This window comes from Balaenoptera physalus, assembly GCF_965194825.1.
Source record: "Balaenoptera physalus genome assembly, chromosome: 5".
NCBI classification, from domain to species: domain Eukaryota; kingdom Metazoa; phylum Chordata; class Mammalia; order Artiodactyla; family Balaenopteridae; genus Balaenoptera; species Balaenoptera physalus.
Genome location: NC_138884.1, coordinates 136134643 through 136206731, shown reverse-complemented (window position 1 = coordinate 136206731; position 72089 = coordinate 136134643). Strand labels below are relative to the sequence as shown.

Below are 72089 nucleotides of genomic sequence, written 5' to 3'. Positions count from 1 at the left end.
TTGCTATATCGTGCTTCTTTGCTTTTTAGTTAGTCTTTTTACTCTGCTTGGAATGCTATTTTTCCCTGGCCCAGTTGTCATACTCTGCATTTAAGACTCATTTAATTCATACTCTCCATTTAAGACTCATTTCACTTACGAAGCTGTTTCTTGATCTCTGGGCATACTCGATCCTTTATATACTTCTGTTATTTCAACTATAAAAGTTTATTCACTTAATTGTTTACATGTTGGTCTCCTCTAGAGTCTGAATTCCTCATGGCAGGAAACCATTTTTACTTAATTGTATCTAGGACAGTGTCTGGCATACCACAAATGATGGCTGAATGATCCCTTATATACAGCCCAGATAAACTGCAGAATTTGCAGTAGTTTGCTAAGAGTCGCCAATTATTTTATAATTATGGATTGTTTTATTATTTATAATTTCAAGATTAAGGATCTGTAAGAAGTTCATGACTGGCCTAGAATTAATCTTGGTTGACTGGGTAATGGTATTTGAATAGCAAATCCCCACCCCTCACTTCATTTTTATACTTCGTTCCCACTTGTCTCTAACCATACATCTTCTTTACCTCCATTCATATGTATTATTTCATCTATGATTTCCCAGTAGGAATACTTTTTCCTCCTCTTGTTTTTTTCTTTTTATAGTTCAAATGTGTTGATGGGAATATCAGGATTCTGTGACATTGTGGGTTTTAAAAAGTGCAAAAATGGATATAATTATTTTGTTTTAGGAGCAACCTAAAACATACCAACTGCTGAAAAAACAAAGCAAAACAAAAACACCAAAAGACAGAGTTTGATTTGTTTTGATGTGTCTCTGAACATTCCATCAGTTCTAATGGCAGTTATTTAAGGGGCCAATTTCACTGTTGATATTATTTTAGGAATGCACATTAATTATAAATTAATAGATTTTCTTTAATGAGCTATTATTTAATAATATAAAGTCACTGCTTTCTGCATGGCAGTAGAGAAATTTCAGAGAAATTTCAAAAATTTTAAACATGGGTACCAGTTCCTCCCTGTTGTGTGAATGGAACAGTACTGTTCTGTAAGATATGCATATTCACAGATTATAAACTATATGTATTAACATGCTCCCATTTTTGGTAAACATTTAAAAAGTATATATCTGCATGGAAAAAAATAAGTGAAATGCTTATATGGCTCATGACTGGAGGTAGTGTTACAGTGTGTTTCAGTGGACTTTATTTCCTATATGTTGTTCTCCTCTATGTTAAATATATATATCTTAGTATATTATTATTTGTGTGATATAAAGAATAAAGGGAAAAGTAAGATATACTTTAAAAAGATCCTCTAACATGTAAATATAATTTTATTGTGGTAGTATCCTTCTGAGAAGACTACTTTAAAGCAGGACTCAGCACTGCAAGCCTTCCCCAAGATATGTTCAATTCTCCAATGCATTAATGAAAAATATAAATTTTTTACATACCGTATGCAAAACTTAATACATATCCCCTTGTTAATTTTCCAAAATTCTTTTTCTGGTGTAACCCATATCACATTTCTTCTCTACCCTCCCACTTCTTCCTAACAGCTTCTCAGCTGTACTGAGTCTTAGCTTCTTATCTCTCTTAGATTTTTCTCTTCACTTCAATCTTTTTTGTAAGGATTGTAATTATAGTTCTTTTGGATTCTCTGTTTTTTTACTTTCTCACTCAGCAGTCTAATCAGCTGACAAAGGACTCTCCTCTTCTTAGAAGTCTTAGAAGTCAGGAGCATTGTGAATAATAAAGACATTTTCCCCTTTCATATACAGTTGTATTTACCATATATTTTCACTTGAATTCTATATGCCTCTAACTGAAGTGATTCCTTTAATTAAATTTGCTTTGCTAGTAGTAGAGCATGCAAAAACAATTAGATTTAAATTAGATATACACAATATAGTGACAATATTTGTCCTGGTTATCTAGTCAAGCTTTCTTTTATGTTTTAATTTACTCAAATCTTGCCAGGTCAAAAAACTAAAATTAAAAAAAAAAAAAAAACTGGGAAAGATGAAACAAATGGTAGAATGTTGATAACTGTTGAAGCTGGATGATGGGTACATGGGAATTCATTACACTGTTCTTTTCACTTGGTATATGGTTGAAATTTTCCATAAAAAATAAAAATAATTGTGAACACCAGAAAGCTCAGGTAAGATGCTGCAGATACTGTCAGTTTTACCCAATATTCACCTCACTCTGCTCACTCTCCCTTCTTCCCACATTTTCTGCTAACAGAACACAGATTTTGTTTGTAGTAGCAGTGTGCCCACTCCAGTGACTCGTTGCAACTGGTCTGAGTCAGTGTTTCTTAGTGGAGACATTTTGGTGTTTTGGGCAGGGCAAATCTCCATTGTAGGGGATTGTTCCTTACATTTCACTGTTTTTGGCATCTCTTAGCTCTAGGCACTAGGTGCCAATCAGTAATTGGCCTGCTTCTCATCACTGTGATAATCAAAATGCCATGACACATATTAAAACATTCTTTAAGGGTTGGAGGAGAACTGTTTGAGAACTACTGGTCGGAGCTAATCGTGGCATTCCTGCCCTCTACTTCCCAGACTCCCGCATAACTAACTGTAGCCCTGTGATCCCCTTAGGGACACTGAGACTTAAGCTGCAGGGGCTTCAGGGAAAGCTTTTTGTTTTCTTAATTGAAAGGATAAATGTAGCTGTTGAGCACTCCTCTCTTTTTCCTGCCCTGAATGAAGGACTGGTGCAAAGCTGTAGAAGTAATTTTGCAACAAGCCAATGTGCCAAGTGTAGTGGAGTAGAAGGATAGAAGGAGCCTGGATCTTAGAAGACGTGTACCAGCACTGGCCTCTTTATCTCTTTTTTTGTGATAAAAATAAACCCCTTTTTGTTCTAGCTACTGTTAGTCACGTTTTCTATTACTTGCAGCTAAAAACACTCCTAACTAAAAATGTGAAAGTTCTGGGTTCTTTGATCAATGTTAATATGAGACAAGAATTATTTAAACAATTCTAGCCAAACTTCTTTTTGCAAAGTCCTTTATTATGCTTGGTGAAAAATAACACTCTTATGTAGAAATGAGAATGCTATTTGGAAATATTTAACAAAGTGACAACTGGAAATAATATTGTCACATATATTCAGACCTCCCTCCCCGAATATCTAAATCCATTGGGGGAAATAGCCATACTAGTCTGGGTTTTTTCCCCCAGGATCTAGGTACTTTTTAAACCTAATTCAAGTGATTTTTAAATAGATTTTGAGAGGAGGAATTGGATTGTTTTACTCTGAATTACAAACTCAAGCTTGGTATCTAATACAATACATGTAAATTTAGAACAAATTAAAACATTGGATGTAATTGTTGCTTGAATGTGGCATTTGAGCCCCTTTAGACTCATTTTTCTGGCTCATTGTGTCCTTTTCTCTTTCACTTGTCATGTCATCCTAGGCGGCTGCAATGTTCATGTCTATAGATAGTTCAGCATCTCATCCTTTTATTTACTTGGCTCCAGACAACTTCACCTTCTTTCTACTTCTTTATCTTTTTTCATGGTTACATGTTGGACTTTGTCATAGCCTAACATTTCTTCCTCAGAAGTAATAAACCATCTTATTGATACAACTTCTTATTCTTCATTACTTCCTCATGTGCACCTCTAGTCCTTGTTTTTCTATTGGTCACTTCCTGTCTTTACTTTCTACCATATCCTGTTTAATTTCTCTGGTTCATCATCTCAACCACTCTTAAGTAGTTCCCTAAACTTCCTTACATTTTACATGGCTTGGCAATCTTTTTATTTCTTTCATTCTACACAGAAGTTCTTTAAAAGCTTTTCCATTCTCCTTTTACTCCAGCCACTTTTGCTCTCCTCCAACCACTCCTCTCTTATAAACATGTATTATACCACAAAGAAAATCTATACTATACCTGTGTTTTACTCATGTTCTCCTGTCATAATGAAGTATCCTTTCTTAAGTATTATTTCTCTACCTGAGCTCTGGATCTCATCCCCTACCGTCTTCTCAGGAACCTTCTTCTCAGTAACCTTCCTCAATGAATTACTCTCTTTCTCCTTCCGATATACTCTTTTAGAATTTAAATGTGGTATATGTTTTTCCCATTTTATAAACAAACCGAACTTAGATCTCTCATCGCTTTCTGGATTCTCTTGATCTCTTTTCACTCCCTTGCAGCCAAACATCTGGAAAGAATTGCTTATACTTTTGCTTCCCCTCTTGCCTATTCCTTCCTTAACTCACTGAGATCTGGCATATACCTTCACTACTCCACTAGTTCCTGGGCTTGGCTGAAGCTGTTCTCTCCAAAGTCACTAGTGACCTTGATAAAGCCAAGAGACATGCCTCAATCCTTATGTTATTTGACCACTTTCTAGTATTTGACACTTCTGACGTTGACACACTTCCTTGACCCCCATGGTATCCTAGGTAAAAAATTTCTTTTTACCTTTTTGGGTGTTCTTTCTTATGCCTCTTTGTAGGACTCTGCCTAAGGAGCTTCTCCTATAGCCTTTTTCTCTTTTCATTCTATAGTTCTTTTACTAGATCATCTATTCCCATAGCTTAAAATACCAATCATTTACTAATGATTACCAAGCAGTTGATTCCTTCTCAACAATCACCTTTGAACTCTAAACCAATATATCCTATTGCCTGTTAGGTGTTTTCACTTGGCTATTTTATAAGTATTTCAAAACAATACATCATATCTTCCTTTCCCACAAGCTTACTTATCCTCTATTGTTTCCAATAAATGGCATCATCCAGTTATTCAAAGGAGAAACTTGAACATCATCTTTGACTTGTCCTTCTCCCTTATGTTCCATAGTTAAAGATAACTGGATTATATTTGTTTTCCCTTCTAAAAGTTTCTCTATCTGCCAACCTTTTTCTATCCCTATTGCTGTTTTCCTAGTTAAAGTTGATATCTAGCTGTCATCTGGATTAATGTAAGAGCCTTCTATTTCATCTGCATGCTTTATTCTTTCCCTCTTTCAGTCTATTCAAATGCACATATTATTCACTTGTTTAAAATCCCTCAGTGACTTCTAGTTGTTCTTACAGCCTAAACTTTTAAACATGGCTTATAAGACCCTGTCTACTTCTTTACACTCACCATTCATCATTTAACCTTTTTTATTCCAAGCACTAGACATACTAAAATTCTTTCCATTCATTTTGCAGTGTTATATTCTCTTTCATGATTTCACACATGCTCTTTTCTTTCCACTCCTACTTGTCTAACTCTTACTCATTTTCTAGATTTCATCTGAGATAGCTCTTCCTTTAGGAAGCCTTCTTTCTGTTCTTCACCCCTACCTTAAGTCTGTGTAGGTCCTAGGGCACCCTGTATCTATGTCAGCATGGCATTTGTAACAGTGTATTATATTTACCTGTTTGTTTGTCTGTATCTTGGATTAGACTATGAGTTGTGTAAGGGCAGTGATTAGGTCAGCATGGCACCCTAGTGTCTAACAAACTACATGATACTAAATAGATACTTAACACATGACTGAATGAATAAGTGAATGAATGGTGTGATTTTTTAATTGATTAAATGTATAAAGTGAGTGAAATTTTGGGATTAAAAAAGCTAATACATGGGTTTGAGGTCCTAATTGGCTGATGTTGCCAATCACTGGCTAAAGGAATCCATAAAGCAATTTTGGGAATGAGATATCTAAAACATCCATGTGGAGATATCTGGTAACCAGCTAAATATATAGGACTGGTGTCAGGAGAGGGAAATGAGCTGGAAACATTGATTGGGAGTCATCAGCTTATGAGTATGAGAGAGCCCAGGGAGAAGCTGTATTGTTGGAGGGGAAGAGAGGAACACTGGTATTTATGAGATGAACAGAACAACAAGGAACCCACAAAAGCATCTGAGGGAAAGCTGACAGGCAGGTAACTGGGGAAAGCATCCGGCATTGGTGTCGTATAAGCAAATGGAGGAGAGTTTCAAGGAGGGATGATTGACAGTATCAGGTTAATTATTTTCTTTTGTCACTCAACAAATGGAGTTTCTACAGAGGATGTAGTGTCAGATGTTATTTGTCTACCTTGCTTCACTGCAGGTTTCTTGAATGCAGGGACATTGTCTTATTTGTACTTTTAATCCCAGAATTTATCACAATATATGGCACACAGTGGAATTCAGTAAACAGAGGTTAAATGAACATAATGCATTTGCTCTGGGTAAGTGATGGTCTCAACATGGTAACATGGGCATAAATAGATAATTTTATTCCATAAGAACTTTCTTCTATATTATGCTTGGATTTCAAAGACATCTGGAAAGTGGAATATGGTTAGGTACTTCTCATTGTATGATTTTCAAATGGGTCAACTCTAGTAAATATTTTCAGTTTTAGCATCCTTGACTTTCTGTTTTATGCCACCAGTTCTCCTTTGTTTTGTTTGTCTTGCAGACATTGCCAATTCTGTCTGTCTCTCTCTCTATTTATTTATTTATGTATTTATTTATTTAGTGTTGGGTCTTTGTTGCTGCGCGCGGGCTTTCTGTAGTTGCGGCAAGCGGGGGCTACTCTTTGTTGCGGTGTGCGGGCTTCTCATTGGCGGTGGCTTCTCTTGCTGCGGAGCATGGGTTCTAGGTGTGTGGGCTTCAGTAGTTGTGGCTCATGGGCTCTAGAGCACAGGCTCAGTAGTTGTGGCGCATGTGCTTAGTTGCTCTGCAGCATGTGGGATCTTCCTGGACCAGTGCTTGAACCCGTGTCCCCTGCATTGGCAGGCAGATTCTTAACCACTGTGCCACCAGGGAAGCCCAATTCTGTCTCTCTTATTCGGAGGAGTAAAAAATATATCTGATAAAAATAGGTGATTTATATTAAAGAGTATTAACTTAAAATGTTAAAAACTCCCCGGAATGCTTTCATCTAAAAATAAGACTTAGTAGAGAACTTACTTATCAAGTAGGGTAGAAGTGGTGGTAGTGGAGATGGTAGGAATTTTGAGGGAGATGGGGAGGACGACCTTTTTTTGTGTTCCTAATTATGCAGGAATACTGACACTGCTTTCCATCCTCTCATATAGAGTTTGCCCTAAAAGGCATGTGTGGAGAGAGCGCTGGTTCTCAAAAAAGAATACCTGGTTTGAATCCTTACTTCTCACCTACTATCTGGGCACCTTTGAATATATCCCAACCTTATGAGTTTTAATTTCCTCATCTGTGAAAGGATCATAATAACTTTACTACTTACCTCTTGGGTTATCCAGCAGATCAAATGAGATTGCATATGTACAGCTAGTTTGCAAATGAAAGACTGTTATTCTTTGCAGGCACTATGTGGAAGTGTCTTATGTTGTTGCATTGTGTTTTCAGTCTTATGTTTCTGTTTGGTTTCCTGTTGGAATACTCGAGAGCTGCAAAAAAAGTTTATGATATTATAACATAATTGTAATATTACATAGCATAATGTAATGTAATTATTTAGAGGTAGTACAGATACGCAAATGTCTTAAGCCTCCTTCCCACTTAAAAAGAATATAAAACAATAGCCTCGGACACAAAAACAGTCTTCCCATTTTGTTCTTCCTGGGGACACCCAAACTCTTCATAGAGCTGACTGGTGTTCATACTTCCCACACAGCTTCGGTTGAACCTGTGCAGCTACCTCCAGAGAATTGTCTTGGCTTCCAGTCTGTTGGGTAACTGCCTATTTGAACAACCTAGCCTTGGATAATTTCCCTTTGTCCAACCGTGGGACTCATAAATCCATGTACAGGGGGATAGAGTTCAGAAAATGATATTTGGCCATAGGTAGTTGCAATTTCAAGACCCTTTCAAAGGGTGATGATGACAGATTTTTACTGGACAATGTAAGCTTTCAAACTTTGAAGATATATCCTGGGATCCAGATCATTTATGCATCAATATAGAATATGTGTTGCTTATCCATCAACCTGTTCTAAAATGTTAAGGTCATGAGTAAGAATGTTCCACAGCCCATAAAATACTCCTCCTGGAGTATAACTTAACTGCGAGGGAATATTATTAAATATGTAGGAGTTCCACTTTGTTATTAACTGATATATAAAATGAGAAAGAAAAAGACCCATTTCCTTCACAGTACGTTTTCCTTATAATAAATGTTTAGAAAGGAATATGCCAACAAAGATTTGTTGTTGTTTGTTTTTTCTATCTCTTCTTCATCTCTGAATTTTATTTCATTTTTTGTTTTAATTGTGGAAATCTGGCTGAATGACCTGAGTGGTTATCTCGTCTGTAAAATATGTGAGATATAGTTATGGTTTCCCAGACAATTACTATGTGCTAAATGTAGGTCAGGAGCATTTACAAAGGAGGACACAGCTGTATACTATTCCAAGGAAAAAGGAAACAATGTCAAGAGTCATCAGAGAGACTTAGAGATGCTTTCTGCAGGATTTCCAGATTTCAACAAAACTGTTTTACCCTGAATAATGGTAGGATTAGTCTTAGCCAAAATGCAACTGGGCAATCTGTTACTTCCCATAAGGAAAGCAACTGTTCAAGTAAATTATATAATTGTACATTACAACTTAGCTTCTGTCATACATTATAAATTCAGTTCTATCCCAAACTGAGGCCATTAAATGAGTGAGCCAAGTTTAATGTTGCTCAACCAGCCTTTCTTGTTGTAGTTATATCCAGCAAAAAAATGAGTTCTCTTGTATATTTTTCTTATCTGGCTTATTGGAAATAGAAATTTGGTTTGGACCTGTTAGTGGATGTCACTTTTATCCTGACTTGGAGAATCAATCAGGAAGACTTTCTAGAGTAGCCTATTGTGTAATCAGGAACCTAATAGGAAAAGGTAATTGATTGTTCCTTTGGATTAATTTTTATCTTCTTCTAAATGAGATTCTTAGTATTAAAATTCATGGAGAATCTGTAAAAAAAAGTTGTTACATGGACCTTTTTGTTTTATCACAATGGTATTGTACCATGAGAGAGCTGAGCTCATGGTCTCACTGGGCTGGTGCTCTTGAGGCAGTGTAGAATGTTCCCTGTTTTGTCTTGTTGGCAAAGGAAATTACACCAGTGCCATGATTGTCAGAATGATGCAGAACCTCTGAGGAAAGGGATTACTGCCTTATTAAAGATAGGTTGGGGTGAGCTATGCCAAATGTTGAGTGAGATTTATTGAATACTCTACAGACACCATGCAAGAATTCTGTGCATTACGGTTACGAGAAAACAAGTGTTGATGAGAAAAATAACAAAACTGCAAATGGGAAAATAATAATTATTTCCAGGGTCCATTCATGAAGCAAAGGGATGAAGTCTAAAAGGAATGGAAAACTCCTAAAAAACCCCCACAGAATTTACTGTCAGGGAAATGTTAATTTAAATGAGGCAGGTAAGTAATACTATTCATGCTTCATAGTAAATAGACTATCTGAGACATGATACTTACGATCTGTCTGGCTCTTTACCAGTGATTTGTTTCCTTTTACTTGGTTTGTGAGGATGTGTTATGAATGTACAGTTATATTTATTCCCTCTAAAATTCCAGTGTTTAAAACATTGACTTCTCAGATTAAAATACCATTTAAATATGGGCCATGATATTAAAATATAAACCTTAAAACTTTATTTTTCGTTGTATGAGTGATATCTAAAGTAGTTGTCTCCTTTTATATATGTAAAAGAAGACATGGTATATAATGACCTTTGGAATTGTCAGGTCATCTTCCTTGTAGCAGATTCACAAAGTAAGCTCATTAATACAGTGTGCGGACCTTTACATGAGCCACTGCTCATGTAAAAGAAGGAAAATCTTACAGTTTCTTTATTGAACAACATATTATCTTTCTACAAATGTCAGCATTGGGCTACGCAAAGAGCTTAATAAGTACTTGGGGAACCCTGAAAATGATTACTTTTTGCTATTATTAATCAATAATTGTCTTCCTATATCTTGTGTCATTTGTGTTTAGGATTATAGAGTCTTGGATAGAGAATTAAAGGGAAGCAACAAAGGATCAATTTAAAAGCATAAGTTGCAGCAATGAATAAGGGTAACTTTGTACTGCTTAAAAATTTAATAATAAATTATGAAAGTTACAAAGTAAAGCTGCTGTAGAGTTTTCAGTTAGGCAAGTTTATACATCTTTTAATTTTGTTGCCACTACTGATCATAATTCATTAAGATATCATTATAAATAAATCTCCATTGAATAATTGATATATAAACTATCATTTGGTAAGTAATGGCTTATAGGTTGTCAGTTTAATGCATTGATTTAGTGGATTGTCAAGTTACTACAGTGTGATAGAGAATTGTTTGATGACTTTTGGACTATTAATCCCTCAAGAAGTAGATAGGTAGGTATGCATTAAAAGTCATTTAAGCATACTTAAGGACATTTTGACATCATGTTTTACAGTGAGAAGCTAGAACTAGGTTTGTTAAATGCTAATCAGTGTGGAAAACTAGATGTATTCTTGAATGCTTCTTTCTTGTTTCACCAAAAACCAACATTCTGAAAACTGACAATATGTCCCTTAGCTAAACTGTATCTTTAGTCTGAACTTGTGGGCTTCCTTCTTTATCTGTTATTTCTTTGAACTGTCTCTTCCAATTGTCTGTATGTTAAGACACAAACAAGAAAATAGTCTTGGTATCTTTGAAAATTGTTACTTTCATTTCTCCAATCTTGACAGTTCATAGAAATATATTTCCATATTGATTGGAGAAGGTAGGCAAATGTGAATTATATATCTTTCTAACACAAAAAAGTCAGTAATAAATAAGTTAGTAAAGTCTACTCTTCTTATTAGGAAGACCAAGAAACTTGTGCTCAAAGGAAGTTAAACTTTAATTTTTTTTCTAACCAATAAGCAAAGAGGAAAATTTTTTCCAGGAGTTTCTTTTATCTCCATCAGTGTTACATGGTAGTTTTATATTTGGAAGTAGGTGCTTTCTCCTAGGTTATGATGTATCAACAAAAGTGTGCAAAAATGTACTACTAGTGATAATGGTACTTTTGAGGAATAGGTTTTTTTTTTTTTTTTTCCCCTAGTGGATAGCATGAGGTAAAATGACCTCAAATAATGGTGTTACTCAAGGGGGACACATTCTCTTCAAACTGAAGGGATTTTTCTTAGTTTTGAAAGATGAAAAGAGTAAACACTAAAAAAAGGAATTAATACATTTCATTATTTTATGAATTAAACTTTAGTTGAAAGCATTTTCCCTCTTAGACAATGTAGAGAACAAATCACACATGATTAGTACAAACATAAGACTATTAAGGCCATAAATTAGTATTTCCAAAAGCTCTGACTGATTACTGAATGCAGGATTTATTTTGAAGACCTTTTGGTAACCTCGGCTGTAATGTTTGCTTCCACGGAAGGCTCGGTGAGTTGGGGAAGGAGTCCACATGTTCCCTTTAGGTCACAGTGGGCATTTAAAACTGATTTCCAACTTGGGCTTACACTTCTGTTCCAAACCTGAACCTTTTGGCATCAGAGCTCATGTTCTTATGGCCAATTTGGATTTTTAAGCAAAGAAGCTAATTTAAAAAGTCTCTTGGACAACAATTGGCTTTTAAAAAATAACATTTTAATGATTTAAATGGAAACAAACCAGAAAAAGTTGGATTAAATTTCTCTTAAAGTATATGTGTTTAGCGATTAAGAGGAAAAAGTGGCTGAAAAAAATGCTGTCTGTTATTTTCCTTCAAAACCCCAAATAGTTGAACAGTTGAGTAGCTCAAAAGATTTGAATTGGGATATCTTTGTGGAAAATAATTTCTGGCAGTGAAAGTACTTTAATAAAAGAATGAGAGATAATAAACTCTTTAACAATGAATTTTTAATCTCTATGTTTTCTAAAGATTAGTTTTAGTGATAAAATTATTTTATTGAAGATTCTTTAGAAGAAGGTTGATCTGATTTAGAATTTGGGGGATAGAGAAAAAAAATAAGTAAATATTTTGGGAAAAAAATCATTGTGAATTAGGGTTTTCCTGGGTAGCACTTGCTGTTTGTGTTTCCCAAAGCTTTTTAATACCAAACTATTTCTAAGTGTCTGTATTTTCTTAGCCACTGTGCATATGAGTGGGAGAGGTTGAGAAGACTAGGCTTTTCAAAAATGTGGGCTTGATTTAGATGTTTTGTTAAAGAAAAATGGGGAAAGAAATCTAGATTAGTAGAAAATTTAAGTTAGTAGACAGGCAGACTTGTGGGCTTGAGCAGGTTCAGTAAATAATATCCCTCTTTTAATGTTTTGAGTGAACTGAGAAATGAAATAGAGAAGATGGGAGATCAGAATGCCATCTTTATGTTTCATAACACTAATGTTGGAGATTGTGGTTTAGCTATAGGAACAAAGGGCTTCCTCAAAACAGCTAGACAGCCTTCCCCAACCAGTCCCAAACAGCACAGGACTAGGCAGACACTACCTGGCAGGGTCAGAGCTGTCCCATACAACCTTCAGTGTTGGGGAGGTAGCACTGAATTGTTTGCTTTCTGCAGTCATCTTATTTCTAAGAGAAAGGGAAGGGGAAATGAGTTGAACACGCCAGTTTATTTTTCTTAACATTTTCAATCAGTAAGTCTGTGTGCCTTTCTTGGGGAAGGGGGAGTAAAGTTTTGGCAAGAGCCCAAGAATGTTACTTTAATGGGGCTTCCTTCACATTGGAAGGAAACATCAAGAGCAGGAAAGAAGTGTTTTTTGAGATTTTTGTTCTTTTAACCCAGAGGTTCTAAAAAAGGATTGTTATCTAGCCCTAAGGAAATTTTTATTGTAACAGTGATCACAAAATACTGATGGTGTTTAGTGGGTGGGGGTGGGGGGTCAAGGATGCAAGATATCCTGCAATGCACAGAACATCCCATACAATGAAGAATTGTCACAATAAAGGTCCCTAGAGACACCCTGAACTGATCCTATTGGATTGTTTGCTCTGTGGGGTGAGGACGAGAACAGCACTCTGTCAAGAGCATTCCTGCTACACCTTCCTGAGACTGCCCCCGCAGTGCAACTCACTGCTTCTTTGTGGTTCCTCTTTGAGCTATTCATGGCATATAGATTTTTCTCCTAGCAGTCTGAAACGGGTCAGAACGACACATAATTTAAATGGACTTCAAAGCCCCTCTGTACGCAAGGCAGAAATGTCACACCCTAGTCTAGTTCCCATAAAAATGATCTGTAATATTGTCCCACACAGTTTAGAAATTGTAAAATGAAATCATATTGTAAAATAAAACGAAGTGAGACCTTCAATATGGTGGAAGAGTAAGACATGGAAATCACCTTCCTCCCTACAGATACATCAGAAATACATCTACATGTGGAACAACTCCTACAGAACACCTACTGAATGCTGGCAGAAGACCTCAGACTTCCCAAAAGGCAAGAAACTCCCCACGTACCTGGTAGGGCAAAAGAAAAAAGAAAAAACAGAGACAAAAGAGTAGGGACGGGACCTGCACCTCTGGGACGGAGCTGTTAAGGAGGAAAAGTTTGCACACACTAGGAAGCCCCTTCACTTGTGGAGATGGGGTGTGGCGGCGGGGAAGCTTCGGAGCCACAGAGGAGAGCGCAGCAACAGGGGTGCAGAGGGCAAAGTGGAGAGATTCCCACTCAGAGGATCGGTGCCGACCAGCACTCACCAGCCTGAGAGGCGTCTCTACTCACCTGCCAGGGTGGGCGGGGGCTGGGAGCTGAGGCTCCGGCTTTGGAGGTCAGACCCCAAGTAGAGGACTGGGGTTGGCTGCGTGAACACAGCCTGAAGGTGACTAGTGCGCCACGGCTAACCAGGAGAGAGTCCGGGAAAAAGTCTGGACCTGCTGAAGAGGCAAGAGACTGTTGTTTCGGGGTGCGCAAGGAGGGGGGATTTAGAGCACCGCCTAAACAAGCTCCAGAGATGGGTGTGGGCCGCGGCTATCAGCACGGACACCAGAGACGGGCATGAGATGCTAAGGCTGCTGCTACTGCCACCAAGAAGCCTGTGTGCAAGCACAGGTCACTATCCACACCGCCCCTCCCGGGAGCCTGTGCAGCCCGCCACTGCCAGGGTCCCGTGATCCAGGGACAGCCTCCCTGGGAGAACACACAGCACGCCTCAGGCTGCTGCAACGTCATGCTGACCTCTGGCGCCGTAGGCTCACCCCACATTCCGTACCCCTCCCTCCCTCCGGCCTGAGTGAGCCAGAGCCCCCTAATCAGCTGCTCCTTTAACCCCATCCTGTCTGGGTGGGAACAGATGCCCTCAGGTGACCTACACGCAGAGATGGGGCCAAATCCAAAGCTGAGCCCCAGGACCTGTGTGAACAAAGAACAGGAAGGGAAATCTCTCCCAGCAGCCTCAGGAGCAGTGGATCACATCTTCACAATCAACTTGATATACCCTGCATCTCTGGAATACCTGAAAAGACAATGAATCATCCCAAAATTGAGGTGGTGGACTTTGGGAGGAACTGTAGACATGGGTTTGCTTTCTGCATCTAATTTGTTTCTGGTTTTATGTTTATCTTAGTTTAGTATTTAGAGTTTATTATCATTGGTAGATTTGTTTATTGATTTAGTTGCTCTCTTCCTCCTTTTTCATTTTTTCATATATACATATGTATATTTTTTCCTTTTTCTCTTTTTCTGAGTGTGTATGTGTATGCTTCTTTGTGTGATTTTTTCTGTATAGCTTTGCTTTTACCATTTGTCCTAGGGTTCTGTCTGTCCTTTTTTTAATATTTTTTGAAGTATAGTTTTTAGTGCTTGTTATCATTGGTGGATTTGTTTTTTGGTTTGGTTGCTCTCTTTCTTTTCTTCATTTAAAATTTTTTTTATTTTTAATAATTTTTTTATTTTAATAACTTTTAAATTTAATTTAATTTTTTTATTTCTTCCTTTTTTCTCGTTTTTCTTCTGAGCTGTGTGGCTGAAAGGGTCTTGGTGCTCTGGCTGGGTGTCAGGCCTATGCCTTTGAGGTGGGAGAGCCGAGTTCAGGACATTGGTCCACCAGAGTCCTTCTGGCTCCAGGTAATATCAAACAGTGAAAGCTCTCACAGAGATCTCCATCTCAATGACCAGCAAGCTACAATGCTGGACAACCTATGGCAAACAACTAGCAAGACAGGAACACAACCCCACCCATTAGCAGAGAGGCTGCCTAAGATCATCATAACGTCACAGACACCCCAAAACACACCACCATATGTGGTCCTGCCCACCAGTAAGACAAGATCCAGCCTCATCCAGCAGAACACAGGCACCAGTCCCCTCCACCAGGAAGCCTACACAACCCACTGAATCAACCTTAGTCACTGGGGGCAGACACCAAAAACAATGGGAACTATGAACCTGCAGGCTGCAAAAAGGAGACCCCAAACACAGTAAGTTAAGCAAAATGAGAAGACAGAGAAACACATAGCAGATGAAGGAGCAAGGTAAAAACCCACGAGACCAAACAAATGAAGAGGAAATAGGCAGTCTACTTGAAAAAGAATTCAGAGTAATGTTAGTAAAGATGATCCAAAGTCTTGGAAATTGAATGGAGAGAATATAAGAAATGTTTAACAAGGACCTAGAAGACCTAAAGAGCACACAATGATGAACAACACAATAAATGAAATTAAAAATTCTCTAGAAGGAATCAGTATGTGAATAACTGAGGCAGAAGAACGGATAAGTAACCTGGAAGACAAACTAGTGGAAATAACTACTGCAGAGCAGAATAAAGAAAAAAAAGAATTGAGGACAATCCCAGAGACCTCTGGGACAACATTAAACGCACCAACAGTCCAATTATAGGGGTTCCAGAAGAAGAAGAGAAAAAGAAAGGGACTGAGAAAATATTTGAAGAGATTATAGTTGAAAACTTCGCTAATATGGCAAAGGAAATAGTTAATCAAGTCCAAGAAGCACAGAGAGTGCCATACAGGATAAATCCAAGGAGAAACATGCCAAGACACATATTAATCAGACTATCAAAAATTAAGTACAGGGCTTCCCTGGTGGCGCAGTGGTTGAGAGTCTGCCTGCCGATGCATGGGACACGGGTTTGAGCCTGGTCTGGGAGGATCCCACATGCCACAGAGCAACTGGGCCCGTGAGCCACAATTACTGAGCCTGCGTGTCTGGAGTCTGTGCTCCACAACAAGAGAAGCTGCGATGGTGAGAGGCCCGCGCACCGCGATGAGGGGTGGTCCCCACTTGCCGCAGCTAGAGAAAGCCCTCGCACAGAAACGAAGACCCAGCACAGCCATAAATAAATAAATTAATTAATTAAAAAAAAGATTAAATACAAAGAAAAAGTATTAAAAGCAGCAGGGGAAAACAACAAATAACATACAAGGGAATCCCCATAAGGTTAACAGCTGATCTTTCAGCAGAAACTCTGCAAGCCAGAAGGGAGTGGCAGGACATATTTAAAGTGATGAAAGGGAAAAACCTACAACCAAGATTACTCTACCCAGCAAGGATCTCATTCACATTTCACGGAGAAATTAAAACCTTTACAGACAAGCGAAAGCTAAGAGAATTCAGCACACCAAACCAGCTTTACAACAAATGCTAAAGGAACTTCTCTAGGCAGGAAACACAAGAGTAGGAAAAAAACCATACAATAACAAACCCAAAACAATTAAAATGGTAAGAGGAACATACATATCAATAATTACCTTAAATGTAAATGGATTAAATGCTCCAACCAAAAAACATAGACTGGCTGAATGGATACAAAACAAGACCCATATATATGATGTCTACAAGAGACCCACTTCAGACCTAGGGACACATACAGACTGAAAGTGAGGGCATGGAAAAAGATATTCCATGCAAATGGAAATCAAAAGAAAGCCAGAGTAGCAATTCTCATATCAGACAAAATAGACTTTAAAATAAAGACTATTACAAGAAACAAAGAAGGACACTACATAATGATCAAGGGATCAATCCAAGAAGAAGATATAACAGTTGTAAATATGCACCCAACATAGGAGTACCTCAACACATAAGGCAAATGCTAACAGCCATAAAAGGGGAAATCAACATTAACAAAATCATAGTAGGGGACTTTAACACCCCACTTTCACCAATGGAAGGATCATCCAAAATGAAAATAAATAAGGAAACAAGCTTTCAATGACACATTAAACAAGATTGACTTAATTGATTTTTATAGGACATTCCATGCAAAAACAACAGAATACACTTTCTTCTCAAGGGCTCATGGAACATTCTCCAGGATAGATCATATGTTGGGTCACAAATCAAATCTTGGTAAATTTAAGAAAATTGAAATCAAGTATCTTTTCTGACCACAGCACTATGAGACTAGATATCAGTTACAGGAAAAAGTCTGTAAAAAATACAAGCACATGGAGGCTAAACAATACAATACTTAATAACCAAGAGATCACTGATGAAATCAAAGAGCAAATCAAAAAATACCTAGAAACAAATGATAATGAAAACTCGATGACCGAAAACCTATGGGATGCAGCAAAAGCAGTTTTAAGAGGGAAGTTTATAGCAGTGCAATCCTACCTCAAGAAACAAGAAACATTTCAAATAAACAACTTAACCTTACACCTAAAGCTATTAGAGAAACAACAAAAAACCCCCAAAGTTAGCAGAAGGAAAGAAATCATAAAGATCAGATCAGAAATAAATGAAAAAGAAATGAAGGAAACAATAGCAAAGATCAATAAAACTAAAAGCTGGTCCTTTGAGAAGATAAACAAAATTAATAAACCATTAGCCAGACTCATCAAGAAAAAAAGGGAGAAGACTCAGATCAATAGAATTAGAAATGAAAAAGGAGAAGTTACAACTGACACTGCAGAAATACAAACGATCATGAGAGATTAGTACAAGCAACTCTATGCCAATAAAATGGACAACCTGGAAGAAATGGACAAATTCTTAGAAATGCACAACCTGCCGAGACTGAAGCAGGAAGAAATAGAAAATATGAACAGACCAATCACAAGCACTGAAATTGAGACTGTGATTAAAAATCTTCCAGCAAACAAAAGCCCAGGACCAGATGGCTTCACAGGTGAATTCTATCAAACATTTAGAGAAGAGCTAACACCTATCCTTCTCAAACTTTTGGAAAATATAGCAGAGGGAGGAACACTCCCAAACTCATTCTACAAGGCCACCATCACCCTGATACCAAAACCAGACAAAGATGTCACAAAGAAAGCAACAGGCCAATATCACTGAGAAACATAGATGCAAAAATCCTTAATGCAATACTATCCAACAGAATCCAACAGTACATTAAAAGGATCATATACCATGATCAAGTGGGGTTTATCCCTGGAATGCAAGGATTCTTCAATATACACCAATTAATCAATGTGATACACCATATTAACAAATTGAAGGATAAAAACATTTGATCATCTCAATGGATGCAGAAAAAGCTTTCGACAAAATTCAATACCTATTTATGATAAAAACTCTCCAGAAAGTAGGCATAGAGGGAAGATACCTCAACATAATAAAGGCCATATATGACAAATCTACAGCCAACATCGTTGTCAATGGTGAAAAACAAACCATTTCCATGAAGATCAGGAACAAGACAATGTCCCCCATTCTCACCACTATTATTCAACATAGTTTTGGACGTTTTAGCCACAGCAATCAGAGAAGAGAAAGAAAAGGAATCCAAATTGGAAAAGAAGTAAAGCTGTCACTGTTTGCAGATGACATGGTACTATACATAGAGAATCCTAAAGACTCTACCGGAAAACTGCTAGAGCTATTCAATGAATTTGGTAAAGTAGCAGGATACAAAATTAATGCACAGAAATCGCTTGCATTTCTATACAGTAATGATGAAAAATCTGAAAGCAAAATTAAGGAAACACTCCCATTTACCATTGCAACAAAGAGAATAAAATACCTAGGACTAAATCTACCTAAGGAGACAAAAGACCTGTATGCAGAAAACTATAAGACACCGATGAAAGAAATGAAAGATGATACAAACGGAGAGATATACCATGTTGTTGGATCTGAAGAATCAACATTGTGAAAATGACTCTACTACCCAAAGCAATCTACAGATTCAGTGCAATCTCTAAAACACTACCAATGGCATTTTTCACAGAACTAGAACAAAAAATCGCACAATTTGTATGGAAATACTAAAGACCCCGAATAGGCAAAGCAATCTTGAGAAAGAGAAATGGAGCTGGAGGAATCAGGCTCCCAGACTTCAGACTATGCTACAAAGCTACAGTAATCAAGATAGTATGATACTGGCACAAAAACAGAAATATAGATCAATGGAACAGGATAAACCCATGCACATATGGTCACATTTTTTTGTTTAAAGATTTATTTATTGATTGATTGCTATGCTGGGTCTTCGTTTCTGTGCTAGGGCTTTCTCTAGTTGTGGCAAGTGGGGGCCACTCTTCATCACGGTGCGCGGGCCTCTCACTGTTGCGGCCTCTCTTGTTGCGGAGCAGAGGCTCCAGACGTGCAGGCTCAGTAATTGTGGCTCACGGGCCCAGTTGCTCCGCGGCATGTGGGATCCTCCCAGACCAGGGCTCGAACCCGTGTTCCCTGCATTAGCAGGCAGATTCTCAACCACTGCACCACCAGGGAAGCCCGGTCACCTTATTTTTGATAAAGGAGACAAGAATATACGTTGGAGAAAAGATAGCCTCTTCAATAAGTGGTGCTGGGAAAACTGGACAACTACATGTAAAAGGATGAAATTAGAACACTCACTAACACCATACACAAAAATAAACTCAAAATGGATTAAAGACCTAAATGTAAGGCCAGACACTATAAAACTCTTAGAGGAAAACATAGAACACTCTATGACATAAAGCACAGCAAGATCCTTTTTGACCCACCTCCTAGAGAAATGGAAATAAAAACAAAAATAAACAAATGGGACCGAATGAAACTTAAAAGCTTTTGCACAGCAAAGGAAACCATAAACAAGACCAAAGGACAACCCTCAGAATGGGAGAGAATATTTGCAAATGAAGCAACTGACAAAGGATTAATCTCCAAAATTTACAAACAGCTCATGCAGCTCAATATCAAAAAAACAAACAACCCAATCCAAAAATGGGCAGAAGACCTAAACAGACATCTCTCCAAAGAAGATATACAGATTGCGAACAAACACATGAAAGAATGCTGAACATCCTTAATCATTAGAGAAATGCAAATCAAAACTACAATGAGATATCATCTCACACCGGTCAGAATGGCCATCATCAAAAAATCTACAAACAATAAATGCTGGAGAGGGTGTGGAGAAAAGGGAACCCTCTTGCACTGTTGGTGGGAATGTAAATTGATACAGCCACTATGGTGAACCGTAGGGAGGTTCCTTAAAAAATAAAAATCGAAGTACCATATGACCCAGCAATCGCACTACTGGGCATTTGCCCTGAGAAAACCATAATTCAAAAAGAGTCATGTACCACAATGCTCATTGCAGCTCTATTTACAGTAGCCAGGACATGGTAACAACCTAAGTGTCCATCGACAGATGAATGGATAAAGATGTGGCACATACATACAATGGACTATTACTGAGCCATAAAAAGAAATGAAATTGAGTTATTTGTAGTGAGGTGGATGGACGTAGAGTCTGTGATACATCGTGAAGTAAGTCAGAAAGAGAAAAACAAATACCGTATGCCAACATATATATGGAATCTAATAAAAAAAAATTGGTTCTGAATAACCTAGGGGTGGGACAGGAATAAAGACTCAGACATAGAAAATGGACTTGAGGACACGGGGAGGGGGGAAAGGTAAGCTGGGACGAAATGAGAGAGTGGCATTGATTTATATATACTATCAAATGTAAAATAGATAGCTAGTGGGAAGCAGCCGCATAGCACAGGGAGATCAGCTCAGTGCTTTGTGACCACCTAGAGTGTTGGGAGGGAGATGCAAGAGGGAGGAGATATGAGGATATATGTATATGTATAGCTGATTCTCTCTGTTATACAGCAGAATCTAACACACCATTGTAAAGCAATTATACTCCAATAAAGATGTTAAAAAAAAAAAGCTACATTAAGATGTTCCTAAAACCAAATGTCAAAAACTTTGCTGTAAATGTGAAGATAAGCACCCTCCCATTATAAATTTCTTGGGGAAAAAAATGGATGTTCAAAGACCCATCCCCTTTATAGTTGAGTGTTTTGGACTTGTGAATTATATTAAAAGAAATTGAAGTTTCATATTTACCTCAAATTCTTATGGTCAGTCTCCGCCAGAAGGTTCTTAATGTAGAATTTGTTTTTTTTCCCCTGCAGTTGTAGCCTATACTTTTTTTCACTGGAATTAGTGAAGTTTCTTCAAGGTCTTAGAGGTTTTATTGATTCTGAATCAAGTCTCTGATAAACCTTAATTTTAAAAAAGATTCTAAAGGACCAGTAGGCCATCTAACATTGTCACAGCACTGGTTCCTCTCTCAGGTAGAACCTAAGTACTGAGAACAGCTATCCCAGGCAAAATCACGTTCCTTAAAAAACCTGGTACTCAGTGTTTCTGAAGGTCCATGCCAGAAACCCAGTGGTATCTTTATCAGCCACCGGCCCTGTAGGAAATAGCACACTTCTAGCTGGGATAATTTGAGGGGAATTTAATAAGGTTGTACGTGGTGAGAATCTTCAGCGGATAGTGTACACCTCTGTGGCTGGTTATTAGGATGCTGTTGCCACTCTTAGAGCTGAAAGGGGAAGGGAGAGAGTAATTGGAACCCTGAAAGGGAAAGGGTTCTGGTAGAGGACATCCTGACCATGGCAGGGAGAGAGCCTGGGGAGTATTTTTTCCAACCTCACTGTCTTTCCTTCCTCCAGTCTCTTGCTGTTGCTTCCAAATGACTGAACTAGTCAGAAGCCAGAGGGCACAGGAGCCCATTAATGGAGGCACGAAGTGAAGATATCTGGCATAGTAACTGAAGAATGAAAGGAAAAAAGAGAAAATCTTGTTTCACTTTTACCCAGATGCCAGCGGAACCAGACATCCAATATCCTTGACCAATGAGTTTGAACTTGATTGGGAGGAACCCCTTATTAACAGGTTAATTTTGGCAACATGGATTACTATATCTGGAGAAAAAAATACCTATGAACACTTTCTCACCTTCAGAAAGTAGCTGAAGAGACCTTTTTGTTTTCTTGCTAAGTTTAAAAATTGCAGTGCTGGCAGCCCTAATCACCAAGTCCTACCGGAGGTATTTTTTTTTCTAACTCAGCAAAAACCTATTAATGCACTGTTGAAACCTCTGAATTTCTATGTCCTCTTTGAACTCCATGTTCTGACATCTTCCGTAGGCTCTGTCTAGTGACAGAGCTTCCAATGTACCTGAAAGGGGGCATTTTCAGTCTTGTGCCAGTCTTGAGTTTAGGGTTGTGAAACCTGCCTTTTAGGGAGCATCTACTGGTCAGGGCCATGTTGGTATTGGTTGGTTATCTAGTTTAGATGTTGGTTTTCTAAATAATTTTCTCACAGTGTAAAGCTAAACCATCACTAGTGTTCTGAAATGGAACTCTTGCAGGTAAAAGCAGCAAATATTGTTTCACATCTTAGTTTGTAAGAAGTTTTTACCCCACTCCAACATATTCGAGCTATACCTGTGTAGTTCAGGATCAAGCTGCAACACCTATTCTCTGAGTCCCCACCATTGATGTATATCCTGTTTGATCAACGTCACTTGACCATATGGTACCGGCTTGATGAGCAGCCAGCCACTCAGTATGGACAAGATTCCATGGACTGCAGTGGGAATCCATACAGTTCCCACGGCCTCAACTGATCTGCTTCTGTCACAACAGTCACAGTAGTTAAAAACCAACTTTGTAACTGACAAAAACAAAGAAGCTCAAGTTGGTAGCCAAATTTATGCTGCTATATGCTACCAAATTTTAAATGCTCTGCCACTTACTAAAAAGCCCTGGTCTTACCAAAAGTCTATCCAGTTTTAATTTATTTTTATTTCTTTTAATTAATAGACTTTATTTAGAGCAGTTTTAGGTTTACAGAAAAACTGAGCAGAAAGTACACAGAGTTCCTATATACCCTCACACCTTCCCCTCCCCCACTCAATTTCCCCTATTGTGAACATCTTGCAATAGTGTGGTACATTTGTAACAATTGATGAACCAGTATTGGTACATTATTAGTAACTAAACTCCCATAGTTTACATTAGGGTTCACTCTTTTTTTTTTTTTTTAACATCTTTATTGGAGTATAATTGCTTTACACTGGTGTGTTAGTTTCTCCTTTATAACAAAGTGAATCAGTTATACATATACATATGTTCCCATCTCTCTTCCCTCTTGCGTCTCACTCCCTCCCACCCTCCCTATCCCACCCCTCTAGGTGGTCACAAACCACCGAGCTTATCTCCCTGTGCTATGCGGCTGCTTCCCACTAGCTATCTGTTTTACATTTGGTAGTGTATATATATCCATGCCACTCTCTCACCCTGTCACATCTTACCCCTCCCCCTCCCCATATCCTCAAGTCCATTCTCTAGTAGGTCTGTGTCTTTATTCCCGTCTTGCCACTAGGTTCTTCATGACCTTTTTTTTTTTCCCCTTAGATTCCATATATATGTGTTAGCATACTGTATTTGTTTTTCTGTTTCTGACTTACTTCACTCTGTATGACAGACTCTAACTCCATCCACCTCACTACAAATACCTCCATTTCGTTTCTTTATATGGCTGAGTAATATTCCATTGTATATATGTGCCACATCTTCTTTATCCGTTCATCTGTCGATGGACACTTAGGTTGCTTCCATGTCCTGGCTATTGTAAATAGAGCTGCAATGAACATTTTGATACATGACTCTTTTTGAATTATGGTTTTCTCAGGGTATATGCCCAGTAGTGGGATTGCTGGGTCGTATGGTAGTTCTATTTGTAGTTTTTTAAGGAACCTCCATACTGTTCTCCATAGTGGCTGTATCAATTTACATTCCCACCAACAGTGCAAGAGGGTTCCCTTTTCTCCACACCCTCTCCAGCATTTATTGTTTCTAGATTTTTTGATGATGGCCATTCTGATCGGTGTGAGATGATATCTCACTGTAGTTTTGATTTGCATTTCTCTAATGATTAATGATGTTGAGCATTCTTTCATGTGTCTGTTGGCAATCTGTATATCTTCTTTGGAGAAATGTCTATTTAGGTCTTCTGCCCATTTTTGGATTGGGTTGTTTGTTTTTTTCTTACTGAGCTGCATGAGCTGCTTGTAAATCTTGGAGATTAATCCTTTGTCAGTTGCTTCATTTGCAAATATTTTCTCCCATTCTGAGGGTTGTCTTTTGGTCTTGTTTATGGTTTCCTTTGCTGTGCAAAAGCTTTTAAGTTTCATTCGGTCCCATTTGTTTATTTTTGTTTTTATTTCCATTTCTCTAGGAGGTGGGTCAAAAAGGATCTTGCTGTGATTTATGTCGTAGAGTGTTCTGCCTATGGTTTCCTCTGAGAGTTTGATAGTGTCTGCCCTTACATTTAGGTCTTTAATCCACTTTGAATTTATTTTTGTGTATGGTGTTAGGGAGTGTTGTAATTTCATACTTTTACATGTACCTGTCCAGTTTTCCCAGCACCACTTATTGAAGAGGCTGTCTTTTCTCCACTGTATACTCTTGCCTCCTTTATCAAAGACAAGGTGACCATATGTGCATGGGTATATCTCTGGGATTTCTATCCTGTTCCATTGATCTATATTTCTGTTTTTGTGCCAGTACCATACTGTTTTGATTACTGTACCTTTGTAGTATAGTCTGAAGTCAGGGAGCCTCATTCCTCCAGCTCTATTTTTCGTTCTCAAGATTGCTTTGGCTATTCGGGGTCTTTTGTGTTTCCATACAAATTGTGAAATTTTTTGTTCTAGTTCTGTGAAAAATACCAGTGGTAGTTTGATAGGGATTGCATTGAATCTGTAGATTGCTTTGGGTAGTAGAATCATTTTCACAATATTATTTCTTCCAATCCAAGAACATGGTATGTCTCTCCATCTATTTGTATCATCTTTAATTTCTTTCATCAGTGTCTTATCGTTTTCTGCATACAGGTCTTTTGTCTCCTTAGGTAGGTTTATTCCTGGGTGTTTTATTCTTTTTGTTGCAGTGGTAAATGGGAGTGTTTTCTTAATTTCACTTTCAGATTTTTCATCATTAGTGTATAGGAATGCCAGAGATTTCTGTGCATTAATTTTGTATCCTGCTACTTTTCCAAATTCATTGATTAGCTCTAGCAGTTTTCTGGTAGCATCTTTAGGATTCTCTATGTATAGTATCATGTCATCTGCAAACAGTGACAGCTTTACTTCTTCTTTTCCGATTTGGATTCCTTTTATTTCTTTTTCTTCTCTGATGGCTGTGGCTAAAACTTCCAAAACTATGTTGAATAATAGGGTGAGCGTGGGCAACCTTGTCTTGTTCCTGATCTTAGTGGAAATGGTTTCAGTTTTTCACCATTGAGGACGATGTTGGCTGTGGGTTTGTCATATATGGCCTTTATTATGTTGAGGAAAGTTCCCTCTGTGCCTACTTTCTGGAGGGTTTTTATCATAAATGGGTGTTGAATTTTGTCGAAAGTGTTTTCTGCATCTATTGAGATGATCATATGGTTTTTCTCCTTCAATTTGTTAATATGGTTTTTCACTTTGATTGATTTGCATATATTGAAGAATCCTTGCATTCCTGGAATAAACTCCACTTGATCATGGTGTATGATCCTTTTAGTGAGCTGTTGGATTCTGTTTGCTAGTATTTTGTTGATGATTTTTGCATCTATATTCATCAATGATATTGTCCTGTAGTTTTCTTTTTTGTGGCATCTTTTGTTTTGGTATCAGGGTGATGGTGGCCTCATAGAATGAGTTTGGGAGTGTTCCACCCTCTGCTATATTTTGGAGGAGTTTCAGAAGGATAGGTGTTAGCTCTTCTGTAAATGTTTGAGAGAATTCACCTGTGAAGCCATCTGGTCCTGGGCTTTTGTTTGTTGGAAGATTTTTAATCACAGTCTCAATTTCAGTGCTTGTGATTGGTCTGTTCATATTTTCTATTTCTTCCTGCTTCAGTCTCGGCAGGTTGTGCATTTCTAAGAATTTGTCCATTTCTTCCAGGTTGTCCATTTTATTGGCACAGAGTTGCTTGTAGTAATCTCTCATGATCCTTTGTATTTCTGCAGTGTCAGTTGTTACTTCTCCTTTTTCGTTTCTAATTCTATTGATTTGAGTCTTCTCCCTTTTTTTCTTGATGAGTCTGGCTAATGGTATGGTTCATCAATTTTGTTTATCTTCTCAAAGAATCAGCCTTTAGTTTTATTGATCTTTGCTATCATTTCTTTCATTTCTTTTTCATTTATTTCTGATCTGATCTTTATGATTTCTTTCCTTCTGCTAACTTTGGGGATTTTTTGTTCTTCTTTCTCTAATTGCTTTAGGTGCAAGGTTAGGTTGTTTATCTGAAATGTTTCCTGTTTCTTAAGGTAGGATTGTATTGCTATAAACTTCCCTCTTAGAACTGCTTTTGCTGCATTCCATAGGTTTTGGGTCATCGTGTTTTCATTGTCATTTGTTTCTAGGTAGTTTTTGATTTCCTCTTTGATTTCTTCAGTGATCTCTTGGATATTAAGTAGTGTATTGTTTAGCCTCCAAGTGTTTATATGTTTTACAGATCTTTTCCTGTAACTGATATCTAGTCTCATAGCGTTGTGGTTGGAAAAGATACTTGATACAATTTCAATTTTCTTAAATTTACCAAGGCTTGATTTGTGATCCAGGATATGATGTATCCTGGAGAATGTTCCATGAGCACTTGAGAAAAGTGTGTATTCTGCTGTTTTTGGATGGAATATCCTATAAATATCAATTAAGTCCATCTTGTTTAATGTATCATTTAAAGCTTGTGTTTTCTTATTCATTTTCATTTTGGATGATCTTTCCATTGGTGAAAGTGGGGTGTTAAAGTCCCCTACTATGATTGTGTTACTGTCGATTTCCCCTTTTATGGCTGTTAGCATTTGCCTTATGTATTGAGGTGCTCCTATGTTGGGTGCATAAATATTTACAATTGTTATGTCTTCTTCTTGGATCGATCCGTTGATCATTATGTAGTGTCCTTCTTTGTCTCTTGTAATAGTCTTTGTTTTCCAGTCTATTTTGTCTGATATGAGAATTGCTACTCCAGCTTTCTTTTGATTTCCATTTGCATGGAATATTTTTTTCCATCCCCTCGCTTTCAGTCTGTATGTGTCCCTAGGTCTGAAGTGGGTCCCTTGTAGACAGCATATATACGGGTCTTGTTTTTGTATCCATTCAACAAGTCTGTGTCTTTTGGTGGGAGCATTTAATCCATTAACATTTAAGGTAATTATCGATATGTATGTTCCTATTCCCATTTTCTTAATTGTTTTGTGTTTGTTATTGTAGGTCTTTTCCTTCTCTTGTGTTTCCTGCCTAGAGAAGTTCCTTTATCATTTGTTGTAAAGCTGGTTTGGTGGTGCTGAACTCTCTCAGCTTTTGCTTGTCTAAAGGTTTTAATTTCTCCGTTGAATCTGAATGAGATCCTTGCTGGGTAGAGTTATCTTGGTTGTAGGTTTTTCTCCTTCATCACTTTAAATATGTCCTGCCCCTCCCTTCTGGCTTGCAGAGTTTCTGCTGAAAGATCAGCTGTTAACCTTATGGGTATTCCCTTGTGTGTTATTTGTTGTTTTTCCCTTGCTGCTTTTAATATATTTTCTTTGTATTTAATTTTTGTTAGTTTGATTAATATGTGTCTTGGCGTGTTTCTCCCTTGGATTTATCCTGTTTGGGACTGTCTGTGCTTCCTGGACTTGATTAACTATTTCCTTTCCCATATTAGGGAAGTTTTCAACTATAATCTCTTCAAATATTTTCTCAGTCCCTTTCTTTTTCTCTTCTTCTTCTGGGACCCCTATAATAATTCGAATGTTGGTGTGTTTAATGTTGTCCCAGAGGTCTGTAAGACCGTCCTCAGTTCTTTTCATTCTTTTTTCTTTATTCTGCTCTGCAGTAGTTATTTCCACTATTTTATCTTCCAGGTCACTTATCCTTTCTTCTGCCTCAGTTATTCTGCTATTGATCCCTTCTAGATTATTTTTAATTTCATTTATTGTGTTGTTTATCATTGCTTTTTTCCTCTTAGTTCTTCTAGTTCCTTGTTAAATGTTTCTTGCATTTTCTCTGTTCTATTTCCAAGATTTTGGATCATCTTTACTATCATTATTCTGAATTTTTTTTCGGGTAGACTGTCTGTTTCCTCTTCATTTGTTAGGTCTGGTGTGTGTTTACCTTGCTCCTTCATCTGCTGTGTGTTTTTCTGTGTTCTCATTTTGCTTATATTACTGTGTTTGGGGTCTCTTTTTCGCAGGCTGTAGGTTCGTAGTTCTCATTGTTTTTGGTGTATGTCCCCAGTGGCTAAGGTTGATTCAGTGGGTTGTGTAGGCTTCCTGGTGGAGGGGATTAGTGCCTGTGTTCTGGTGGATGAGGCTGGGTCTTGTCTTTCTGGTAGGCAGGTTCACGTCTGGTGGTGTGTTTTGGCGTGTCTGTGGCCTTATTATGATTTTAGGCAGCCTCTCTGCTAATGGATGGGGCTGCGTTCCTGTATTGCTAGTTGTTTGGCATAGGGTGTCCAGCACTGTAGCTTGCTGGTCGTTGAGTGAAGCTGGGTCTTGGTGTTGAGATGGAGACCTTTGGGAGATTTTCGTCATTTGATATTACGTGGAGCTGGGAGGTCTCTTGTGGAGCAGTATCCTGAAGTTGGCTCTCCCACCTCAGAGGAACAGCCTTGATGTCTGGCTGGAGCACCAAGAGCCTTTCATCCACACAGCTCCGAGTAAAAGGGAGAAAAAATAGAAAGAAAAAAAAAGATAGTGAATAAAATAAAATAAAATAAAATAAAGTAAGATAAAATAAAGTTATTAAAATAAAAAAAAATTAGTATGAAAAAAATTTTAAAAAGTAAAAAAAGAAAAAAGAACGGGCAGACAGTATCCTAGGACAAATGGTGAAAGCAAAGCTATACAGACAAAATCTCACACAGAAGCATACACATACATACTCAGAAGAAGAGGAAAAGGGAGAAAAATAATATATCTTGCTTCCAAAGTCCACCTCCTCAATTTGGGATGATTTGTTTTCTATTCAGGTATTCCGCAGCTGCAGGGTGCATGAAGTTGCTTGTGGAGCTTTAATACGCTGCTTCTGAGGCTGCTGGGAGAGATTTCTCTTTCTCTTCTTTGTTTGCACAGCTCCGGGGTTCAGCTTTGGATTTGGCCCTGCCTCTGCATGTAGGTCACCTAAGGGCGTCTGTTCTTCGCTCAGACAGGATGGGGTTAAAGGAGCTGCTGATTCAGGTGCTCTGGCTTGCTCAGGCTGGGGGGAAGGAGGGGTATGGATGCGGGGCTAGCCTGCGGCGGCAGAGTCCGGCATGACGTTGCACCAGCCTGATGCGCGCTCTGCGTTCTCCCAGGGAAGTTGTCCCTGGATCATGTGACCCTGGCAGTGGCGGGCTACACAGGCTCCCGGGAGGGGAGGTGTGGATAGTGACCTGTGCTCGTGCACAGGCTTCTTGGTGGCAGTAGCAGCAGCCTTAGCGTCTCATGCCCTTCTCTGGGGTCCGCGCTGATAGCCGCAGCTTGCGCCAGTCTCTGGAGCTCCTTTAAGCAGTGCTCTTAATCCCCTCTCCTCGTATACCAGGAAACAAAGAGGGAAGAAAAAGTCTCTTGCCTCTTTGGCAGGTCCAGACTTTTTCCCGGACTCCCTCCTGGCTAGCCGTGGCGCACTAGCCCCCTTCAGGCTGTGTTTAAGCCGCCAACCCCAGTCCTCTCCCTGCGTTCCGACCGAAGCCCGATCCTCAGCTCCCAGCCCCCGCCCACCCCGGCAGGTGAGCAGACAAGCCTCTCGGGCTGGTGAGTGCTGGTTGGCACCGATCCTCCGTGCGGGAATCTCTCTGCTTTGCCCTCCGCACCCCAGTTGCTGCACTCTCCTCTGTGGCTCTGAAGCCCCCCCTTCCTCCACCCATAGTCTTCACCCACGAAGGGGCTTCCTAGTGTGTGGAAACCTTTCCTCCTTCACAGCTCCCTCCCACTGGTGCAGGTCCCGTCCCTATTCTTTTGTCTCTGTTTTTTCTTTTTTCTTTTGCCTTACCCAGGTACGTGGGGAGTTTCTTGCCTTTTGGGAGGTCTGAGTTCTTCTGCCAGTGTTCAGTAGGTGTTCTATAGGAGCAGCTCCAGGTGTAGATGTATTTCTGATGTATCTGTGGGGAGGAAGGTGATCTCCGCGTCTTACTCTTCTGCCATGTTCTCCTGGTCCCAGGGTTCACTCTTTGTGTTATACATTGTATGGGTATTGAAAAATGTATAATGACATGGATCCACCATTTTAATATTTTACAGAATAGTTTCACTGCCCTAACAATCCTCTGTGCTCCAATCGTTCATCCCTTCCTTCCTCTCCCTGAAACTTTGGCATCCACTGATCTTTCTACTGTTTACATAGTTTTGTCTTTTTCAGAGTGTCATATAGTTGGAATCATATAGTATGCAGCCTTTTCATACTGGCTTTTTCAACTGTTATTTTAGTCTGTAAATTTCACCTCCTGGTTGTTTCTCAAGTATACTCCACTTAACACAACAAAGAAGATATCCTAGTTTGGTAGTATAACATTAATTTTACATTTTTTTTTTGTTTGTTTGTTTTTTTATACTGCAGGTTCTTATTAGGCATCAATTTTATACATATCAGTGTATACATGTCAATCCCAATCGCCCAATTCAGCACACCACCATCCCCACCTCACCGCAGTTTTCCCCCCTTGGTGTCCATATGTCCATTCTCTACATCTGTGTCTCAACTTCTGCCCTGCAAACTGGCTCATCTGTACCATTTTTCTAGGTTCCACATACATGCATTAATATATGATATTTGTTTTTCTCTTTCTGACTTACTTCACTCTGTATGACAGTCTCTAGATCCATCCACGTCTCAACAAATGACTCAATTTCGTTCCTTTTTATGGCTGAGTAATATTCCATTGTATATATGTACCACATCTTCTTTATCCATTCGTCTGTTGATGGGCATTTAGGTTGCTTCCATGACCTGGCTATTGTAAATAGTGCTGCAATGAACATTCGGGTGCATGTGTCTTTTTGAATTACGGTTTTCTCTGGGTATATGCCCAGTAGTGGGATTGCTGGGTCATATGGTAATTCTATTTTTAGTTTTTTAAGGAACCTCCATATTGTTCTCCAGAGTGGCTGTATCAATTTACATTCCCACCAACAGTGCAAGAGGGTTCCCTTTTCTCCACACCCTCTCCAGCATTTGTTGTTTGTAGATTTTCTGATGATCCCCATTCTAACAGGAGTGAGGTGATACCTCATTGTAGTTTTGATTTGCATTTCTCTAATAATTAGTGATGTTGAGCAGCTTTTCATGTGCTTCGTGGCCGTCTGTATGTCTTCTTTGGAGAAATGTCTATTTAGGTCTTCTGCCCATTTTTGGATTGGGGTGTTTGTTTCTTTGATATTGAGCTGAATGAGCTGTTTATATATTTTGGAGATTAATCCTTTGTCCGTTGATTCATTTGCAAATATTTTCTCCCATTCTGAGGGTTGTCTTTTCGTCTTGTTTATGGTTTCCTTTGCTGTGCAAAAGCTTTGAAGTTTCATTAGGTCCCACTTGTTTATTTTTGTTTTTATTTCCATTACTCTAGGAGGTGGATCAAAAAAGATCTTGCTGTGATTTATGTCAAAGAGTGTTCTTCCTATGTTTTCCTCTAAGAGTTTTATAGTGTCCAGTCTTATATTTAGGTCTCTAATCCATTTTGAGTTTATTTTTGTGTATGGTGTTAGGGAGTATTCTAATTTCATTCTTTTACATGTAGTTGTCCAGTTTTCCCAGCACCACTTATTGAAGAGACTGTCTTTTCTCCATTGTATATCTTTGCCTCCTTTGTCATAGATTAGTTGACCATAGGTGCGTGGGTTAATCTCTGGGCTTTCTATCTTGTTCCATTGATCTATGTTTCTGTTTTTGTGCCAGTACCATATTGTCTTGATTACTGTAGCTTTGTAGTATAGTCTGAAGTCAGGGAGTCTGATTCCTCCAGCTCCATTTTTTTGCCTCAAGACTGCTTTGGCTATTCGGGGTCTTTTGTGTCTCCATACAAATTTTAAGATGATTTGTTCTAGCTCCGTAAAAAATGCCATTGGTAATTTGATAGGGATTGCATTGAATCTGTAGATTGCTTTGGGTAGTATACTCATTTTCACAATGTTGATTCTTCCAATCCAAGAACATGGTATATCTCTCCATCTGTTGGTATCATCTTTAATTTCTTTCATCAGTGTCTTATAGTTTTCTGCATACAGGTCTTTTGTCTCCCTAGGTAGGTTTATTCCTAGGTATTTTATTCTTTTTGTTGCAATGGTAAATGGGAGTGTTTCCATAATTTCTCTTTCAGATTTTTCATCATTAGTGTATAGGAATGCAAGAGATTTCTGTGCATTAATTTTGTATCCTGCAACTTTACCATATTCATTAATTAGCTCTAGCAGTTTTCTGGTGGCAGTTTTAGGATTCTCTATGTATAGTATCATGTCATCCGCAAACAGTGACAGTTTTACTTCCTCTTTTCCAATTTGTATTCCTTTTATTTCTTTTTCTTCTCTGATTGCCGTGGCTAGGACTTCCAGAACTATGTTGAATAATAGTGGCGAGAGTGGACATCCTTGTCTCGTTCCTGATCTTAGAGGAAATGCTTTCAGTTTTTCACCATTGAGAATGATGTTTGCTGTGGGTTTGTCATATATGGCCTTTATTATGTTGAGGTAGGTTCCCTCTATGCCCACTTTCTGGAGAGTTTTTATCATAAATGGGTGTTGAATTTTGTCAAAAGCTTTTTCTGCATCTATTGAGATGATCATATGGTTTTTATTCTTCAATTTGTTAATATGGTGTATCACATTGATTGATTTGCGTATATTGAAGAATCCTTGCATCCCTGGGATAAATCCCACTTGATCGTGGTGTATGATCCTTTTAATGTGTTGTTGGATTCTGTTTGCTAGTATTTTGTTGAGGATTTTTGCATCTATATTCATCAGTGATATTGGTCTGTAATTTTCTTTTTTTGTAGTGTCTTTGTCTGGTTTTGGTATCAGGGTGATGGTGGCCTCATAGAATGAGTTTGGGAGTGTTCCTTCCTCTGCAATTTTTTGGAAGAGTTTGAGAAGGATGGGTGTTAGCTCTTCTCTAAATGTTTGATAGAATTCACCTGTGAAGCCATCTGGTCCTGGACTTTTGTTTGTTGGAAGATTTTTAATCACAGTTTCAATTTCATTACTTGTGATTGGTCTGTTCATATTTTCTGTTTCTTCCTGATTCAGTCTTGGAAGGTTATACCTTTCTAAGAATTTTTCCATTTCTTCCAGGTTGTCCATTTTATTGGCATAAAGTTGCTTATAGTAGTCTCTTAGGATGTTTTGTATTTCTGCAGTGTCTGTTGTAACTTCTCCTTTTTCATTTCTGATTTTATTGATTTGAGTCCTCTCCCTCTTTTTCTTGATGAGTCTGGCTAATGGCTTATCAATTTTGTTTATCTTCTCAAAGAACCAAATTTTAGTTTTATTGATCTTTGCTATTGTTTTCTTTGTTTCTATCTCATTTATTTCTGCTCTGATCTTTATGATTTCTTTCCTTCTGCTAACTTTGGGTTTTGTTTGTTCTTCTTTCTCTAGTTTCTTTAGGTGTAAGGTTAGATTGTTTACTTGAGATTTTTCTTGTTTCTTTAGGTAGGCTTGTATAGCTATAAACCTCCCTCTTAGAACCGCTTTTGCTGCATCCCATAGGTTTTGGGTCGTCGTGTTTTCATTGTCATTTGTCTCTAGGTATTTTTTTATTTCCTCTTTGATTTCTTCAGTGATCTTTTGGTTATTTAGTAACGTATTGTTTAACCTCCATGTGTTTGTCTTTTTTACGTTTTTTTCCCTGTAATTCATTTCTAATCTCATAGCGTTGTGGTCAGAAAAGATGCTTGATATGATTTCAATTTTCTTAAATTTACTGAGGCTTGATTTGTGACCCAAGATGTGATCTATCCTGGAGAATGTTCCGTGCGCACTTGAGAAGAATGTGTAATCTGCTGTTTTTGGATGGAATGTCCTATATATATCAATTAAATCTATCTGGTCTATTGTGTCATTTAAAGCTTCTGTTTCCTTATTTATTTTCATTTTGGATGATCTGTCCATTGGTGTAAGTGAAGTGTTAAAGTCCCCCACTATTATTGTGTTACTGTCGATTTCCTCTTTTATAGCTGTTAGCAGTTGCCTTATGTATTGAGGTGCTCCTATGTTGGGTGCATATATATTTATAATTGTTATATCTTCTTCTTGGATTGATCCCTGGATCATTATGTAGTGTCCTTCCTTGTCTCTTGTAACATTCTTTATTTTAAAGTCTATTTTATCTGATATGAGTATAGCTACTCCAGTTTTTTTTGATTTCCATTTGCATGGAATATCTTTTTCCATCCCCTAACTTTCAGTCTGTATGTGTCCCTAGGTCTAAAGTGGGTCTCTTGTAGACAGCATATATATGGGTCCTGTTTTTGTATCCATTCAGCCAGTCTATGTCTTTTGGTTGGGGCGTTTAATCCATTCACGTTTAAGGTAATTATCGATATGTATGTTCCTATGACCATTTTCTTAATTGTTTTGGGTTTGTTTTTGTAGGTCCTTTTCTTCTCTTGTGTTTCCCACTTAGAGAAGTTCCTTTAGCATTTGTTGTAGAGCTGGTTTGGTGGTGCTGAATTCTCTTAGCTTTTGCTTGTCTGTAAAGCTTTTGATTTCTCCATCAAATCTAAATGAGATCCTTGCCGGGTAGAGTAATCTTGGTTGTAGGTTCTTCCCTTTCATCACTTTAAGTATATCATGCCACTCCCTTCTGGCTTGCAGAGTTTCTGCTGAGAAATCAGCTGTTAACCTTATGGGAGTTCCCTTGTATGTTATTTGTCGTTTTTCCCTTGCTGCTTTCAATAATTTTTCTTTGTCTTTAATTTTTGCCACTTTGATTACTATGTGTCTCGGCGTGTTTCTCCTTGGGTTTATTCTGTATGGGACTCTCTGCGCTTCCTGGACTTGGGTGGCTATCTCCTTTCCCATGTTAGGGAAGTTTTCGACTATAATCTCTTCAAATATTTTCTCTGGTCCTTTCTCTCTCTCTTCTCCTTCTGGGACCCCTATAATGCGAATGTTGTTGCGTTTAATGTTGTCCCAGAGGTCTCTTAGGCTGTCTTCATTTCTTTTCATTCTTTTTTCTTTATTCTGTTCCACAGCAGTGAATTCCACCATTCTGTCTTCCAGGTCACTTCTCCGTTCTGCTGCCTCAGTTATTCTGCTATTGATTCCTTCTAGTGTAGTTTTCATTTCAGTTATTGTATTGGTCATCTCTGTTTGTTTGTTCTTTAATTCTTCTAGGTCTTTGTTAATCATTTCTTGCATCTTCTCAATCTTTGCCTCCATTCTTATTCTGAGGTCCTGGATCATCTTCACTATCATTATTCTGAATTCTTTCTCTGGAAGGTTGCCTATCTCCACTTCATTTAGTTGTTTTTCTGGGGTTTTTTCTTGTTCCTTCATCTGGTATATAGCCCTCTGCTTTTTCATCTTCTCTATCTTTCTGTAACTGTGGTTTTTGGTCCGCAGGCTGCAGGATTGTAGTTTTTCTTGCTTCTGCTCTCTGCCCTCTGGTGGTTGAGGCTATCTAATAATTTTACATTTTAAACATGATTTGGGAATGAATCTACCTCTTTATTGTTAAAAAAATGAAATATTTAATCTCCTTCCTCCCCTGCTACAGAACAGGGTTTTTTTGTTCATGTTAGTATTAGAATATCATTGTATATAAATCTAGTGTTGTGATAGCAGTAGAAGTCTTCACTATCTTTCTATAAAAGTAATGTGTTTATTATGTAGTGACTTTTAAAGTTTGGACAGTAGTAATGGCACCCACTCTTCTCCAAGAACCTGAACACTATTAAAATGAACTAAATATCAGATCTTTCATAGATTAGTTGCTCATCTTGTTGGAGGCTATATTAGGATTTCCAGAGAAACAGAACCAATATGATATATATAGTTGACCTTGAACAACATGGGCTTGAACTGTGAGGGTCCACTTATACTCAGATTTTTTTCAATAGTTATGTATTACAGTACAACATGATCTACAGTTGGTTGAATCCTTGGTTGTGGAACCTTAGATATGGAGAGCCAATGGTAAAGTTATGTGTTGATTTTTGACTGTGTGGTGCTGGGGAGGGGGAGTGGTGCCCCTAATGCTCACACTATTCAAGGTTCAGCTGTGTGTGTGTGTGTATAAAAGAATTGACTGACATAACTATGGCGGCTGACAAATACCAAGATCTGTAGTTGGCAAGCTGGAGACCCAGGAGAGCCAATGTGTACTTCCTTTCCAGTCCAAGACTGAAGACCTAAGTATCAGGAGAGTCAGTGTGTTCTAGTCCAAGAGCCAGCGGGCTCAAGACCCAGGAAGAGCTGATGTTTTGAGTCTGAAGGCAGGAAAAAAACCCATCTTCCAGGTCAAGCCGTCAGGCTGGAGGAAATTCTGTTTTACTCAAACTTTTTGTTCTGTTTAGGCCTTCAATGGATTGGATGTGGTCTACCGACATTTGGGAGGACAGTCTGCTTTACTGAGTTCAGATGTTAATTTCATCCAGAACACCCTCACAGACACACCTAGAATAGTGTTTGACCAAATGTTTGGGCACCTCATGTCTCAGTCAAGTTGACACATAAAATTAACCATCAGAGTCTAAAAAGAGCAAAGTACTGTCAGAGATAGTGAGTGAGACAGAGACCAGTGGGCTCTTTTTTCCTTTCCCCATGGACACATTTACTATCTAACATATTCACTGAGCTGTGAGTTGGATGAGAATGGGGTCATCTTAATCATCTTTCCATTCTCTTGCCACCAAGAGGGTCTGCTGTAGATCATGTCCCTGGTTAATCTTGGATAAATAAACAAATGGATAAGTAAATAAAAGCTCCTGCATTACAACATGAAAAGGTAATAGGGTCTTTTTGTGAAGAGTTTACTTGATGGTCCTGAATTTGACTTTTTTTTTTGTATTGGTAGCTTGGTTTTGGGACTCCATAGTCTTAAGAGACTTAACAAACCCATAAATTCTTTATTTCCAATGCACTGAGAAATCTTAAAAACGAACCAAAGTGACACTGTGTTTTTATTGTTGGTGCATAAAATTAGGGGATTGTGTGTTGGACATGCTAGAATGGCAATGATGGCACAATGGGTTAAAGTCATAATGATTGAAAGACCTCAAAGCATTCCAGATTCAAAGAGTATGTGATCTGAAGCCAGACTGAGCATGCCCATTGAATTGTTTCCAAATTTATGTATCAGAAGAATCTTCACTCCTTCTCTGAAACTGTTTTCTCATCTGTAAAATGGGGTGATAGTGCCTTCTGAATAGGATTGTTGTAAGAATTAAATTAGATAATTTATTTTTATTGCCTGAGTGTGTAATATATGGAAACCAGAGGAGCATGGATTTCAAGCATAGTCTTACCTGGGCTCTAGATGTGCCTGGTGAGCTGTCAGAAGTATTAACAGAAATTTATTTACAGAGACACCTAGAAGCCTCCGGGTAAACATCTCTTTGATCATTTCAGTAAAATGGAAATCCTAATTTTTGAATGGTATCTTCCACTTGGATTTTTTTTCTGGCCCAGTATTTCATATCTACATATAATGGAGAGTGAGGGTGTAGAGGGATGATGCAGATATAAAAAAAGAAAGAGTAGTTTCACAGAAAACTCTGTGAAACATTATGGATATCAGCAGGACAATCCCTTTTCCTTATAAATAAGAGAAGAGAAATATTTTCTCCCACTTTACCACAGGCCATTATGCAGCACTGACGTCTTAAAGTTGTGCTTCCCAATATTTTTTATATCATGACAAACATGGAAACTAATATTTTATTGAAGCTTGAGGGTATTGGAATAGATTCAGAGTCATTGCTGTGGTGATACATGAAAAAGTTAAGATGAGGTCAAGGATAAGGTTAGTACATGAAGCTTTGTCTGGGAGTTCCTACACTTTTACTAGGGATGGAACCAAATTTTGGCTCCAGGCTGTGTATAGCCAGTCCGAAAGTAGAAGGGAGTATCAGTTGCATGATTCACGGTATTCATGACATAAAAGTAGTTCAGGAGAGTTTTGTTTTGTTTGTTTTTGGTAGTGAGATCAGAGTAAAACATCTCTCATGAGACTTCATAGGGAGGACACTTATGAGATATGGTAAAAACAAATGTCTTTAGCATCATATTTATGATAAATGCAGTGAAAAACACATAGGGATTTAAACAAAATCATCAGTATAATCTGACATTAATTCAAATGACTATTCAAGGAAATATATTCTGGGTGGAGTCAAGATGGGAGAGTAGGAGGACACGGAGTTCGTGTCTCTTCACAACTAGGGCAGCTACCAGGCACTGATGGGGGACCACAGACACCTAAGGGGACGGGAGGAAACCCCTGAGCGACCGGGTAGGATGTGTGGGGGGGGAGGGAGGGCAGGAGAAGTGGAGGCAGGATGGGACCAGCATCCCTGAGGGGTGGCTGATGGAGCAGAGGGGTTCCTATGCCTGGAGGGGCCCACCACAGTGAGGGGATCAGCAGGGAGGGGGAGAGTCCCTCGGAGGATTGGAGGATTGGAAGGAAGCATGGCCAGCGTTTCCTCTGCCCACTTGGGCCCCAGGGAGCCTGCTGAGGTCCCGGGCCTGATCCTCTACCCTCTGAGGCGCCCTCCAGCCATGCAAAGGCTAAGCCCCGCCTCCACACACCCACCTAGGGCCTTACCTCCGCACTCAGCACTCTGAGGGCCCCTCCAGCCATGCTGCCTTTTCCGGCTGCACAGGTCCTGAGCCTAGGCCTCGCCCACTGCCATAAACCCGGCCCCTGCCTAAGCCCCGCCCCCCACAACCAAGGCCTTTTCTGACTCTTTTTTTTCTTTCTTTTTTTTTTTTTTTTTGAGGTTGTGGTTCTGTTTTACCTTGTTTTGTTTATATTTTTCTCTAATAGAATTTTTTTATTTTTCCAGTATTATTTATTTATTCTTTGTAATTGTTCTGCTCCTTTTGGTTTGTTCCCCCATCCACCCTTTTGTGTTTTTTTGCTGTTGTGGTTCTCTTTTACCTTGTTGTTGTTTCACTTATATTTTTTCTATTATTTTTTTATTTTCTTAATTTTATTTTTTATTCTTTGTTATTGCAATGCTCCTTTTTATTTTTTTGCTGTGCCACCCAGCTTGCGGGATCTTGGTTCCCAGGCTGGGTGTTGAGCATGAGCTCCTGTGGTGGGAGTACGAGGTCCAAATCACTGGACTAACAGAACCTCAGACCCCAGGTAATATTAATCGGAGTGAGGTCTCCTGGAGGTCCTCATCTCGGCACCAAGAACTGGCTCTACCCAAATGCCTGCAAACTCCAGTGCTGGATGCCTCAGACCAAACAACCAGTAAGAGAGAAACACAGCCACACTCATGAAAAAAAATGAGACGACAAAAAAATATGTTACAGATGAAGGAACAAGGTAAAAACCTACAAGACCAAATAAATGAAGAGGAAATAGGCAACCTACCTGAAAAAGAATTCAGAGTAATGATAGTAAAGATGATGCAGAATCTCGGAAATAGAATAGAGGCTTGGATTGAGAAAACAGAAGAAACATTTAACAAAGACCTAGAAGAACTAAAGAACAAACAAACAATGATGAACAACACAATAACTGAAATGAAAAATATACTAGAAGGAATCAATAGCAGAATAACTGAGGCAGAAGAATGAATAAGTGAGCTGGAAGATAGAATGGTGGAAATAACTGCTGAGGAGCAGAATAAAGAAAAAAGAATGAAAAGAATTGAGGACAGTCTCAGAGATCTCTGGGACAACATTAAACGCACCAACATTCGAATTATAGGGGTCCCGGAAGAAGAAGAGCAAGAGAAAGGGTCTGAGAAAAAATTTGAAGAGATCATAGTTGAAAATTTCCCTAAGATGGAAAGGAAATAGCCACTCAAGTCTAGGTAGTGCGGAGAGTCCCATACAGGATAAACCCTAGGAGAAACACACCAAGACACATATTAATGAAACTAACAAAAACTAAATTCAAAGAAAAAATATTAAAAGCAGCAAGGGAAAAACAACAAATACCATACAAGGGAAACCCCATAAGGTTAACAGCTGATCTTTCAGCAGAAACTCTGCAAGCCAGAAGGGAGTGGCAGGACATATTTAAAGTGATGAAAGGGAAGAACCTACAACCACGATTACTCTACCCAGCAAGGATCTCATTCAGATTCGACGGAGAAATTAAAACCTTTGCAGACAAGCAAAAGCTAAGAGAATTCAGCACCATCAAACCAGCTTTACAACAAATGCTAAAGGAACTTCTCTAGGCAGGAAACACAGAAGGAGAAGACCTACAAAAACCCAAAACAATTAAGAAAATGGTAATAGGAACATGCATATCGATAATTACCTTAAATATAAATAGATTAAATGCTCCAACCAAAAGACATAGCCTGGCTGAATGGATACAAAAACAAGACCCATATATATACTGCCTATAAGAGACCTACTTCAGACCCAGAGACACATACAGACTGAAAATGAGGGTGTGGAAAAAGATATTCCATGCAAATTGAAATCAAAAGAAAGCTGTAGTAGCAATACTCATATCAGATAAACTAGACTTTAAAATAAAGACTGTTACAAGAGACAAGGAAGGACAGACACTACATAATGATCGAGGGATCAATCCAAGAAGAAGACATAACAATTATAAATATTTATGCACTCAACATAGGAGCACCTCAATCCATAAGGCAAATGCTAACAGCCATAAAAGGGGAAATCAACAGTAACACAATAATAGTAGGGGACTTTAACACCCCACTTTATCCAATGGACAGATCATCCAAAATGAAAATAAATAAGGAAACAGAAGCTTTAAATGACACAATAGACAAGATAGATTTAATTGATATTTATAGGACATTTCACAGAAAGTGGAAGAATACACTTTCTTCTCAAGTGCACATGGAACATTCTCTAGGATAGGTCACATCTTGGGTCATAAATCAAGCCTCCGAAAATTTAAGAAAATTTAAATTGTATCAGGCATCTTTTCTGATAATAATGCTATGCGATTAGAAATCAAAACAGGAAAAATAAGCTGTAAAAAACACAAGTACATGGAGGCTAAACAGTGAGCTACTAAATAACGAAGAGATCATGGAAGAAATCAAAGAGGAAATAAAAAAATACCTAGCAACAAATGACAAGGAAAACACAATGACCCAAAACCTATGGGATGCAGCAAAAGCTGTTCTCAGAAGGAAGTATATAGCAATTCAGTCTCACCTCAAGAAACAAGAAAAATCTCAAATAAACAATCTACACTTACACCTAAAGCAACTAGAGAAAGAAGAACAAAGAAAAGCCAAAGTCAGTAAAAGGAAAGAAATCGTAAAGATCAAAACAGACATAAATGAAATAGAAACGAAGGAAACAATTGCAAAGATCAATAAAACTAAAAGTTGGTTCTTTGAGAAGAAACACAAAATTGATGAAACTTTAGCCAGACTCATCAAGAAAGATACTGAGAGGACTCAACTCACTAAAATTAGAAATGAAAAAGGAGAAATTACAAGTGGTACTGCAGAAATACAAAGGATCATATGAGACTACTACAAGCAACTATACACCAATAAAATGGACAATCTGGAAGAAATGGACAAATTCTTGGAAAGGTACAACTTTCCCAGACTAAATGAGGAAGAATTAGAAAATATAAACAGACCAATCCCAGGTAATGAAATTGAAACTGAAATTAAAGATCTTCCAACAAACAAAAGTTCAGGACCAGATGGCTTCACACCTGAATTCTATCAAACATTTAGAGAAGAGCTAACACCTATCCTTCTCAAACTCTTGCAAAATATAGCAGAGGGAGGAACACTCCCAAACTCATTCTACGAGGCCACCATCACCCTGATAACAAAACCAGGCAAAGATGTCACAAAGAAAGAAAACCACAGGCCAATATCACTGATGAACATAGATGCAAAAATCCTCAACAAAATACTAGCAAAGAGACTCCAACAGTACAATAAAAGGATCATGCACCGTGAGCAAGTGGGTTTTTTCCCAGGATGCAAGGATTCTTCAATATCCACAAATCAATCAGTGTGATAAACCATATTAACTGATTGAAGGAGAAAAACCATATGATCATATCAGTAGATGCAGAAAAATCTTTTGACAAAATTCAACACCCCTTTATGATAAAAACCCTCCAGAAAGTAAGCATAGAGGGAAATTACCTCAACATAATAAAGGCCATATATGGCAAACCCACAGCAAACATCGTTCTCAATGGTGAAAAACTGAAACCATTTCCACTAAGATAAGGAACAAGACAAGGTTGCCCACTCTCACCACTATTATTCAACATAGTTCTGGAAATTTTAGCCACAGCCATCAAAGAAGAAAAAGAAATAAAAGGAATCCAAATTAGAAAAGAAGAAGGAAAGCTATCACTGTTTGCAGATGACATAATACTATACATAGAGAATCCTAAAGCTGCTACCAGAAAACTACTAGAGCTAATCAATGAATTTGGTAAAGTAGCAGGATACAAAATTAATGCACAGAAATCTCTTGCATTCCTATACACTAACGATGAAAAATCTGAAAGTGAAATTAAGAAAACACTCCCATTTACCACTGCAACAAAAAGAATAAAACACCCAGGAATAAACCTACCTAAGGAGGCAAAAGACCTGTAATCAGAAAACTATAAGACACTGAAGAAAGAAATTAAAGATGACACAAACAGATGGAGAGATATACCATGTTCTTGGATTGGAAGAATCAACATTGTGAAAATGACTCTACTACCCAAAGCAATCTACAGATTCAATGCAATCCCTATCAAACTACGACTGGCATTTTTCACAGAACTAGAACAAAAAATTTCACAATTTGTATGGAAACACAAAAGACCCCAAATAGCCAAAGCAATCTTGAGAAAGAAAAACGGACCTGGAGGAATCAGGCTCCTGGACTTCAGACTATACTACAAAGCTACAGTAATCAAGACAGTATGGTACTGGCACAAAAACAGAAATATAGATCAATGGAACAGGATAGAAATCCCAGAGATAAACCCATGGACATATGGTCACCTTATTTTTTATTTTTATTTTTTAAATAAATTTATTTATTTTATTTTTTTATTTTTGGCTGTGTTGGGTCTTTGCTGCTGCACATGGGCTCTCTCTAGTTGTGGCGAGCGGGGGCTACTCTTCGTTGCAGTGTGTGGGCTACTCTTCGTTGCAGTGTGCGGGCTTCTCATTGCGGAGAACGCACGGGCTCTAGGCGCGCGGGCTTCAGTAGTTGCGGCATGTGGGCTCAGTAGTTGTGGCTCACAGGCTCTAGAGCACAGGCTCAGTAGTTGTGGTGCACGGGCTCTAGAGCACAGGCTCAGTAGTTGTGGCGCACGGACTTAGTTGCTCCGCGGCATGTGGGATCTTCCCGGACCAGGGCTTGAACCCGTGTCCCCTGCATTGGCAGGTGGATTCTCAACCAGTGTGCCACCAGGGAAACCTGGTCACCTTATTTTTGATAAAGGAGTCAAGATTATACAATGGAGAAAAGACAGCCTCTTCAATAGGTGGTGCTGGGAAAACTGGACAGCTACATGTAAAAGGATGAAATTAGAACACACCGTAACACCAATGGATTAAAGACCTAAATGTAAGGCCAGGCACTATAAAACTCTTACAGGGAAACATAGGCAGAACACTCTTTGACATAAATCACAGCAAGATCCTTTTTGATGTTCCTCCTAGAGAAATGGAAATAAAAACAAAAATAAATGGGACCTAGTGAAACTTAAAAGCTTTTGCACAACAAAGGAAACCATAAATAAGATGAAAAGACAATCCTCAGAATGGGAGAAAATATTTGCAAATGACAAAGGATTAATCTCTAAAATATACAAGCAGCTCATGCAGCTCAATATCAAAAAAACAAACAACCCAATCCAATTTAGGGCAGAAAATCTAAATAGATATTTCTCCAAAGATGATATACAGATTGCCAACAAACACATGAAAGGATGCTCAACGTCACTAATTAGAGAAATGCAAATCAAAACTACAATGAGGTATTACCTCACAGCAGTCAGAATGGGCATCATCAAAAAGTCTACAAACAATAAATGCTGGGGAGGGTGTGGAGAAAAGGGAACCCTCTTGCACTGTTGGTGGGAATGTAAACTGATACAGCCACTATGGAGAACAGTATGGAGGTTCCTTAGAAAACTAAAAATAGAACTACCATATGACCCAGCAATCCCATTACTGGGCATATACCCAGAGAAAACCATGATTCAAAAAGAGTCATGTACCACAATGTTCATTGCAGCTCTGTTTACAATAGGCAGGACATGGAAGCAACCTTAGTGTCCATCAACAGATGAGTGGATAAAGTAGATGTGGCACATTTATACAATGGAATATTACTCAGCCATAAAAAGAAACGAAATTGAGTTATTTGTAGTGAGGTGGATGGACCTAGAATCTGTCACACAGAGTGAAATAAGTCAGAAAGAGAAAAACAAATACCGTATGCTAACACATATATATGGAATCTAAAAAACAAACAAAAAAAGGTTCTGGAGAACCTAGGGGCAGGACGGTAATAAAGATGCAGACGTTGGCAATGGACTTGAGATTATGGGGAGTGGGAAGGGTAAGGTGGGATGAAGTGATAGAGTGGCATGGACATATTTATACTACCGAATGTAAAATAGATAGCTAATGAGAAGCAGCTGCATAGCTCAGGGAGATCAGCTCGGTGCTTTGTGACCACCTAGAGGGGTGGGGTAGGGAGGGTGGGAGGAAGACATAAGAGGGAGGGGATATGCTGATATATTTATATGTATAGCTGATGCACTTTGTTATACAGCAGAATCTAACACACCATTGTAAAGCAATTATATTCGAATAAAGATGTTAAAAAGAAAAAACAAACAGAAAAATAGATCAATGGTACAGGTTAGAAAGCCCAGAGATAAACCCAGGCACGTATGGTCACCTAATTTATGACAAAGGAGGCAAGAATATACATTGGAGAAAAGAAAGTCTCTTCAATAAGTGGTGCTGGGAAAACTGGACAGCTGCATGTTAATGAATGAAATTAGAGCACTACCTAACACCATACACTGAAATAAACTCAAAATGGATTAAAGACCTAAATGTAAGACCAGACAGTATAAAACTCTTAGAGGAAAACCTCGGAAAAACACCCTTTGATATAAATCACAGCAAGATCTTGTTTTCACCCATCTGCTAGAGTGATGAAAATAACAAAAATATACAAATGGGACCTAATTAAACTTAAAAGCTATTGCACACGAAGGAAAACATTATCAAGACAAACGGAAAACCCTCAGAGTGAGAGAAAATATTTTCCAATGAAGCAATGGACAAAGATTAATCTCCAAAGTGTACAAACAGCTTATGCAACTCAGTATCAAAAAACAATCAAGCCAATCAAAAAATGGGTGGAAGACCTAAATAGACATTTCTCCAAAGAAGGCATACAGATTGCCAGGAGCACATGAAAAGATGCTCAACATCACTAATTATTAGAGAAATGCAAATCAAAACTACAGTGAGTTATCACCTCACACCAGTCAGAATGGCCATCATGAAAAAAATCTACAGACAATAAATGCTGGAGAGGGTGTGGAGAAAAGGGAATCCTCTTGCCCTGTGGGTGGGAATGTAAATTGATTACAGCCACTGTGGGGAACAGTTTGGAGGTTCCTTAAAAAACTAAAAATAGAACTACCATATGTCCCAGCAATCCCACTACTGGGCATATACCCTGAGAATACCATAATTCAAAAAGTCACATGTACCCCAGTGTTCATTGCAACACTATTTACAATAGCCAGGACATTGAAACAACCTAAATGTCCCTTGACAGACAAATGGATAAAGAAGATGTGGTATATATATATAATGGAATATTACTCAGCCATTAAAAGGAATGCAGTTGGGTCATTTGTAGAGATGTGGATGGACTTAGAGTCTGTCGTATAGAGTGAAATTAGAAAGAGAAAAACAAATATTGTATATTAATGCATATATGTGGAATCTAGCAAAATGGTATAGATGTACCTATTTGCAGGGCAGGAATAGAGACACAGATGTAGAGAACAGACGTGTGGACGTGGCGCGGGGGAAGGGGAGGTTGTGATGGATTGGGACATTACGTTTGACATCAATACACTACCATGTGTAAAATAGATTGCTAGTGGGAACCTGCTGTATAACATGGAGTTCAGCTTGCTGCTCTGTGATGGCCTAGGTGGGTGGGATGGGGGGAAGAGAGGTCCAAGAGGGAGGAGATATATGTATACATATAGGTGATTCACTTCATTGTACAGCAGAAACTAACAACATTGTAAAGCAATTATAGTCCAATTAAAAAAAAAAGAAAAAATATATTCTATGGTATGTCTGTGGTAGAGTCTAATATAATGCATTTGGATCCTCAGTTTTGTGATGGTCTGGTTCAATCCAAGGGTGACTTTTATAATGGAGTATTTCTAAAACCTGACTACAAATTAGAATCACTTTTCGTGCTTTTGTAAAACACAGTTAACTGGGCTCCCCTCCCCACCCCCGCAAATTCTGATTCCTTCTGTCTTGTGTAGTGTCTAGGCATAGGCAAGAATAATGAATGTGTGGCATTTTTTTCAGATTGTCCTTTATAGATGTTATTTCTCTCTGTTGAGTTTATTATGGGTATAATACAACCATAAATTTCAGAATATGTTTCCTGAAAAATGCTTGATTCCTATCTATTTTTCAATTTTAATCAAATACAGAGTTTTAACAATCAGCTGATCTGCAGATGGGAGTGGCAATGTAATGTCTTCACCAACACTTGTTATTGTTTGTCTTTTTGATTTCAGTCATCCTAGTGGCTGCGAAGTGGTATCTCAAAACCACTCAAAAAACCATGGTTTTAATTTACGTTTCACAGATTGCTAATCATGGCTAAAGATGGCCAATTTTACATCTTCTTTGGAGAAATGTTTATAAAGATCCTTTTCACATTTCTAGATTGTGCTATCTTTTTATTTTCGAGTCCTAAGAGTTCATTATAATCCTATATACAAGTCCCTTACCAGATATGTGATTTGCAAATGTTTTCTCCTAATCTGGATTGTCCATTCACTTTCTGGATGGGATCTTTTGTAGCACAGGAGTTTTAAATTTTGATAAAGTCTAAGTTATCTATTTTTTTTGTTTTATTATTTGTGCTTTTGGTGTCATATAAAAAAGAAACCATTGCCAAATCCAAAGTCTTGAAGATTTACTCTTATATTTTCTTCTAAGAGTTTTATAGTTTTATGATCCATTTTGAGTTAATTTTTGTGTATTATGTGAAGGTATTCAATTTCATTTTTTTTGCATATGTATATATATTCAGTTGTCCTATTACCATTTGTTGAAAAGACTATTCTTTCCTTATAGAATTGCCTTGGCACACTTATAAAAAATCAATTGACTGTATACATAAGAGTTTATTTCTGGACTTTCAGTTCTTTTCCTTTGATCTATGTGTCTGTCCTCATGCCAGTACCACACTGTGTCTTTTTTATTTTTATTGAAGTATAGTCGACTTACAGTGTTGTGCCAATCTCTGCTGTACAGCAGAGTGACTCAGTTGTACACATTTCCATAGTGGAAAACATTCTTTTTTTTTAATATTCTCTTTTTTAATATTCTTTTCCATTATGGTTTATTCTAGGAGATTGGATATAGTTCCTTGTGCTATACAGTAGGACCTTGTTGTTTATCCATTCTAAATGTAATAGCTTGCATCTACCAACGCCAAATTCTCAGTCCATCCCTCTCCTTCCCGCCTCCCCCTTGGCAACCACGAGTATGATCTCTATGTCTGTGAGTCTGTTTCTGTTTTGTAGATAGGGTCATTTGTGCCATACTTTAGATTCCACATATAAATGATATCATATGGTATTTGTCTTTCTCTTTCTGACTTACTTCACTTAGTGTGATAACCTCTAGGTCCATCCATGTTGCTGCAAATGGCATTATTTTGTTCTTTTTTTTATGGCTGAGTAGTGTTCTATTGTATATATATGTAGCACATCTTCTTTGTCCATTCATCTGTCGATAGACATTTAGGTTGTTTCCATGTTTTGGCTATTGTGAGTAGTGCTGCTATGAACATATGGGTGCACGTGTCTTCTTGAATTATAGTTTTGTCCAGGTATATGCCCAGGAGTGGGATTGCTGTATCACTCTGTTTTTAGTTTTTTAAGGAACCTCCATAGTGGCTGCACCAACTTACATTCTCAGCAACAGTGTAGGAGGGTTTCCTTTTCTCCATACCCTCTCCAGCATTTGTTATTTGTAGACTTTTTAATGAGGGTCATTCTGACCTGTGTGAGGTGGTACCTCACTGTAGTTTTGATTTGCATTTCTCTGATAATTAGTGATGTTGAGCACCTTTTTATGTGCCTACTGGCCATCTGTATGTCTTCTTCGGAGAGATGTCTGTTAAGGTCTTCTGCCCATTTTTCGATTGGGTTGTTTGTTTTTTTTGTTGTTGAGTTGTATGAGCTGTTTGTATATTTTGGAGATTAAGCCCTTGTTGGTTGTATCATTTCCAAATATTTTCTCCCATTCTGTAGGTTGTATTCTCGGTTTTTTTTTTTTTTTATAGTTTCCTTTGCTGAGTACAACACTATCTTGATTACTGTAGCTTTGTAGTAAGTTTTGAACTTGGGAGTACTCCTACTTTGTTCTTCGTTTTCAAGATTGCTTTGGATATTCAGAGGCCCTTAAAATTCCATATGAACTTTAGGATCAACTTGTCAATTTCTGCCAAAAAGTCAGTTGGGATTTTGATAAGGATTGTGTTGAATTTGTAGGTCTTGCGATCTTAAAAATATTAAGTCTACTAAACTTTTACTTGAGTCTTTCTGTTTATTTATTCATTTATTTTTTATTTAATTTTTTTTATTGGAGTATAGTTGATTTACAGTGTTGTGTTAGTTTCTGGTGTACAGCAAAGTGTATCAGCCATACATGTACATACCCAGTCTCTTCTAGACTCCATTTCCATGTAGGTCATTACAGAGCACCAAATAGAGTTCCTTGTGCTATATGCTAGTTTCTTATCAGTTATCTTTTATATATAGTAGTGTGTATATGTTAATCCAGTCTTCCAATTTATCCCCCCCTTTTCCCCCTTGGTAACCCTTAAGTTTGTTTTCTACATTTGTGACTCAATTTCTGCTTTGTAAATAAGTTCATTTGTACCATTGTTTTAGATTCCACATATAAGTGATATCATGTGATGTTTGTCTTTCTCTGTCTGACTTACTTCACTCACTATGACAATCTCTAGGTCCATTCATGTTGCTGCAAATGGCATTATTTTGTTCTTTTTTATAGCTGAGTAATATTCCATGGTATATATGTACCACATCTTGTTTATCCATTCCTCCATCGATGGACATTTAGGTTGCTTCCCTGTCCTGGCTGTTGTAAATAGTGCTGCAATGAACATTGAGGTGCATGTATCCTTTTGAATTATGGTTTTCTCTGGATATATGCCCAAGAGTGGGATTGCTGGATCATATGGTAGATCTATTTTTAGTTTTTAAGGAATCTCCATACTGTTCTCCATAGTGGTTGTACCAATTTACATTCCCACCAGCAGTGTAGGAGGGTTCCTTTTTCTCCACACCCTCTCCAGCATTTACTGTTTGTACATTTTTTGATGATGCCCATTCTGACTGGTGTGAGGTGATAACTCATTGTAGTTTTGATTTGCATTTCTCTAATAATTAGTGATGTTGAACACCTTTTCATGTGCCTCTTGGCCATCTGTATGTCTTCTTTGGAGAAATGTCTATTTAGATCTTCTCCAGTTTTTGATTGGGTTGTTTGTTTTTTTGATATTGAGCTGTATGAGCTGTTTGTATATTTTAGAGATTAATCCCTTGTCAGTCATTTCGTTTGGAAATATTTTCTCCCATTCTGTGGGGTTGTTTTTCATTTTGTTGCTAGTTTCCTTTGCTGTACAAAAGCTTTTAAGTTTAATTAGGTCGCATTTGTTTATTTGTGTTTTTATTTTTCTACTCCCAGAGGAGCATCAAAAAAGATCTTGCTGTGATTTATGTTAAAGAGTGTTCCTCCTGTGTTTTCCTCCAAGGGTTTTATGGTATCCAGTGTTACATTTAGGTCTTTAATCCATTTTGAGTTTATTTTTGTGTGTGGTGTTAGAGAATCTTCTAATTTCGTTCTTTTATATGTAGCTGTCCAGTTTTTCCAGCACCACTTATTGAAGAAACTGTCTTTTCTCCATTGTATGTTCTTGCCTACTTTGTCATAAATTAGGTGACCATAGATGTGGGATCTTTCTGTTTATTTACACCTTCATAAATTTCTTTCAACTGCATTTAATAGTTTTCAGAGTATAAACTTTGTACTTTTTTTGTTAAATTTGTTCTTAAGTATTCTTTTCATTTTGATGTTATGTAAATTGTATTTTCTTTACTTCATTTTTAGATTGTTCATTGTTAGTGTATAGAAATACAGTTGATTTTTGTATATTTATCTTGTACCCTGTAATATTGCTGAACTTGTTTATTAGTTTTAATAGGTTTTTAGTGGATTCTTTAGAATTTTGTATATCTGCAACAAAATATCTGCAAATAGAAATAGGTATACTTTCTTTCTGGAAGGCTTTTAGTTCATTTTCTTGCCTAATTGCTCCAGATAGACCCTCCAATATAATTTTTAATGGAAGTGGTGAGAGCAGATATCCTTGTCTTATTCCTGATTTTAAGAGAAAAGCATTGAGCTTTCACCATTATGTATGAAACTAGCTGTGGGGTTAGCCAAATGGCCTTTATCAGGTTGAGGAACTTCTCCTTAATTCCTAGTTTATTGAGTATTTGTATCATGAAGGGGTGTTGAATTTTGTGAAGTACCTTTTCTGCATTTATTGAGACATTTATGTGGGTTTTATCCTTTATTCTATTGAAATAGTCTATTACTATAACTGGTCATTGTATATAATCCTTTTTATATGTTAATGGATTTGGTTTGCTAGTATTTTATTGAGGATTTTTACATCTATACTTATAAGAGATATTGATCTTTAGTTTTCTTTTCTTGTGGTGTCTTTCTGATATTGGTATCACAGAAATTCTGGCCTCATACGTTGAATTGGGAGCTGTTCCCTCCTTTTCTATTTTTTGGAAGTGTGTAAAGTGTTAATTTTTTTTAAGTATTTATGTTAATAATTAATATTATGTTAATTTTTTATTGAAGTAGATTGACATACAATATTATGTTAGATTCAGGTGTACAGCATAATTGGTCAGCATTTATATACATCAGTAATACAATCACCACAATAAGTCTAGTAACCATCTGTCACCATACAAAATTATTACACTATTGTTGACTATATTCCCTATGGTGTACATTATGTCCCCATGACTTACTTATTATATGACTGGAAGTTTGCACCTCTTAATCCTGTTCACCTATTTTGTCCATTCTCCTACCCCACTCCCCTCTGGGAACTACCCATTTGTTCTCTGTATCTGTGAGTTTATTTCTGTTTTGTTCTGTTTTTTGGATTCCACATATAAGTGAAATCATGTGGTGTTTGTCTTTCTGTGTCTGACTTATTTCACTTAGCATAATACCTCTAGATCCATCAGTGTTATTGCAAATGGCAAGATTTCATTCTTTTCTATGGCTGAGTAATATTCCATTATATACATATACATATATATACACATACGTATATATTTGTCTATGTATACACACACGTGTATATATGTAGGTATGTATACACACACACAGACACAGACGCACACCACATCTTCTTTATACATTTATCTGTTGATGGCCACTTCTTCCATATATTGGCTATTGTAAATACTGTTGCAGTGAACTTAGGGGTGCATATATCTTTTTTGAATTAGTTTTTTGTTTTTTATCACAAAAATACCTAGAAGTGGAATTACTGGATCATATGGTAGTTTTATTTCTAATTTTTTTTGAAGACCTGCATGCTGTTTTCCATAGTGGCTGCACTAATTTACATTCCCATCAACAGGGAAAGTGTACAAAGGTTTCTTTTTCTCCACAACCCACTAACACTTGTTATTTGATGTCTTTTTGATAATAGCCATTCTGAGAGGTGTGAAGTCATATTTCATTGTGGTTTTGATTTTCATTTCCCTGGTAATTAGTGATGTTGAGCCTCATTTCATTTATCTGTTGGCCATCTGTATGTCTTCCTTAGAAAAATATCTCTTCAGGTTCTCTGCACATTTTTTAATTGGATTGCTTGTTTTTTGATATTGAGTTGTATGAGTTCTGTGCATATTTTGGATATTAACCCCTACTGGATACATCATTTGCAAATATCTTCTCTCATTCAGTAGGTTGTGTTTTCATTTTATTGATGGTTTCCTTTGCTGTGCAAAAACTTTTTAGTTCGATGTAGTTCCATTTGTTTATTTTTGCTTTTGTTTCCCTTGCCTGAGAAGACAGAACCAAAATCATATTTCTAAGACTGATGTTAGAGTGTACTGCCTGTATTTTCTTCTAGGAGTTATGTGGTTTCAGGTCTTACATTTAAGTCTTTAATTTATTTTGAGTTTATTTTTGGATATGGTGTAAGAGTGTTGGTTCAGTTTCATTCTTTGTGTGTATCTGTCCAGTTTTCCCAAAGTCATTTATTGAAGAGTCTGTCTTTCCTTCATTTTATATTGCTGCTCGCTTGTCATAGATTAATTGACTGTGTAGAGATTGATTTATTTCTGGGTTCTCTATTCTTTTACATTGATCTATGTGGTTTTGTGGTGTATTTGTCAGTACCATACTGTATTGATTACTAAAGCTTTGTAGTATAGTTTGAAACCAGGGAGCATGATACCTTCAGCTTTGTTGTTCTTTCTCAAGGTTGCTTTAAGTATTCAGGATCTTTCGTGGTTCCATACAAATTTTAGGATTTATTCTAATTCTGTGAAAAATGCTGTTGGTATTTTGATAGAGATTGCACTGAATCTGGGGATTTCTTTGGGTAGTATGGACATTTCGAACAATATTAATTTTTTTAATCCATGAGCATGGTATATCTTTCCACTTATTTGTGTTGTTTTCAATTTCTTTTATTAGTGTTTTATAGTCTTGAGAGTACAGGTCTTTCACCTCCTTGGTTAAAATTTTTCCTATGTATTTTATTTTTTTGTCTGATGTAATTGTAAATGGGGGTGTTTTCTTGATTTCCCTTTCTGATAGTTTGTTATTAGCATGTACAAAAGCAACACGTTTCTGTATATTAATTTTGTATCCTGTAACTGTACTGAATTCATTGATTATGTTCTGATTTTTTTTTGGTGCAGTCTTAAGGGTTTTCTATAATAAGTATCATGTCATTTGCAAATAGTGGCAGTTTTACTTCTTCTTTTCCAATTTGGATGCCTTTGTCTTTTTCTTGTCTGGTTGATGTGGTTAGGACTTCCAATACTATGTTGAATAAAAGTGGTATGAATATGCGTCCTTGTTTTGCTCCTGATCTTAGAGGAAAAGCTTTCTGGTTTTCACTGTTCAGTATCATGTTAGTTGTGAGTTTGTTATATATGGCTTTCATTATGTTGAAGTATGTTCTTTCTGTACCCACTTTGTTGAGAATTTTCTTCATAAATGGATATTGGATTTTGTCAAGTGCTTTTTTTACATCTAATGGGATGATTATATAATTTTTATTTTTACTCGTATTAATGTGGTATATCTCATTGATTGATTGTGGATATTGAATCATCCCTGCATCTGTGTGGTAAATCTTACTTGGTCATGGTGTATGATCCTTTTAATGTATTGTTGAATTCACTTTGCTGGTATTTTGTTGAGGATTCTTGCATCTCTATTCATCAGAGATATTGGCCTATAATTTTCTTGTTTTGTAGTGTCATTGTATGATTTTGGTATTAGAGTAATGCTGGTAGAAAGAATTTGGGGGTGATCCTTCCTCTTTACTTTTTTGGAATACTTTCAGAAGGATAGGTATTAACTCTTCTTCAACTGTTTTTCAGAATTCACCTGTGAAGCCATCTGGTCTGGATTCTTTTTTTTTTTTTTTTTTAGAGTTCAAGGAAGAAGCCTCTACTCTTTTTTTTAAAAAAATTAATTAATTAATTAATTTTTATTTTTGACTGTGTTGGGTCTTCTTTTCTGTGTGAGGGCTTTCTCTAGTTGTGGCAAGCGGGGGCCACTCTTCATCACAGTGCGTGGGCCTCTCACTGTCGCGGCCTCTCCCTTTGCAGAGCACAGGCTCCAGACGTGCAGGCTCAGTAATTGTGGCTCACAGGCCCAGTTGCTCCGTGGCATGTGGGATCTTCCCAGACCAGGGCTCAAACCCGTGTCCCCTACATTGGCAGGCAGATTCTCAACTACTGCGCCACCAGGGAAGCCCCTGGATTCTTTTTTGTTGGGAAGTTTTTGATTACTGATTCAATTTCACTATTAGTGAGTGGTCTGTTCAGATTTTCTATTTCTTCCTGATTCAGTCTTGGAAGATTGTGTATTTGTAGAATTTTGTCCAATTTTTTAGGTTGTCCAGTTTGTTGAAGTATATTGTTTGTTGTAGTCTCTTAGGATTTGTTGTATGTCTGTGGTATCAGTTGTAACTTCTCCTTTTACATTTCTGATTTTATTTATTTGGGGGTCTCTCTTTTTCTTTAGGAGTCTAGCAGAAGGTTTATCAATTTTGTTTATCTTTTATAAAGAACCAGCTCTTAGTTTCATGGATCTTTTCTATTGCTTTTTTTTGGTCTCTATTTCATTTGTTTATGCTCTGATTTTTATTATTCCCTCTTTCTCCCAACTTTGGTCCTGTTCTTCTTTCTCTAGTTCCTTTAAGTGTAATGTTAGATTGTTTACGTGAGATATTTCTTCTTTCTTGAGGGAGGCCTATATCACTACAGACTTTCCTCTTAGAATTGCTTTTGATTTATCCCGTAGATTTTGTTTTGGTGTGTTTCCATTTTCATTTGTCTCAGGTATTTTTTGATTTCTTCTTTGATTTCCTTTTTAACCCATTGCTTGTATAGTAACATGTTGTTTATCTTCCATATGTCTGTGTTTTTCTATTTTTCTTCATGTAATTATTTCTAGTTTCATACCATTGTGGTTAGAAAAGATGCTTGATATAATTTCAGTCTTCTTAAATTTATTGATACTTGTTTTGTGGCCTAGCATGTGATCTGTCTTGGAGAATGTTCCATGTGCATTCGAAAAAAGTGTGTGTTCTGCCACTTTTGGATGGAATATTCTGTCTATACCTGTTAGTCCATTTGGTCTAATGTGTTGTTTAGTGCCAATGTTTCCTTATTGATAGTCTGTCTGGATGATCTAACAGTTGATTTAAATTGGATGTTAAAGTCCCCCACCATTATTGTATTACTGTTTCTCCCTATATGTCTGTTGATATTTGCTTTATGTATTTAGGTGCTTCTGTGTTGTGTGCATAGATATTTACGAGTGTTATATTCTCTTGTTAGATTAGTCTCTTTATTATTATTTAATGCCCTTCTTTGTGTTTTGTTGAAGGCTTTAAAATCTATATTGTCTGATATAAGCATTTCTTCCCCAGTTTCTTTTTGGTTCTCATTTGCATGGACAATCTTTTTCCATCCCTTCACTTTCAGCCTGTGAGTGTCTTTAGATCTGGAGTCATTCTCTTATAAACAGCATATGTATGGGTCTTTTTTTTTTTTTAATCCATTCAACAATCCTGTGTCTTTTGATTGGAGGATTTAGTCCATTTACATTTAAAGTAATTATAGATAGGCATGTACTTATTGCCATTTTGTTAACTGTTTTCTGGTTATTTTTGTAGTTCTTTTTAATTTTTCTTCGTTTTCCCTCTTCCCATGTGATTTGATGACTGTCTTTAGTATTATGTTTGGATTCCTTTCTTTTTATTGTTTATTTTTTGGTATCTATTATAAGGTTTTTGGTTTGTGGTTATTATGAGGTTCGTATATAAAAATCTTTGTCTATAGCTGTGTATTTTAAATTGATGATCTCTTAAAGTTGAATGCATTCTAAAAGCCCTACATTTTTTCTGTTTTCTGTTTAGTTTCAGTGATTTCCACTACCCTGTCTTCCAGATTGCCTATCCATTTTTCTGTATCATCTAATCTACCATTAATTTTCTCTAGTGTATTTTTTATTTTAGTTATTGTATTTTTCAAGCCTGATTGGTTCATTTTTATATTTTCTAACTCTTTGTTGAAGTTCTCACTGTGGTCATTCATTTTTCTCTCAAGGTCAGTGGGTATCTTTATGATCATTATGTTGAATTCTTTGTCAGGTAGATTGCTTATCTGTTCCATTTAGTTATTTTTCTAAGGTTTTGTCTTTTCCTTTTGTTTGGACAATATTCCTTTGTTGCCTCATTTTGCCTAATTATCTGTGTTTATTTCTATGTATTAGGTAAGTTTGTTATGTCTCCTGATCTTGGAGAAGTGGCTTTTTGTAGGGAGATGTGGTGCCTATTAGCATACTCCTCTCTGGCTACCAGAGCCAGTTTCTCCAGGAGTGTACCCTCTGTGGGCTGTGTGCATCTCTTTTTTGGTGGGGCCAAGTGCTGCAAGCACACTGGTAGTCAAGACTGGTCCCCAGCTTGGCTGTCTGTGAGGCCCTGCTTTGTGTGGTTGCTCTGGGTGTGCTCTTGGGTGGGGCAGGCCCCTGGCATGACTGGTCGTGAGGCCTACCAGCATGTGACTGTTTAGGATGCTGGTAGGTGGGGCAGGCTCCCAGCATGGCTGGATACGAGGCTTGGTGGTGTGTGACTGGTGTGGACATCCTGGTGGGCAGGACAGGCTCCTGGTGTGACTGACTGTGTGGCTGGACAGTGTGTGACTGCTGCAGATGCACTCGTTTGCTGTGATTGTGACCAGTGCTAACAGGCTAGAGGAAGGGTGCCTGCCAGTGTCCATGTCAGCGTGGTAGAATGAGATCACACAATTGGATGCCATCAGCATCTCAGTCTCTGGCTGGGTGGGGGGAGTTCCACCTGCCTCTGGCCTGAGAGACTTTCCAAGATTAGCAACTGGGTTTGACCTAGGTGCCTTTCAAATGCTACATCTGCTGGGACTTGGAGTGAGTATTTGTGCATGTCTTTTAAGGGTGGAGTCTCAGTTTCCTGTAGCCCTCTGACTCTCTTGAATGTAAGCCCAGCTGGTTTTCAAAGTCAGATATTTTGGGAGCTTGTCTTCCTAGTGTAGTACCCATGGACTGGGAAGCCTGATGTGGGGCTCAGACCCCTTACTCCTAGGGGAGGACCTGTGTGTTTCTGATATCTCTCCAGCTTGTGGGTTGCCATGCCAAGAGTATGGGTCCTTACTGGACCGTGTCTCTGCTCCTCTTACTCATCTTCTTGTGTCTCCTTTTTTATATCTTTTGTTGTGGAAAATCTTTTCTTCTAGCCTTCAGGTCATTGTCAGAGACAGTTGCTCTGTAAGTAGTTGTGTTTTTTTGTGACTTTGGAAGGAAATGATCTCAGGTCTTCCTACTTTGCCATCTTGATCTCAACTGTTTATTAATTCTTCTTAAGTTTTTGGTAGAACTCACCAGTGTAGGCAACTGGCCATGGTCTTTTATTTGTGGGAATTTTTAAAATTAATAATTCAGTCTCTAATTTTTATAGGTTTACTCTGGCTTTCTATTTTTTCTTGATTCAGTTTTAGTAGTTTTTGTCTTTCTAGGAATTTGTCCATTTCATATAAATGAGTAATTTGTTGGTATACAGTTTGCTTATAGTGTTCCATTATAATTCTTTTTTATTTCTGTAAGGTCAGTAGTAATTTCTCCTGGGAAGGCTTGATTTAAAAGAGGGAGACAGCCAATAAAAATGTAAGTAACAAGAGGTCAAGTAGTGATCAGTGTTACAATGATACTAAAGCAGGGTAAAGTGAAGGAAGTGGGCAGGTGGCTATTTTAGATTGAGTGATAGGTAAAGGCCTGGCTGAGAAGTAACATTTTAATTGAGACCTGCATGACAATGATGAGCTGGCCACACAATTATTCATAGCATTTTAGGCAGAGAGAAATCACTAGTCCAATCGTGTAAGAAGTAAAAAGCTGGTGTATTTGAGGAATATAAAGAAACCCAGTATGGCTGAAGTGTACTGTGTGAGAGATTAGGAGATTAGGCCAGAGATACAGACAGGTCCAGAACATATGGAACCTGGCAGGCAGCTATGGTAAAGAATTTGGATTTTATTCCAAGTGAAACCATTGGAAGAGTTTAAGCAAGGGACTGACATGGTCTGTTTTATATTTTAAGAGATTACTCTGGCTCCTGCGTAGAAAACAGATTGTAAGGAGTCAAGAGGGGAAGACCATTTATGGGAGACAAATGATGTTTCATAGTAGCAATCCAGGTGAGAGAAGCTAGTTCTGGACCAGGCTAATAGTGGAGATAGAGTGAAAAGGATGCATTCAGAATATGTCTGGTAATAGAGTCACTTTGCCAATGGCCTAGATGTCAGTGGGGAAAAGAGAGGAATTATAAGAGGAATCTGAGGTTTTAGACTTGAGCAGCTTGGTAGATGGCATGATAGTAGATGATATTGTTGTGGGTCAGAGCAGGTTGCCTCAAGATATGCCATGGTGGCATATCATGGTTGCCCCAAGATATGCCATAGTGGCAAATTATTTTGAATTACAGTTACTTGACAAATACCTGGTGTGGGAAAATCATATAGAAAACACTTTCCCTCTGAAAGCAGGAAATAAATCTCCCATGTGAAGGTACCCTCTCTATACCAGGAGCATAGAAAGCATTCTTATCACCAGAGTTAGGTAATTCAAGGCTAAGAAAGCTGTATAAGCAAACTTTGTTACTTCTTCATCAGTCTGTTACCCCAAGTACAAGCCCCTTTGTTTTGTTAAATCTTCACAAATAATTGTTTCTTTGTCTAAAAATGATGTATAAACAGTCTGCTTTAGTTACTCTGGGTGTCCTATTTCTATGAGACCTCTTTACATACAAATTAAAATTTTTTTTTCCTCCAATTAATGTCTTGCATCAATTTAATTATTAGACCAGTCAAAAGAACTCAAGATGGGGAGGGGGGAAATTTCCCCCTCCCTGACATTATACATAATTTTTTCTTTGCATGAGTGTCTCCAGTACCAGACTAGGAACTTGGCATGGCAAGTATCTTATTCATTGTTGTATCTCAAGCACCTAGCAAATAACGGGTCAGTTTGGATTGGAAAAATTATATACCATGATAATAATAAAATATTATTATTATCTTTGTCCTAATTCAACTTAGGGCAATCAGAAAATGCTCCTAAGAAAGAATGTTTGAACTGACTCATGAAGGAAAGCAGGGGTTGTTGGGAAAAGGGAAAATTTGTAATTTAGCACAAAATACTCTGTTGTAGTGTCTAAGCTAGTGCTATAAGCAGAAATGAGCTTCTTTCCCTCACAAAGTTAAGTCCCTCCTTAATGGTCACTCTCATTTCTTGAATGAAAAAGCGATACTGGTTAAACTTTCTATATCCTGTGAGCTAGCTGAAGTGGTAGAATGTATATGGAGTCATAAAGGTTGGACTGAGCTTTGCCAAATTTGGGCAGCTTTATTTGTGTGTGGTTAGAAAAGTGGTGATGATTAGGACATATGCTTACTTTATAGTTTAAATTTGTACAGCTGTTCTATTTTCAATTTAAATGTTCTTTATGTTTATCAACAGTGTTGGCCTTAGATTATATGTTTTTTTTTAACATCTTTATTGGAATATAATTGCTTTACAATGGTGTGTTAGTTTCTGCTGTATAACAAAGTGAATCAACTATACATATACATATATCCCCATATCTCCTCCTTCTTGTGTCTCCCTCCCACCTTCCCCCTATCCCACCCCTCTAGGGGGGTCACAAAGCACCGAGCTGATCTCCCTGTGCTATGCAGCTGCTTCCCACTAGCTAACTATTTTACATTTGGAAGTGTATATATGTCCATGCCACTCTCTCACTTCGTCCCAGCTTACCCTTCCACCTCCCAGTGTCCTCAAGTCCATTCTCTACGTCTGTGTCTTTATTCCTGTCCTGCCCCTAGGTTCTTAAAAGCCACAGACTATATTAGTTTTTTGTGAGAACACTTAGTACAGTATGCCATGTGTACTCAGATGATAAATACATTTGACTTTTCTGGTGATAGTTTCCTATCTAGTTCTGCTTTGTGTTTCTCTAGAGATTCTATTTCCCAACAATGTTGGATTGAGATATCTTGCCTTCCTTTCCAGATTTACATTTATCAAAATTAAAAACCTACAGAAAAATTGAAATAATACAGAAATAATAGTGCAGTGAATGCTCATATACACTACATTTAGATTTACCAATTAAAAAAAATTTTGCTACACTTGCTTTATACACACACACACACACACACACTACATACATATGAAAGTAAGTTGCATTTTACCCCCAAATACTTCAGCATGAATCTTTAAGGAACAAGGACATTCTCCTTCCTAAATGTAAAACATTATTAAGCCCAAGAAATTTAACTTCAAATTAATAATATTTAGTATAGATTCTGTATTCAATTTTCTTTAATTATAACAAAAAAAGTTTTTTATAGCCTTTAACTTATTTATGGTTTTGAATCCAGGAGCCACCCAGTGATCACACATTGCATCTGGTTGAGAGGTATCTTTTAATGTGACATGCATTGTGTGTTAAATCTACTGTATATTTTGTCTGCTCTTATAGCGTCATTTGCAGTCTTTAAGGGTAACATATTTTGCCTCTTTCAAGAATAGTGCATGACATTTACTAACTATATAATAGAATAAGCTGCTTTTCCAGCTGCTGCTTAGCCTTGAAGGTTAACTATGAAAATGACTTTTCCAGTAACTGAGTGAGCTGAACTGTTGCTTTTAAAACTCTTTTTAGTGCTTCTTTTCCAGCCTTTGAACTTTTCACTAAGCATTAGTCATTTTTAATAAAAATACATTTTGTTTGTAGGTCTTAATAGCATTTTGTCCTCATAAAAATGTGGAAAACCTCACCAGACTCAATCCATTGTAGCTCTTAAAAAAAGGTAAGTTTTGAAATGAAACGCAAAAGTTTCCTCCCTCACCCCCAAGTTAATAAATTACATAATTACTAAATTCTCTCTGACCAACTTTGGAATTTCCTAATTTTAAAAACTGATGTCAGAGAAGAAATGTTGAAATACTATTAAAAACATTAAATTTGCTGAAAAGTATCCCCTGCCTAGTTATGCTACTCTAAATACTGTGGCACCGTTAACCACATTTTCTCTACCAATGTGGAGAATTTGGAGTTCTTTATTCTTTTGAGTGGCTCATTCTCATTCATTGCTGCATTTTTTGTGGATGAAGCAGTATTATCCAATGTTACTTCCCAAAGGAGTACTTTTAATTTGATTATTTCATGTCCTCCAAATGTGTAGTTTGTTTATAGTTGCAGTATAAATGAGATAAGGGAGGATTAGGTCACTAGTGGCTACAAAGTATTTATATCTTGATGGTATTTATTATTTTAATAAAAATTCTTGACATTATTATTAGAGCCAAATTGGATATGGTTATTAGCTCTGTCTTGTCTTCCTCAGCTCCATTTTTTCCTTTCTGAGTTTTCCAATGTTCTTTGAAGCTGTACCTTTTTTTTTTTTTTTAACATTTTCTTTTTTTTCCCTAAAATATGTTTTTTTGGGAGTCATATACTTAGCTTTTACAGTTTTTAATTTTTCTTTCAGCTCATCTCCAGGCCATTTTATTGTTTGTATTCATGGGCATTTTCTCCCCTCAGGTCTCTTAAGGCATGTCAACCTTCTTTAAAGCGTTCCTTCTTCAGTGAATTTATCTGTGGAGATATTATTAAAATTTATTCCAGGGTCCCTTACGTTGTTTTAAATTGCTCCTATGTTGAAAATTTTTGGCTAATGAAAATGATGTTTTTCCACTTCTCCAACTTAATGGTCCTGGCTGTCCTTGAGGCCTCGAACTTCTGTCTCCACCCAACCTCAACATGATCTAGTGTAATATATTCTAGACTTTATCATTCATCACAGTAAACTTCTACCTCTGAGGTCTCTAAAATTTGTGGAATTGACATCTTGCTTATTGCCCATTCCACCAAGCCTGCACTGCATTGTTATTCTCAGTGAAACATTCAATTACTCAAGCCTTTTATATCCTCTCTATTCAATTTCTGTGTGCTTAGTATCCAAAACTAACTCTGTGGAGAGTCTTGCCTGCACTTTTTTGGAAAACCATGTTTCTATCTATCTACAAGCTTATCCATTAGGGTTATCCTAGCAGTAACTCAAACTCATTGTGTTCAAAATAGACTCAGCATTAATTACCCCAGATATGAATGAGAACTGTTTATTTTGTTTACTGCTGTGTTCTCCACATCTGGTACGTACCGTACACGAAGTGCGTTTTTGTTGGATGAATGAATAAATTAATTATATTTCCCTCAACTAAACTGATTCCCCTTCCTAACTTCTCTATCTCATTTCTAACATTATTCCTTATCAACTGGCAGAGAGGATGTCAGGGTGTTTTGTGTTTCAGGATTTTAGGTCCAGTGAAGAGGATGAAGCCTGGAATTAGACTTCCAAAGGGGAAAAAAAAATGGAAGCCAGGCTTGAGTTGAGATAGGTAGAAGGGTTTTAATCCTGGAAGAATATGAGTTATTTTGGGGGATTTTATCAAGGTTGAGGAAGGCAACAATATTTTGGGAAGTGTTGTTTTTTTCATGTGGAGGATACATGTGTCCATTCCCATGCTGAGCTGTAAAGAGGTAACAGTACCTCTGATGGTGTGGTAGAGGGTGTGTGTGTGTGTGTGTGTGTGTGTGTGTGTGTGTGTGTGTGTGTGATTGAACATTAGGAGTCCTGGTCTTTAGCTTTTTCCTCTCCATGATCTTGGAGCTGCATCAGTCAAGTACCACAAATACGGCATAGAAACATATTTTTGTTAATGGAATATATGCAATTTTATATTATGATTTCATTAGATAGCAATGATTTCCATGTTGTCCCACAGTTTTTATGATGAAAATTCATGATACTGATTGAGGGTATGTTCTATAACTGAGCAATTCCTGTATTAATGTGCATTTAGGTTATTTCCATTTTTTCTCATTTTAAAATAAAACTGATGAATGTCTTAATATATAAAGTTTTAACTATGGCTTATTTTCAATGCTTATATAACCATATTCCCCTAAAGTTTTAAGTCTGAATCATTCTCTCTTTCTCTGAGGATTTTCTGTTTGTGTCATGGTATCAAGGCACAGGAAGCTTAATGTTCCTGGGCCTTGAAATGCTTTTTATCAGCCAATGACTGTGAATTCAATAATTTTAATTTCTTAGATGTTTATTTGAATCCACCCAGTACTGAGGATTTACTGATATTGAATAAAGAGTCAGCTGTTTAAACCAAGTATAACATACCATCATGAGCTTTATTTTTGCTGTGGATAGCTATTTAATTGTTTTTTCTCTGGAGAGCCTAGTATTTCTTGTCAATGTAAGATTTAAACAAATAATTTTCATAGTTAGCCTTTTAACTTTTAACTAAGTAGGAAATTCCCACGTATGATGAGGTAGATGGCAAACCCTACCACCTTATGTTTGCTATATGGATTCTTAATATCTTTACTGTTTAAAAATGTTTATATTTAATATATATGTTTTATTTTTTGAAAAATCAATACTTATATTTTATGAAAAATTCAAACACTACAAAAAATATACAGTAAAAAATCCTCTAGCTTTCTTCCCTAGAGGCAACCATTATTATCAGTTTCTGTGTATCCTTTCAGAGTTATTCTATGCATATTCTAGCTTTTCTCTATCACATTTACTTTAGCTAAAACTGTAGTGTTCCTGAAAAGGGGGAACATATTGTTGGGTTTTTTTTAAGCATTTATTTTTATTTTATTTATTTATTTACTTATTTTTGGCTGCGTTGGGTCTTCGTTGCTGCACGCAGGTGTTCTCTAGCTGCAGCGAGCGGGGGCTACTCTTCCTTACGGTGCGCGGGCTTCTCATTGTGGTGACTTCTCTTGTTGCGGAGCAGGGGCTCTAGGCACGTGGGCTTCAGTAGTTGTCACTTGTTGGCTCCAGAGTGCAGGCTCAGTAGTTGTGGCGCACGGGCTTAGTTGCTCCGCGGCACGTGGGATCTTCCCGGACCAGGGCTCGAACCCGTGTGCCCTGCATTGGCAGGCGGATTCTTAACCCGTGTGCCACCCGGGAAGCCCCATATTGTTTTTGTTTTGTTTTTTTTTTTAACCAGGGCTCGAACCCGTGTCCTCTGCATTGGCAGGCAGATTCTTTATTTATTTTAAAAATTAATTAATTAATTGATTGATTTTTGGCTGTGTTGGGTCTTCGTTTCTGTGTGAGGGCTTTCTCTAGTTGTGGCAAGCGGGGGCCACTCTTCATCGCGGTGCACGGGCCTCTCACTGTCACGGCCTCTCTTGTTGCGGAGCACAGGCTCCAGACGCGCAGGCTCAGTAGTTGTGGCTCACGGGCCCAGTTGCTCCACAGCATGTGGGATCTTCCCAGACCAGGGTTCGAACCCGTGTCCCCTGCATTGGCAGGCAGATTCTCAACCACTGCGCCACCAGGGAAGCCCCCCATATTGTTTTAATTACTACATTTTTTGTCATTTTAACAATACATTTATTTAAATTATTATTTACATGGGCTCAATGTAGTTTTGCTTAGTTATATTTGGCTTTCCTTTTATCTGTAAATAAAAATCTGAGTAAGGTTGATTCAGATAGTCATGAATCATTTTTTGGAGAATTAAAATTAGGAAATTAGGAATTAAAATTAGTAAATAAAAATCGGAGTAAGGTTGATTCAGATAGTCATGAACTCTTTTTTGAGAATTAAAATTAGGAAATTGTTGAAAAGGTAGAGAAACTGAATAAGACTGGGTTGGAAGTAGGGGAAAGTAGGAGTCAGGACTATCGCCTATAATATTTGAGGAGCATTCTCTATCTATAAATACTTTTCTTCTCTTCTTTAGCACATATATGTGCTTCTATTATCCATACTGTTGTTTGATAAATTATTAAATTCTGTATAACTGGTTTCTAAGCTATGCTCTGGGACTGTTAGTATTTTGCAAGATATTAATAGGTATGTGATAAAACAATTCTGTGGTGAAAAGTGTTTGGGAAAAGTGCTGTGGCATTGATAGTAAACATTTTTAGTGAAATTCATAAATTTCTTTCAAGGTATAAGGTGCTGAATGCATCCATCTGAGCTGCTAGGATATTTTACAACATATTTAGAATGACAAAATTTATTACAGAGCTCATCATTTTCTTAACTCTTTCACTAATAGATACCATCTTTGTATTTGGCAGAAGTATTCTTCTTCTTTTTTAGTGTTTGCAGAATGCAGTTTTGGCAATTCCTGGGGGGAGTAGAATTTGCTGAGGTAGTTTGTATTCTTCAAATGCAATAACTTACTATGTCAGAAGCTATTTAGAAATGCCAGAAGAAAATGTTTCCTCTTTCTTTGCCTTTCTTCTGTCATAATTGCCATAAACAATGCAAGTTGTATACATAAACTGTACAATTATTTACTTTTAGTGTTTGATGGAATAGCTTTTAAAAAGTCAGACATACTGCCAAATAGTAAAATATGTATTTATTTATTTTTCTTTGAATCAAGGGAATGTGGGAGGGCAGCACCAGCCTGGTGGGAAAGACCCTGGTCTGGGGAAGGGCAGGAAAATCAGCAGCCATATTAACACTACTTCCACTGCTCCCACCACCTTTCACTAGTGGAGTCTTTGATAGTTTAGAAAGGAATTCTACCTAGATCCTTCTTTGAAATTAGTTGAGTGGGAAGTAGATAAATAAAAAATAAATGAATAAGAACTTACATTTATATTTTCCTCCATATTCACAAATTCTTTATGAATTAGATATGCACATATACATTTTTTTGAAACTGACAAACAACCCTTTTCCAGTGATTGAGACTGTTATTTCATTATAGTTATGTGTGTATCTGGGAATAAATATTACCATTGTCTTAGCTTTATTTAATTTTTTTTCTGTCCAGTTTTAGTCTTGACTTTGGTGTGGTTATATCGGCCTATGAAATCCATAAAAAATAGTTATATTTGTCAGTATTTAGGAGTGAAACTTCTATTTATAATCCCCCTATCATCCTCTTGAAAATGAAAGAGTTCGTTTTAAACAGTGAGGACACCTCAAGGTCATAGAACTCTTGAGATTTTTATTTGACCTGATAGCAGAGCCAGACTTCATTAGATATGGTGATTCTGTTGTTGTCACCCCTTCCCCATTCATAACATAAACAAACACAAAAAATAAAATAAGGAGTGGAAGAAATTTCACTGTGGACTTGAATGACTCTCACAAGGTTTTGTTTAGGGTGAAGGTGTATATATTTATATTTTAGGAAACATTCACATTTATATATAAAATAAATTCTATATATAAATATGTTATTTGAAATATTTATGTTACTATATATTTATATTAATATATTTTATGTAAAATATCTATATACATAAAAATACATATTTTATATATGTACCTATTATATAATGTTTATATATTCATAAGTAAATAAATACAAATACTATATAAAATTCAAAATATAAATAATACATAGCTATATATAAATACATATTTCTAAATATTTGTGGTTATATTTCTATATACAGCTCTCTGTATAATATAAATATACATATATATTTATGTTTTGGGGATGTTTCATATGATAGTCTAGCAATTCCTTAAAAAAAACCAACCTAAAGTAAATACATTCTTGGCTGGTATAGTGTTGTATGTAAGTGTGCATGGAGGCTTAAGGAGGTAATAATGCTTTATTAACTTTTTTCAGAAGTGTTTAAACCAGTTATTGAGAGGATAAGTGGTTTAGTGAACAGATTTTCCCAGTAAGATATCATACCCCTTTTCTCTGCTGGCTCAAGTCTTGATCCATTAGTATTCTCTACACATCAGTGTGTTGGGGGTGGTGGGTACTTGGTGGTGGGCTTAATTGTGTTGGTGACAAAAGGTGTTACAAAGCTGGGGGGAGATCCCTTGGCATAGGAGAGGGAAAGAGAGTAGAAAGAATAAGCCAGTGATTCGAGCTGTTCATTAACCTTGCCTTTCTGTGGAAGAGATCCTTTACCCTGTCATTGGGCATGGAACTGGAAGCTGGAGTGTTGTCTCTGACCCCTGAAAACCAGGTGAATGAGGCTGTTGAAGGATGGGGTCAGCTGTGCTCCAGCTGCCACATGCCGTGAATAAAAGTCACAAAGAGACTCGTATGTGCCACTGAGCAGGACTGCAGTGAGGAGCTGGGACCTTTTAACTGCTGGTTTGTTCACCGTTTCCAAAGGACTTACATTAAGAAGCACTAAGGGCCATAATGATGGAAATGATTACTGATTAAAGATTATAAAGAAGACAGCTTGAAAAGGTGTTGGGTAGGAGTTTCCTTTTAGAGTTATGCCCATTAGCCATAGGCTAAGGTTGAAACCCACTGCTGTCAAAGGTTTACTTTCTCCTGATAGCTCTGTAGCTGTGGGCTTATTGGGCATTAGCTCTGTCACCAGGGCACCATGGCAAGGCTTGAAGTTCTGTAATACAGTTGTAGTGCCTGGTGTGGGAGGAACACAAAATGGTAACTCAGCGTGTTTGGCTGGATGCTCCCCAGTGGTGCCAGCGTAAGAGCTGGGTGAGTGGTTGCTCAGACTTGTCCAGGCATTGCTCCACCTCCTTTCCATTTGGATCAGACCTTTGGACAGAGGGTAAAGAATTGTGTCAAAATTTACTTAGTGGTAGTGAAACAACCCAATTTAGTTGTTTTCTAAAACTTTAGCTGACATGGATGTCTAGGGTCATAAGAAAAGGAAATGCTTTGGAACATGAAAGTGATAGAAGGAAGCACCCTATTTATCTTTCCCACTTCATCTTAAGACATAAGCTCTTTGGAAGTTAAATGTTTGGATGCTTAACATTGTGACAGACAACTCTGATCTTCCTCTGACCCTTCTACTCCATTTTGTCAAAGGTCCAATTCCTTGAAGAGTTTCTCATCATCATCTTCAAACACCTACTGACTGTTTCTCCGTGATGAAGCTTCCACTGGGCTGTCTGAAGCATCTGGTAGTTCACCGTCCTTTTAGAAAATTCTGGGATGATTTAATATTTACATAGTAACTCTTTTATGGGAACTTTATATCACTTTTGAGGCCTTCCTTGTCTGCCAATTCAAGTAAGCAATATTAACTAAGCACTATCGTGTGCCCTGCATGAGGACCAGATCTCAGGGGACTTAGGGGGTCACATGGATTTCACATATACTAAGCAATTAGAGAACATTGCAAGAATATACAAATTAAGGACATATTTGTGTGGTACAAGCTCTTAAGTGCAGGATGGATCAGCATAACTGAGAGTGAACCCTGGCTCTACCACTCAGGATAAATCACAGTCTCTCTAATCCTCGTGTATCTAATAGGGCACTATTAACTATCTGTAGAATTATTTAAAGAATTAAGTAACACCATGAAATACTACTCAATCATAAAAAAGAAGGAATATTTGCCATTTGCAGCAACATGGATGGACTTGGATGGTGTGACGTTACGTGAAACAAGTCAGACAAAGACAAATACTGTATGATATCACTTATATGTGGAATCTAACAAATACAACAAATTAATGAATATAACAAAAGAGAATATAGAGAACAAACTAATGGTTACCAATGGGGAGAGGGAAGGAAGGAGGGGCAGTATAGGGGTAGAGGATCAAGAGGTACAAACTTTTATGTATAAAATAAGGATATATTGTACAACGTGGGGAATATAGCCAATATTTTATAATAACTATAAATGGGGTATAACCTTTAAAAATTTTGAATCACTATATTGTACACCTGTAACTTGTATAATATTGTACATCAACTATACTTCAATTAAAAAAAGAAAAAGAAAAAAAAAGAAATAATATACAAAAAGTGCCAAGCCCATTGTAGGTACTCTGCACATGCCAGTTAGATCCACATAGGATGGGAAGACTTAAAAGGAGATAAGGGAATGTAACCTAGAAGATGAAGAATGGGGAAGGCATGATCAGCAGAGAGGAGTGATGAGTATATTTGTAAGGAGGTGGGAAGGGTAGATGAGTTAAGATAGGCAGCTGGGAATGATTTAGGTGTGAACCTGGGCCCGACTGGGATGGAGGGTTGTACAGAGAAATAATGAGATAAAAAAGAGTGACTTGCAGAGCCAGCTAAGAAGTTTGATTAGCTTCAATGAGCAGTTTAATACTGTATGAATACAAGTGGTGTTTTGGAGAGATTTTTGCAGTATGTAAAACTAATGCAGCAACTTTATGAGGAAAGTATTATTATTATCCCCATTTTCCAGGTGGAAAATAGTGTTTGGAAGAGGTTTAAGAAAACTTTACAAATGTATTTACTATGTGAGTAACATTAATGGCAATCAAAATGGAAGAAAAAATTAATTCATGATCCACCCATCCAAACAAATCAGACTGTTTTCATTTTCTCATATTCCCAATTGGTTTTAGTTTTTTGGCTAAGGTATGGAAATATTGTTATGAATATTATTTGAATTAATTTCTGTCAGTGCTTTAAATAGTGCTTGGCACGTAGTAAGCACTCACTATATGTTAGCTATTATTTTTACCTTAATACAGATCAAGAATTTATAGAGTAGATGAGACAGTCTGTGTTAACAGACTGCTTAAGTAAAAGGCATTTTGGCAGGTAAGTTTTGTGACCTTCACTATTTTCACTCACAATTTCATGACGGTTTCATGTGTAAGCTAAATACAAAGGAAAGTCCTAATCTTTTCCAGAACAGAATGAGGTATGACTGATATGCAAGTTATCTGGTTTTTAAAGCTAAATTCTTTGGTGGCGTGTCAGAAGTTTGCTCTCATTAACCTGCAAGGGGGAAAAGGAACAGAAAATCAATTTATTACAAAAATTTATGTTGTATTTGATGGGTAATCTGTGGTTGGGATTTGTTGGCTTAAAATATATGTTCAATTATTATACTTTTCCTAGAAAAGAGATGAATTTATTTTTTGATTATTACTTTCTTGACAGTTTTATTTTGTAGGATGAATACTCAAGGTTTTAGTGTGTTCTAAGAGTGAGTCAGGCAGTATATGTCCAAACATCCTCATTTTCTTAAATTTTCCTGGTGAGTTATGTGAGAGTTAGCAAATAGTTACTCGATTTGCAGTAAATTATTTCTGGACTAGTAAAATTGCGAACTCTAACTGCCAACCCTGAGTTATTTTTCTAAAGACTTTCTGTTCATGTTTCTAAAATCTTAGCCGTTGTTACCACTTAGATAGGGTCATTATTTTTCAAGTGCTGAAATCTAAGTTGTTGAATGAGTAAGTCTAACCTTTGACATGAAAGAAAATTTAGAGGAAAAAGGGATTTCATTTGCTGTTCATTTTCAAGGCCGTGTCTTTTAATATGAATTTATCAAGAACATGAGTCACATTTTTCACACCTCTGTGTCCTTTGGGACATAAACATTTAGGGAGATCCACAGGCATAAAGACTGCTCTGTGCTGGGAAAAATGATAAAAAAATTAAGAAACTGGAATTAAAAATGAAACTCCTTTGTACATTCTTTGTATAAGTCAATAAGCTTTCTGGGCTTTTGGGTCTTCTCAAATCTCCTCAAAGGCATTTGTGGAACAATTATAATGACTGAAGTTGCCATTACATTCTTTCTAGGGAGCCTGGGAGGAAAGAAGGCTCATTTACAATGTAGTCTGGTAAATGGGTTACACTTCTGCTGAGAGGATTGTATCTTTTCCAGCTATAAGCAATAGCTCAGAACATCAGTTGGTAAATGGATCTAGGTTTTAGAATTTACCTGTTAGTGCATGCAGATATGAAGACATTAACAAAAATCATTAATCAGTACATGTTCAAGGGCTTTAGTTTGCTTTATGCTCCTTTACCCTCTCTCTCTCTTTCTTCCTTCTTTTTCTTTATTTCATTCATTCATTTTTAACATCAGCATTTTATAAAATTTAATAGGTAATTTTATACTTGCTGCAATAGAGAGTTTGCAAGTTCTTCTGGAGAAGAGACTCAAACCAGGAGGATAGGTAAAGATAAGAAAACTTCAGAAAAACACTTTTTTGGTTGCTCTGAATTCACTGGGGATGTACTAAAGAGAGATTTTTGAAGCATTATTTATTTGAACAATCTGGCACTATCGTCAGCTTTCATTTCACTCAAAACTTGTTGAGGAAATGATTTTACCATAGAGTTACTATTGTGCAACGCCAGTCATTTTTGTTGCTCTTTCCTTGTTCCTTTTCTTTCTTTCCCTCTATCCCTCCCTCTCTCCTTCCCTCTATTCCTTCTTCCCTCCCTCCTTCCCTTCCTTCCTTCCTTCTTCCTTCCAAGTGTTTTCCTCTTTTTAAAAATCACTTCAATATCTACTACTCAGTCAAAATAGTGAACAGAGTACAAACTTTTGTGACAGTTCATTTGGAATATTGTGATTTGTTACCCGAGAGCAGTTATTACTGTCTCGCCTCATACTGTTTTGCTGTGTACTATTGTTGGAAAGATTGATTTTACAGGACTGGCTAGCAAAGCAGCAGTCACTCTCATTATACTTAGAAGTGCAAGAAAAATATGGCGTCTTTATTTTTCTCTATTGCTGACAGTCTTACTTGGGTAGTTAAGAAAAAAATAAACTTTATGCTTTGCAATTTATAATTCTTTACTCT

The 72089-nt window shown here is 37.4% G+C and overlaps 2 long non-coding RNA genes across 2 annotated transcripts; both read left to right on the top strand.

Moving 5' to 3' along the window:
- Positions 1-29892: 29892 nt before the first annotated feature.
- Positions 29893-36417, top strand: LOC309661034. Its single transcript, XR_014263814.1, has 2 exons — positions 29893-30677; positions 35785-36417. It is a non-coding gene; the product is annotated as an uncharacterized lncRNA (long non-coding RNA).
- A 26714-nt stretch (positions 36418-63131) lies between these two features.
- Positions 63132-67103, top strand: LOC309661036. Its single transcript, XR_014263816.1, has 2 exons — positions 63132-65057; positions 65145-67103. It is a non-coding gene; the product is annotated as an uncharacterized lncRNA (long non-coding RNA).
- The last annotated feature ends 4986 nt before the right edge of the window (positions 67104-72089 follow it).